The sequence below is a fragment of the Lactuca saligna genome, chromosome 3 (genome assembly GCF_052625555.1).
Source record: "Lactuca saligna cultivar CGN05327 chromosome 3, ASM5262555v1, whole genome shotgun sequence".
Lineage (NCBI taxonomy): Eukaryota > Viridiplantae > Streptophyta > Magnoliopsida > Asterales > Asteraceae > Lactuca > Lactuca saligna.
Window position 1 is genome coordinate 128,841,846 of NC_136419.1, and position 72,089 is coordinate 128,913,934.

Sequence of the window (72,089 nt, forward strand, 5' to 3'; positions counted from 1 at the left end):
GACATGGAGAATACTCAGTGAACGAGTTTATGCCCTAAGGAGGCGAAGGTAGGATTCATATATTGCCTACTGAGGAACCAAGCTCATGCTTGGTGGGAGAAGGTCAAACACTCCTTGGGTGCTACGACCATGGCATCTATGACTTGGGATCATTTTGTGATATGGTTCAGGGAAGAGTTTCATCGGTTATTGAGGTGCGGCAGCTAGCGAAGGAGTTTTAGGACCTCCACCAGACTATGGAGACTGTAGCGGAGATCACCGCCAAGTTATGGGATAGAGCATTATTAGTTCCACAGTATGTGAAAGGCGAGGAGATAAAGAATACGAGATACCATGATATGCTGAGGGATAAAATATGGGAGTTTATGAGCATCTCTAGCTGCAGGACATTAGAAGACATGATTGTTAGGCCTCGAGAAAGGGAGATTGATTTGGAGATTCTGAAGAAGCAGAAACTCGTTCACATATAGACGGCAAAGGGCTCAGGCAAGAAGCCCAAGAATTTTAACACGCCATATAGAGTCCAACAAGACTTGGAAAAAATACGGAAAGTGTGGGAAACTGCATGATAGGGTGTTCAAGTCAGTGGATCAGGTTGTTATAGGTGCGGTAAGTCTGGTCACATGAGCATGGATTGTACCCAATTATCAGATCTGATTTGCTTCCATTGCAATTAGACGGCAACAAGAAGGTTTCTTTCCCGAGATTAACGGGAAGAGTAGTAGCGGCACCTGCACCAGTCACTTTGAGGATTATTGATGGTCGCTAAGGCAAGGCGGAGGCTCTATGGTGAAGAGCAAGGCATTCCAATTACCATTCGAGGAGGCACGAGCAGCTCCTGATGTGGTTACCGGTATGTATCTTTACCATATCTATTATTGTTTTCCTTGTTTATGCTTATGTTTTATCTAATCATCTATATGGACGTTTTTAGTCAGTGGTATGACTGCTTATGTTCTATTCGATTCGGGTGCTACCCGATCGTTTGTGTCACTTGTGCTTAGCAAGAAGTTTAGCAATGGTCTAGGTAATTTGGAATATCCATTGGTGGTAGAAATAGTCGATGATCGTTTAGTTAGTTCTTCAAGTGTTCATCGGGGATGTGTACTATATATGTTCAGCGAGAGATATTTGATTGATTTAGTTCTGATTCCTCTACGAGGGTTGAAGATTATAGTGGGTATGGGTTGGTTGGGCCCTAATGAGCTATGATTGATTGCAAGCATTAGTTGGTGAGAGTTCAAATCCCAAGTGGAGGAGAACTTGTTATTCATGTCGAGGGTGCTAAGAATGGACCAACATTTTGTTTAGCTATGAGAGCTAAGAGGTATATTCAACATGGATGATCCAGATTTCTTTCTTAAGTGGTGGATACACGAGAGGAGGGTAAAAGGACTATGGATGAAGTATCCATTGTTCAAGAGTTCCCTAGTTTATTTCTCGAGGATTTGCTAGGAGTGCCTCCTAAGAGGCAGGTTGAGTTTTAAATTGATCTGATTTCGGGCGCAGCACTGATTGCCATGGCACCCTATCTTAATATCTTTTAGCACATCTGGAGATGCAGGAGTTTTTGTAGACAGCTGCAGGAGCTATTAGATAAGGGATTCATTAGACCGAGTAGTTCCCCGTGGGGTGCACCAATTATATTTGTGAAAAAGAAAGACTGTTCACACAGAATGTGTATTGATTATCAGGAGTTGAACAAGTTAAAGGAGAAGAACTGTTATCCACTTCCAAGGATCGATGGTTTATTTCACCAACTTCAAGGTGCCTTTTGGTTCTCCATAATTAATTTGCGATTGATTTATCATCAGGATAGGGTCGTAGAGGAGGATATGCAGAAGACAGCCTTCAGGACTCGTTGTGGTCATTATGAGTTTGTGGTGATACTATTCGAGCTCATGGATCTCATAAACCGAGTATACAAGCCGATGTTGGATCAATCGGTGATTGTGCGAGGTCCAACTATGGTAATTTTTTAGCATGACATACTCTTAACCAAATAAGTCGTCCTTTTAGATCCAATGAGGGGTCTTGAGTCATAAAAATGAGGTCTTGATGATGTTTTCTTCCCATGCATGCTCTAGAATGGCCTTTAGGTGTTAAGAAATTAAGTTTTTTGGTACTAAGCACTTAATGGGCATGCAAAGTCATAAAGTTGGAAAGTTTATGACTCTCAGTGGTATTTTTGCCTTGGATCTGAAATTGGGACATGAGAGCTTAATGCATTAAGATCTTATTGAGGAAAAGGATTATGTGTGTACGCTGTGTGTAACCCAGCATACGCTGCGCATATGGGGTCAACCGCCCGACTCCGGTCAAAGCCTAAGTATGCCCATCGTAGGAGCTGAGTACGCCCTACTTACTCAGTTGAGTGTGACTGAGTTTACTTGTTGACTTTGACCTTTGATCAGAGTTTTGACCAAGTTAGACCTAGGGTTATTTTTGGTATTTTGAAAAGATTAATTGAGATTGGGTCCTTGGTTTTGGGTAGGTGATCGTTTATACAATTTTCGGGACTGGGATTTATGTCAGCTTTCATTTAGACTAAGAGGTGAGTTTTCCTTACTGTACTTGTGGGTCGAAGGTACCAATGTCGGCCACTAGATTATTTATCCTAGTTAGGATAGTGCTACGGTAGTATATGGATGATTACTATATCTATATGATTATCTGTATTTGTTGGCTCTGTGTTTATGTTTATCTATTCCATATGTCGACATATTATGTTGTGTTGAGGTTATACTACTTTGTGTTATAGCTAACAAACCGGGGAACATTCCAAATATGAGTTGAGGTCCCGATTGACATGCCAAACTCATAATGAGGGCTCGAGAGTAATCTAGATATGTGATGAGGTCCCGATTGGCATGCCAGACTCATATTATAGGCTCAGTGATAATCTAGTCTTTTTAATTGTGGACCCAGTATATGTTGTTATATGTATGTGTGTGTTGGTACTTTGGGGGAACTCACTAAGATTTGGCTTACAGTTTTTAGTATATCGTTTCAGGTACTTCTGAGGATCGTGGGAAGGCAAAGGCATGATCGTACACAGCATCTTATTTATGTCACAGGGTCTTGGGAAAACTCTGATTTGAAATAATGCTTTTTAAATAATGACTCTTTTTGTAAACAATATTGAATAATGGTTGATTTTTAAAATTTTAAATTTATTGTGACTTTTGGTGTAACTCCCGGTTCCTGGTATGTATTTTAAATCAAAATTTATTCACTTTTGTATGGAAACTCGATGAGTTAGAGGCCCCAAACTCATCGAGTAAGGATGAAATTTGGATGCAGAATGTAAAGTCTACTCGATGAGTTTAAACATGTTAAGCTCCAAAGGTCGGCCTTATTTACAACCTCCAAGTCCCAAAACCCTAACCACGAAACCCTAGTACCGTCTGTGAGCTTGTGAGTCATTTTTGAGAGAGAACTTGTGCATTTGAAGCTTGTGGAAGAAGAAGAAGCTTGAGGACTTAAGAAAAAGAGAGTAGATCTAAAAACTTCACTCCATTTGCAGCATTTTTGGGTAAGCCAGTCTCAAACTTGCTTAATGATTTCTTAGATCTCGTTATTTCACTTTTATGGGGTTTTTGGTCCAAGAATGTTAGCTTTTGGGAAATGGACATCCCAAGTGGGTGTACTTCCAAATCTAGGACCTTGGAGGGCTGTCATGGAATAAAGGTGAAAACTTTATGGCTATTGGAGTCCCATACAAGCTTTAGGATGACATTTTGGCCTTTTAAGCCCCAAAAGGCCATGCATGGAGAGAAAGGTAGAGACTTTATGTGTTTAAATGGTGTCTAGGGTCAAGATCTCAGTTTGTCTGCCCTAGTTTGAAGTATATATATGGCTTTTGGATCAAGATATAGATCTTAAAGAATTAGGGTTTGAGCTAAACCCGTTAAGGGAGGCTATTAACGGGTAAACTTGGAAACTTTACCCTTAAAAGGACATTTTCAGTATGTAGATGAAGTATGGAGCCTAGATCTGAAGGATAAGAGCTTAATCTATTAAGATGGATTAACAGACTGAAGAACTCGTCGAGTCCATAGAGGAACTCGACGAGTAGGGTCGAAATGTCTTGATTCTGTAAAGGGAAAAACTTGACGAGTTTAAGGATGACTCGACGAGTCGAATGGGAAAGTCCCGATTCTGTGGATAGGAGGAACTCGACGAGTTGTGAAAAAACTCGACAATTTGGATCGCGGTTTCAGAGTTTCATGATTTATGGAACTCGACGAGTTGATGGGTCAACTCGTAACGTTGAATTTGACCAAAGGTTGACTTTGACCATGGTTTTGACCTTGACTTTGACTTTGACCAGAGTTGACCCTTAAGGGGTTATGAGCATGAAAGGGTAACTAAAGGAAATCTTTATGTGTAGGAGTTTGAGTGGGTCGGATTTTAGAGCCGAGGTCAGTTCATCTACTTCACATCATTTGAGGTGAGTTACCTTCTAGTAGAAGTGGGTCGAAGGCACCAATGCCGACCCACTAGTAGTTGATTATAGCTGAGATGATTGTCTTTCTAATAATTGTCTGGTATGCTACTATCTATTATGCTTTATATGCTGGTATGTTATGATATTATGTGATAGTGGATGGAGGGGTAGGATAGTCCCCGATTACCAGTTGAAAGAGACCGAAGGGGTAGGCCAGAACCCAAATATGCTAGGCAGTTATCGGTTGGAAGAGACAGGAGGGGCATGTCAGCACCCAGATATGCTAGACAGTAGGAGAATTATATGTATCTGCTAGGATATTATGTGGTAGTGGTAGGGGTGAAATAGTCCTCGAATACTGGTTGAAAGATACCGAAGGTGTATGCCAACATCCAGATATGCTAGGTGGTTACCAATTGAAAGAGACCGAAGGGGTAGGCCAGCACCCAAATATGATATGCATTATGTTATTATATGGTATGTAGTATGATGGGGGAACTCACTAAGCTTTGTGCTTATGGTTTTCAATTTTGGTTTCAGGTACTTCCTCTTCGAAGGGAAAGGAGTCGACATAATCACAGCGCATCACACTATATTTTCTGCACTGGAGCTCTTTGGGATTATTACTCTGATATTGTTTTAGCATGACATGTTTTGACTATTGATACTTCGGATTTGATATGAGTTGATACTATGGTTGTTTTCAGACAAATGGTTTTATAATTGTTTATTTAAAAATGAAATTTTTTGGTCGTAATTTTTAGGATGTTACATTTGGAGTGTTACACAAGATTTCTTAACCCGATCCACTCAGTTTCTTTGTATCACAGCTAGCGATACGAATGTACAACTCACTAAGAGATTCGAAGAGTTTAGACCACTAGTACAACAAGCTAATACAAGGCATGTAATGTTTATGTTTATGTTTTGTATCAGTTATGACATCTGAAGTTTAAATAATCTATGAAAAACATTTATTCGAAAATATTTTTTTACGAGACAAATTCCGCTATATAAAGAATATTATGTTTTTAAAATAAACATAAATAAGAAGGTCTTTTCTGACCATTAAAATTAGGGATGTCGCATATTTAATGACATTTTATTTATGAATTATAAATTTATAACGATTATATAATATTTTCAATCTTTTTTTTTTTATAACTATGATATATTAAATTTTTCGTATTTTACATTTATAAAATACAGATTTAATATACTTTTATATCTATTAACATTTGTTTGTGGCATTAATCGTCAATAAATATAATGTGTGTTTAAAAGATGACTAATTAAATGGAAATGATTTTATCAATAAATATAATGTGTGTTTAAAAGATGACTAATTAAATGGAAGTGATTTTATTGATAAGAGTTGGTTAGGTAAAAATAAAGAAAAATATATTGAAGGAGATTAATCACTAGAGTGGTTATTTAATTATAGATTTGAAGTTAATGAAACGATGAGATAATAATAATTTTAATTGATAATATATGTTAACTATTGGATATGTTCTAATAAACTTATTATTATTATTATTATTATTATTATTATTATTATTATTATTATTATTATTATTTCTATTGATCATTCATTCAATATGATCAATATACTTTCATGTTTATTATTTTTATTCTTCTCAGCTTGTAATTATATTGCTTTTTACCTTTTAGTTATATTTTAGGTTTAAATATTTTTGTATTTTATTTATTATTTCTATCAAATATTTTTATGCCATTTAATTCTAAAATATAAATTTATAATGATTATATAATATTTTCCATATTTTTATAACTACCGCATATTATTATTATTATTATTATATTTTATGTTTATAAAATAAAATCTAATATATATATATATATATATATATATATATATATATATATATATATATATATATATAAAATATATTTTTTCATTTGTTGTGTAGCACTCAATGTCTATAAAATATGATGTGTTTTTTTTAAATAACTAAATAAATGGAGGGTGTTTATATACCATTTTAAATAGATGATGATAGATTAGATAAAATTAAATAAAAAAACTATTAGACAAGGTTAATTATTAAAGATGTTTTTAATTATAGATTAAAATTAACCGAATGATGTAACAATTATAATAATTATAAGTGATATCATATGTTAATATTTGGAGATTTTTATTTTTCTACTCATAAAATAATGACATATGTAATTTATTATATATATATATATATATATATATATATATATATATATATATATATATATATATATATATATATATATATATATAATATTGTCTTGATGGTTTATTTTCGTAATCGGCGGATGTTATTAAAACCACGGCTTAACGCCCTACTCGACATAAAGGAAATGAGTGGAATTGAGAGAAAAGTAAGAGAAATTAGTTCTCCCGAGTTTCATTAAAGGAATGAAGTGGAAGGAAATTCAAGGATCACTTTCCCTCCTAACTTTCCTTCTAAATTTTAAAAGAAAGAACAAAATGTTTAATTTTCAACCTATTTCTCTCCAACATGGAACCACAGAAAAACAATTTATTTTTCTCTTCTTTTATTTTCTTTGTTACACCTTGGAAACATGGTGTAAAAGAAAACTTGTCATGATAGTAAGTAGAAGATGAATAGTAGAGGAAGATATTTGATTTCTCCTTCTTATTATTACTTAATCATAGATATAGACATAAGACAACCTGACTATTGGTTTTTTTGTTTTTTTTATTTGCCAAGAGTATCGAGTATTTTGGAAGTGAAAGGTTTTTCTTTTTACTACTTATTTTTTTAGTCGGCAGGTTACAAGCTCGGGTTTTGTTTGCCCAACCCTGCTCTAGATTCTTACGCAACTAGACCCAAGTTCGACCAAACCTTTTTCCTATTACATTTTTTCACTTAGATTTTAACTTTTATTAAAAATTTAAACCAAACATTTTTAAAAAGTTGTCCCAATATTTTTTACAGCTTTGATTCTATATGTTGTCACAAAATTAGTTTTTGTTTATATGTATAGTTCTATATTTTTTTAATAACTTTTTCCTATGTTAAAATACCAATTTCACAATATTTTTACGACTATGTTTATAAAGTTAATTCTTCATACAAGTTTTACATTAATTTTTATATCAATAGCCTTGCAACAAAGTTTACTAATGTCTACAATTATTTTATAGCGTTTTTTTATCTAGTAGATGTATACTTCAAAGTTATCAGTGCTTCATTTAATCATTAAGAAAAGTTATGGGTTTGATTTTTTCTCTTCCGCTAATTTTTATAAGGGTGACAAAACTCGGGTTGTGTTAGCTTTCCATCATCACCAAGTATGTTCCACCCAACTTTAAATTTTTAAAATCTTGTCAAAAATTTTTAATTTTGCTTTTATGCTTGTTTTCAGAGATTCTACCATTTTTAGAAAATAGTTGTTTCTTTACAAAATCGTTTTTCCATTTTTTTTCGGATTGATTTTGATGTGTTGGATAGTAAAAACATGTTTGAATTATTTATTTACACATTTATTGTCAAACTAATGAACTATAAATGCATTTTTCATTTATAATTAATCATAACTTTACTGTAAATTATGTCTTATTTACCATATATACATAAAATTTTCGCAGCATCACTCATTGTGCCTCCTCTAGTTAGTACCAAGATAGATCAGATATATGATATATACAAGTCATACATGACATAAAATGCTAAATGATAAAAACAATTAAAACTATAACATAAAATAATTTCATATTGTTTACATTATATGCTAAAAACTATGTGTTATATTTGTTAGTAAATGTGGAAATATTGTATTAAAGAATCCATATGGAACTACCTTGAGAATAGTGGGGACTGGGGTGCAGACGGAAGCCAGAAAGAAGGTTGGACGGGGGCAGGGTGAGGGAGGGGTTGCACCATGAGAATATGCCGTGGTTGGGATTGTTTTCTAGCATATCTTTTTTATTATAAAAAGTTTGTTTTAATTTTTTAAATATATTGTATTGTCACCAACTCTTTTTTGTTTTTTAAATCATGATTTGGTTATATAAGACCATTGTCGTCAAGGAAAGGTATAATATCATATTATTATCATGCAAGAAATGTGGGTGAAAATAAAGATTATTAGGTTTAGTGAATTTATTATTAAATAGCTTGATTGTTATTTATATTCTTTTGCACACCCATACCCATAACTTGTCGTAGTCATCATAAAAAAATTGGAATCATCATTTTATAAACATTTATCCACCTTTTAATTAACATTTGTTATTTGAAAAAGGACTGAACCCAATAACAACTCAAAACAATAATAACCCTAATTTTTAGAATCATCAACATTTGATATGTTTTGTGTAATTCGTTTAATATTATTATCATTGAGCTCAAATATAAATATAATGCAAGTTACTTCATCTTACATTGTCATTTTGGTTTCAATAAAGATACAAAACTATAACCCAAACATACACATCATTATCCAAAAGTACATAATTGCATAGATTATCAAACAATTTACCTTTGGGGATGCTATCCTTTAATATAGTATTTTGATTATCTTCAATTTGAGCATTAAAACTCCCTTCTCCGTGTATAATTTGGTTCAAAGACTCTCTGGGAGTTTATAACTCAATTGGTGAAATAGATAAGTTACACTCTTAAAACAAGGTCATGCTCAAGGAACCTTCTCCTATCAACTCTTGGTCGTAATGCAAGGCCCAAAGTGTAACCCTACTATGTCGGGGCTCAAGGGTATTCTCTTCTGACTTTGGGGCTAATGCATGACCACATGAGGGCTCACTTCACACCCCTTGACCACTACAATTTACATGTCTATCATTATGGTGGTTATATTAGATTTAAGATCTAATAGATAACACTGTGGACACATTTCCCTTAAATATACAAAAGAAGGCTTATTATTTTGACTTAAGCATTAGACTCTCATTTATATTTACTTTCATAATATACTTCATTGTATAGACATTTAAGTTTTTAAGAAGGGATTTGTAACTCTTATAAATTAACCACTGGTTTGATATCTTCTTTTTATTAATATTACCATATCAACCTCATATTTCCTATTGAGGTAATATACTTTGACCAACATTATATACTCATGTTACCATATATATATATATATATATATATATATATATATATATATATATATATATATACATCAAGGTTGCAAAAAACGTTCGACGTTAGCTAGTCGGTAGGATGGGGTCAAGGGATTAATCGGTTAAGCGGAGATTAATCGGGTACCATTAATTGCTAATTTGTTGAATTAAAAAAAAACAAATATGACTAATATCATATCAAAGTTCGTAAATACCACTAATATGATAGTAAAATAGGTTAATATGATTAATACAACACTAATCATGTCTCAAATAATTTCTATTGAGATAAAACTTCTTCAAAATATTAAAATTTCATTGTTTTATAATGTTTCACTCATTATGTATGCAGGGATTAATCGTTAGGAGCCCTCTATGTCACAACTAGAAATTTTGTGCCTTGTAACTACAACACTTAAGTAAAAATTTTGAATCAAAAACTTAAGAGCATGTAAGATGCTTACTTTATGACAGCAAAATTTCAATCAAATACACCATACAAGCATTACAATTAGTCAACAAGTAATTGAAAACCCTAGAAGTTCTTGTTTAGGTCCATTTTGGACTAGGACTTCCTTATTGGGCCCAATGGACCAATAAGCTTCCAATTTGACTATCTTGGGCTTAGAATCTTTAAATGGGCTCTAATTGGACCCACTTCCATCTATTTCAACATTTTGGGCCATATTGGGCCTAGAATGAAATAAATTAAATATTATGAACCATTATGGACCATAATTAACCTAAACTAGCCTATTAAAGTATAAAAATCACACTTATATTTTATAGGGCCAACAATCATTCAACCTAACTTTAATATGGGCTTAGGGGCAATAAAGCCCAAAATTCTCCTTTTTCCTCTCCAAATCTCGGCCCAAGCCCAAACCCAAGGGATGAAGAGTTGACTTGTGAGATTGCCACCTCATTTATACATCCCATACCTCCATGCATGGACCAACATGCATCTAGGTTAGTCATCTCAACTCTCTCTCTCTCTTCTTCTTCTTGATTCTCGGTCGAGAGCTCCCAAACACACACACACTTCATCCACTCATTGTGTAGCAAACTTTCTCAAGGAACACCCTCAGCTTTCTTCATCAAATTTTCGAGACTTAAGAGCTTTTCAAAGAGATTTTCCACAAGAATCATCATCTAAGGTAAGTTTATACTTCAATCTATGATCTAGGTTCCTTGTTATATCAAACATCTCATCTTAACTCATGTAAATTTATGGTCTAACTCCCTAGAACCATCTAAGTTCGAAAACCTCCTCAAGAAGTTGCTAGAGCTGAAAACAACATCAAACTTCTTCCAAACTCCTCCAAAACTGAAACCCAACTCAAGGTGAGCTTCATACCTCCTATTTTTCGGTTTTATAAGTTTTATGGGGGGGGGGGGGAATACAAGCAAATGTGTAGATCTATGTGTATATGTATGCTTTGTGTGATTTCTATATTTATATTTATGTTCTTATGTGATTGTGGTGTTGGATCTAGTCAAAAAGTCCTTAAAACCGAGATTTACATTAGGTTGTATGAAATTAGTATAAATGATATTATTACATAGAAATCATTTCTAGAAAAATAACCAAGTGGTTAATATGAACTTCTTTGGACTAAAAACCCATTTTTGGACTCAAAATGTTAAAAATATAAAATTAAAGGGCCCAAAATGACAAAATATGAATTCTGATGGTTGAGATGGGACAAAACAGTTTCAACAAAGTATTTTCTGGAAATATACTCTTTTGAAGGATTAAAATGTAAAATTTTAAGCATAATGGGCCAAAAATGAACTTTTCGGCCCAATAAAGCCCAAATTGCGAGATTTTCAAAATTGAGGGGCTGAAACTATACTTTTCTGTAAAACAGGGGACTACTAGTGCTCCAAGTCCATTTCAAGGGTCAAAAATGCTTTTCATATATAAAAAGGACCAAAGATGCAAAAATTTTCTATTGTGGGCCAAAAGTGTAAAAATTGCGAAAAATGAGGTTTCAGCCGAGAAAACTTCATTTTGAGGGACTAAAACTGTTTTTCAAATAAATTTGAGCGAAAAAAATACCTTTTCAACAAGTTTTGATACTAAAGTGTCAAGAAAAATGGTTTAAGGACTAAAATGGAAATTCTATTATACAAAGGGCCAATATTGTAATTTATCCAAAAGAAAGGGGTTGCAAAAAGAAAAATTCTAGTGTTTTTTAAACAATAAATCTATTATGATAAAATACTAGTACCACGACTACCGGCGAAATATAATACACCTTCAACACCAAAATCGTTATCAAACGAACTGATTCGGTCTCGAATCAACAATGAATCCGAAATTAATAACACGACGATACTTCAATACACACGCGGAAAATTTCGGGAAGTCAATACATACGTGGGAATACACCAGACGTCGATACACCATCTTTGGGCCCGAAAGTTTCAAATCGTGCTTGTTGGGCCTAGCTAGCCCAATGACATGATCTTTAGGCCCGAAGGAAACTCACTTACATGTTGTTGGGTCTTATATGACCTAATTCCGTGTAAAAGGACTTTCAATGGCTTTTGTGATGTTGGGCCCCAAGGGTCCTTTGGTACTGCTAGTAAAGTCGAGAATTCACAAATGCGAGTCGCGCCAAGGGCCCTTCGCATTCACGATAGCCTTGAACGACTTATGGAAATATCGGGGGCTTCGTACCCTCTTTTCTCCTCGGTTGTGGGGCTATGGGAAGTCAGGGTGGTTGGATTAAGTGAATAGTACGGACGACGCCTAAGGGATCGTTTGTATAGTTGTAAACTAGTCGTTTTCATTAATGCGTGTTTCTAACAATTCACAACCCATAATTAATCCGATGTCACCTGGAATTATCGAATAGACATATCGCAATCGGTATAACAACCATATAAAATGCGTAATTCAAAGTATTAGGAAAACATCGGGTTTTCCTAGGGTTTTCAATTCATACACCTACGAGATGCATACCAAGTATAACAATTCTTTTTACATTTATAGAAACAAACAAGCATACTTACGGATCTTCACACTTTTTATACAATACTCTTTTCAGAAAATATCGGATTTTCTGGTGGTTTTCAAAAGAATACAAAACATTATATTTCAAACATTACTTATGAACTCACCAACATTTCATATGTTGATGTTTTTCAAAATGCTTGTATTCTCAGGTAACAGGTAAATCGAAGGGAAAATGTACTCAGTGATATCTTGTTGTTTGTTTAACTAGTATCGATCAATCTACTTTTTGGGAATGTAATGTTTGAAACAATGTACTAAATGCAAACACTACTAGTTGTACTATTCCAATGCATGGTGATGAATGATGTTATGTTTCATGTATATTCACTGTGATGATATTCAATTAAGTCACAACAGCCATCGGACGTTTCCGCCGTCTGGTTCGGGGGTGTGACACTCTAATCGGTTGAGTAGAGCCTAGAGATTAATCGGAGATTAATCGCGACCTAGTCGGGATTTTTACAACAGTGATATATATATATATATATATATATATATATATATATATATATATATATATATATATATATCAACCAGTTATAACTCTTAAAATAATTAGGTTTTATACATGAATATATATCCCATCACTTGTATCACTTATATCTTAATTTCCCTAGTTGATTTCTACACTTGTATCACTTATATCTTAATTTCCATGGTTGATTTCTACTTGTAAACCCATTTATAACCAATAGGCTTTATGTCCACTATATAAATCAAATACAACCTAAGTCTCATTCATGTTTAAATCCATTTCATCATTCACTATAACTATAATTATTATCTTTAATTACACCATAAAAACTCGATAAAATTACATAAGTGGTCCTTATGGTTTATAAAATGTCACAATTTTAGTTCATGCAATTTTTTTTACAAACATGGTCACTATTGTTGGGATATGATGATCATAGGAGCACAAAACAACAAAATCATTAAAGTTATGAATTGATCTTCATGATCTACTATGGATCTCATTCTAGCAACTTTTTAATAACATAATTAACTAAAAAGATATAAATTGAAGCATACCTTCTTGTTGAACTAAAAAAGCCGTATTTATCTTGTCTTGGATGATTTAGAGCCCGAATGAGAACTTCGGTAGTGATGGAACCTAAGAACGATGACTAAGAAACTAGACAACAACAAAAAAAACTCCAAAACCCTATCCATGAGAGGGAGAATCCAGAGGTCTTGAAGAACCATGAAGTTTAAAGGGAAAAAAGAGGAAGAAACCATTTCATCATATGATCAGACATTAGCGTTGATTTTTATTCTAAGTATTATCCCTTATTATATATATATATATATATATATATATATATATATATATATATATATATATATATATATATATATATATATATATATCTTTATATATATATCTTTATTTAAGGGATAAATACTACTAATTTAAACCGGGGTAGCTACACTTAAGACCCTTAATTATTTTATTTTCCAATTAATGCCATAATTTAACGAACTAGTCTATAATTTGCCTCTTTTTTCATCTAATGCTTAAATCGTGTCTTGTGTGTAACCCAAAAGGACTATACTAATTATGAAAAGCCACTAACTTGTTGTGACCATATGCATATTTCCAACCATCTTCAATTTGCACATGTTACAAGAACTATATAATCCTACCTTCCTTAGCTTAGAAAGGTGTACGTCGTCTAGGACTATAGATGTACTCATAACCGAGAGGTATGGATAGTACTAAGTGATAAATATTCCTTTGTTATGTGATATCCATATATAAACGTAAGACATGGAAAATTTTCAATCAAATATTCAAGACTATGTTTCCCGATTGGGTTTTGTGATGACCCACAACATACTACACGATTGATCTATTATTAACTTAGTTTGAGTATAGCCATACATTTGAAGTCGGTACCAAATCATCGAGGGGTCCAACGATATCACTTCTCATGTTAGGGTAGAAGGAACACATAAACTTTGAATACATGGACGATATCACTCACTCATCATGTCACAAACCAGACACTCCTTGTTTGAATGTTAGTTATGGACACATTAAGAGCACCAAAGCACAACAAACTGCATGACTAAGAATCCCTTCATCTCCGTTTGAAGAATATATATGATATTGTTATCTTAGAATTACTCGTAACAGTTCCGATGAAGTAATCTCTAAGTATGAGTTACTCCAATACTTAATCTCCATTAAATACACATGAGTATTAGTCGCATCTCCATACTATGTCCATCTCCATGAAGAATATACTAATATATCATGATAATCTTAAATAAATTAATGTTGTAAAATTTGGTTAAACATGCAAATGCAATATAATAGTGAATTAATGAAATGACTTTCTCCCACACATTATGATATCCACTTAATAATCATCAAATCACATAAAAATTTACAATTTATAAGTTCCCACATAAGATCAAACTAAATTAAACACATTCAAGCCAAATGATTTGTAAAACTAATGTCTTTCAACCTAGTATGACAATGATACTTGGGTTGTGACAATAGCTTTATGAGTGGATCGACAAAATATTCCCATATAACTCTAGTGACGATAAATTCTTCATTTATACTAATTGTCATATGCAATGGTACCTGCTGAGTAGGGCCGATCCAAACGTATTTGAAAGCCAGATTGAAAAGAAAAAAAGGACCCCTTACAGACAAATATAATAAAGATTTTAAAAAAATATTATTTATTTTTTACTATAAATGCATTCAATTAACAATAATAAACAAACCAAATTGTTTATCTTTTAAGCTAGTTTGAGTTTGAACCAACTTTAGGCCATAAAAATCATTTAGATAATAATTTTTTTTATATATATACACTACATAGCCAAGAAATTTTAGGCCCCTGGACACATGGGCCCTGGGCGGTCGCTGGGGCTGTCCACCGTCTGGACCGGCCCTGTTGCTAAATATATATGCCTTGTACGGTAACGACATCTCACACTCTTATTTTCATAATTAATGTATATTTTTTTATGGTTAACAAATATAATGATTCAACCTTAACAAAAACAAATTAAAACTTCCTCTTAAATTTGTTAAAATTGAAAACAATTATTATTGTAAATAAAATTACAATTTTTAATATAAAATTAATTCAAAATACATTATTATTATTATTATTATTATTATTATTATTATTAAATTAAATATTGATGGGAGAGTGTAAACTAAAAAAGCACAATCAAAAATGACATGCCAAGTAACAAGATGGAGAAAGGGCGAGGGAGGGAGCGTTGCGGTTGCTGAGAGGGCGGTGTTGGTGTGAGATAATAAGTCCCCTTCGCTTGTAACATTCCATCTCTCTCCACCTCCATTTTTCTTTTTCACATATTTCTTCTCCCATTAATTCTCTCTGCACATTTCCACTTATACATACATATATATTTATATCTACCAACACATCACCCACAGACATACCTTAAATTATACATATATCATTCATCAGAATTATTTTAGTTTTGATTCCATTTTTGCTTCTTATCTTCTTCATCAACCACCTTTTCTCTGTTCATCAATCGGCGTTTACCTTCATCTTTTTCTCTATATAAACACACACACACTCCACCTACAAGGAGTCAAACACACATCTTTCAGTTCTTCCCCTTTCTCTGTTCTTCCTCTTGTTCATAAATCACACTCACAGAAACGATTCGGTTGATTTTGCTTCGAGCTTATCGAGGTAAGTGATAAATTCTCCCGCTCATTTTCGATTATTCCAAGATTGTCAATTTCGAATAAGATTTTTTGTTCTTCGATGTTCTTCATTGATGAATGTTTGTTTATTAGTTTTTTTTTTTGATATTATAATCGTGATTCAATTACACAAAAAATAGAACTAATTTAGGTTATAATCATGATTCAAAATGAACTGTATGTCTAAATCTTTTCTATTCAGAAAAATTAGATTATTATGGATATAATATCGTTTTTGTAATAATGTTTAATGTTAACTGCATAATATAATGATATAAAATCAGAATACTTTTGTTTATTTTTCATTTCTGCAATACTATTTTCTATTCTTTTTGTTTTTTCGTTTCAATTTAAGACTTTTTATATTATCGAAAACATATTGCTACTTTAGGTTAAAAATAACAAAGAATATTTTGTTTAAAAGGAATACACGTAAATGTATGCTAATATTTTGCGTAAAATTTGTGTTCATATAGTTTTTTTTTTGACAATTTCTAATTGGTTTTTCTTTTTAGTTTCTTAGCTAGTTCTTTTAATAATATGTGGCTGTTAAATAAAAATATATAACAGATTTTTTAAATTAAGTATTTGATAAAAAAGAAAACTTATTTATATATTAAAGAAAATAGAGATTATCGGTTTTATATGCTATCAAATCCAAGTGATCCAAATTTTACGACAATATATTACCTTATCTCATTATGCATTGAATTTTACGTTTTGTGATTCTTAAGTTTTGTATTCTTTTATTGTGATTCAATATTTTAAATTTTTGGGCGAAGAGAATATTAAACCTTTGAGTAAAAAGAACTAAAGTCGACATTAATTTCCATTTAGAATTTTATGAAACATTCATTAAATGTTACTCTAGTTATTCCCTTTTTTAATATTCTTTATTTTTCATACCATGATTATTTCACACTCAAAAGTGGAGCACACGTTTTAGTAGAAAATTTTGTGTTTCATGAATATCCTTTTCAGTTTAAAAATATTATTATATTTCTACAACTTTTGTAGCTCCAATACAAAATTTTTAGAAATTGTTAAAATAATTATTTTATTTTATAAAAGTATATTTTTTTTTTCTATTTTTGATTGCTTCCATGGATATGGCTATCTGCTGTCATATTCCTATGCAGACCAGGTGTTCGATCATTTGCTTCTGTGAGAATACCACCGTGTAATTCAAATCAAAGCTGTTCAAAATGCCTGAAATTGTCGCCGACGTTTCAACCTCAAATCCGGCCGGCGATAACATACAAACCGGAGGATATGTCCCACACAAAGAGCTTTTCGGCTACTCATCGCCGAGAAGCCCATTGACGACACTCAGCCCGGAGAGCGATTCAATGGGTTTATCCGTTGACAGTCCCGGCGGCGTCGACACCTCCATTGAACAGCTCTATAACAACGTCTGTGAAATGCAAAGCTCCGACCAGTCACCTTCCAGGTTCAGTTACTTATCATATGGTCAAGAATCGCGAATAGATTCCGAGCTCCGCTTTCTCGCCGGAGGAGACTTTATGAAACCAGACGGCGGTGCTACAAAAGAGACAGTCGTCACAATCGATGAAAAAGAAGCGAAAGAAACATCAAACGACAGCAACACGACTGTAAACATCCCAAAATCTGAACAGTCTTCAACTCCAAAAAACCGACTTCCTTCTCGTAAGAGGATTCCATCGAGGATAAATCTCAAAAAACAAGAAAAAATTTCACCCAACGAAGATCCAGCGTACCTCGGGACTTATTTACTCAAACAAGCGCGAGACTTGTTGTCATCAGGTGATAACCCGAAAAGGGCTTTTGAATTGGCTCAACGAGCATTGAAATCATTCGAAAGCATCCAATCTGAGACACCAAATTTGGAAGTCGTCATGTGTTTGCACATCGTAGCAGCTTTGAATTGCAGTTCTGGACGTTACACCGACGCCATTCCTTTGTTAGAACGTTCAATCGAAATCCCAAACATGGACCAAGGTCAAAAACACTCTCTCGCTAAATTTGCAGGGTGTATGCAGTTAGGCGATACGTATTCAATGATTGGAAACATCGAGAATTCAATACTTTGTTACACCGCCGGTTTAGAAATCCAACGACAAGTTTTAGGTGAATCCGATTCCCGATTTGGTGAAACTTGTAGATACGTAGCGGAAGCTCATGTACAAGGTATGCAGTTCGATGAAGCTAAGCGGTTATGTCAAATGGCTCTTGATATACACAAAAACGGTTCACCGGAAGAAGCCGCCGACCGGCGGCTCATGGGGCTGATATGTGAAGCGATGGGAGATTACGAAACCGCCCTCGAACATTACGTTTTGGCGAGCGTCGCCATGGCCGGAGATGGACACGAAACAGAAGTTGCTGCTATCGATGTTTGCATCGGGGACGCTTATTTATCATTGTCTCGTTACGACGAGGCGATTTTTTCGTATCAGAAATCGCTTAATCTTTTCAAATCAACAAAAGGCGATAATCATCCATCAGTTGCTTCGGTTTTCGTCCGATTGGCCGACGTCTACAACAAAATCGGGAAACTACGTGAATCGAAATCGTACTGTGAAAACGCGTTACGGATTTACGTGAAACCAGTCGCCGGAATCCCTAGAGAAGAAATCGCGAGTGGTTTGATTGAAGTTTCGGCGATTTATGAGTCGATGAATGAACTCGATCACGCAATTAATCTACTGAAGAAGGCGTTGAAGGTGTACGGGAAGGCGGTAGGTCAGTTGAGCACGGTGGCCGGAATTGAAGCTCAGATTGGGGTTTTGTATTATATGATGGGGAAGTATTTGGAGTCGTATGGGTGTTTGAAGGCGGCGATTGGGAAGCTGAGGGCGGTGGGGGAGAAGAAATCGGCGCTTTTTGGTGTTGCTTTGAATCAAATGGGGCTTGCTTGTGTTCAGATTCACTCGATAAATGAAGCGGCTGATCTTTTTGAAGAAGCGAGAGGTATATTGGAGACAGAGTATGGGCCTCACCATCCTGACACACTTGGGGTTTATAGTAATCTTGCCGGCACTTATGATGCCATGGGCAGGTATTGAATCTAATTTGAATCTATTTCGTCTTATAACTTTTTATGTTAGGATTTGATTTGAACTAAACTTTTGTATTTTCAATGATAATAATAAGGAGAGAGAGAGAGAGAGAGAGGGGGTATCTATGTCTTTTCCACAGACTAGATACCGAGATTCAATCAGTGTCCCACCGTGTTCCAATTTATCAGCCGAACAAAAGATTGTCATGTTTGTATCTTTGATATCGGTTAGAGCGTATGTCAAATGCAGTATAATCTATCTAGTCATTTGTGAAAAACAAGGCCTTAAGGCCTTGCTTGTTAGGTAAAATATGACGTTACAAATTATACTACGATACAAAAATTAGAATATTTTATTCCATTGAAAAAGTGGAATAAGTTGGGACACAGACCAACTCTTGATCTCTCGTTTGTTCAAACGATGTAATTGCCCTCCACACAATTATTATCGAAATTAATCTTATGAAGTTTATTAATTCTTGTCCAATCTTGACCTGTGTGATATACAGTCGAATAATTCAGATATAAATAAAGTTAACAATTTGACGTGTGTAGATGGGACGATGCGATTGAGATACTTGAATATGTGGTTGGGATGAGAGAGGAGAAGCTTGGAACTGCGAATCCGGATGTGGATGATGAGAAGCGGAGACTAGCAGAGCTTCTTGGGGATGCGGGCCGAAATCGGAATAAGAAATCACTCTCACTTGAATTCCTTCTTGATGCCTAATTTGGATTTTTAAATATGGTTTGATAGAAACATAGGAACATTAAAGTTGGGGTTCCATTTTCTATTGTTGTTGTATGCTTTTACTTCAAATTTTGTGTAAAAATAAATAAATGGGAATTTGTGGTTTGTTAATTGTGATGATAATATTTTGTTTATTCACAAAATAGTTTGGCTATTTTTTTTTTTAATTCGAACTTCCATAACATAGCATATAAGTTTGATACCATTAACCGAAATATATGTTGTTATTTAATTTATGATCGGGTTTACAAGGTTATAGTTTTGTTATAAAAATGGACTTCTACATAACCACCTCATAAGCTTCATCCCACCCTCTTAGAAGAGCTTCCAATGGAGTATAGTGGCAACATCTTTTACCTAGCAAAGGAAGAAAGGGGCAAAATATATATAGTAACCACTTGAATATTATATATATTATTTAACGAAATAATAATAACAATTGACAACTTTTTATTATTCGATATACAAAAGAGTAATGAAGGAAAAGATATTTAACTCGTTCATACAGAGGTAGGAGGTGAAAGGCCAAAGTCGAGTCCCCATAGCTCAAAGGTTCCATTAACAAAATCGTAATGACCACCCTTTAGTGCTAGTGTTTTCTTCACCAATCCATCTCTTACAAATGGGTAAGTCAGTAGATGTCCCAACGATACGTTCACAGCTTCCTGCATATCCAAGATTCATTAAAGTGTTGTTTGTTTTCAACTTAACGAACTTAAGAAAAAAAAAGATATTAAAGGTGGTTTTTGTTTGATGTGATAGGCTTAATGAGTTAAGCACTTAATCTGGACAACTATATACGTTCGTTTCTTTTTAACTTAATATGAACAAAATGACTTAATATGTTCAACACAAAAACCTGGCTTAATGCATTACAATACTACCATTTCCTTATTTACCTTTCTTGGTTCATCCAAACCCCTTCATTTCAAAGTTGATAAATGTTGTGAAATTTGTTTTAAAAAGATGCAACGGGAAGATGGTAATTTTGGTCTCATTTAGAGGAATTTAGTGTAGTCTACCAAAGATAGGAAAGAAACAAACATAATGGAGACACCCATATTTTATCTAGACATACATTTTTAAATTTAAATGAAAAAAAAAAATACCACTTTATTTATTATTGATTTATTTCCATTCATTTCGTCAAGTGTGTCGACATTTTCATATATAATAATTTTTTAAACATTTCCATACAACAAAAAAAAGGATCTAAGTGATTGTTTACCTTTTCACAGCTAACACATTGATCATCGAGGGTTGAACTACCACTTTCTGCTACAACTTTCGCCTTGGCAGGAGAACATACTTTAACCCAGTCTTCGATAAAATCGCTGTGGTTGTTCACAATTTAGATGATAGAATTATGTTTTTTTTGTATAAAACTAAAAATTAAAAAAAAAAATTTAATTAAATTAAATTAATATTATGGAGCAATTAACTTACGTGGTGTGAGGTCCCTCATCAGGGAAAGTCATGAGACCCTTGATCCCTCCACAACGGCTATGCCCAATTACGATTATTTGCTCTACCTACAACCATTAGAATTTATTACAAATATTATCTAAGTAGAGGTGGCATTTGAGATTTTCAAAAAATTTGGTTAATTTGGACAAATAAATAAAAATTAAATAGAAAGTCATCAAAATGTATTTCAATATTTACAACCTTTCAAATTGTTTTATTGAAAAAAACATATCATTATTTTAATTGTATAATTGCTATAAAAATATTAATATAGTAACTTTTTATAAACTTTTAAAAGTATGTTTCAAATCAAACCAATCTTAGGTGGCCCATCAAACTCACTCAATGATGTTATCTAATCTGTCTTGTCATCATCTAATCCGTTTTGTGACCAAAGGCCATGGTTAAAGGTGTAATTGAACAATTTGGTTTTGAAATTTGGATTTATAGATTGTTTTAGACCGAAACCGAAATAATATCTTGCATTTAACATAATTTCATATGTTACATTAGGAAAACAACTCTTTTCAAATCAGTTTTTTGCATGTCTACATTTACTAATGATTCTAGAAATCAAATTGTAATTTGGTTGGTTTGAATGAAATTTTAATTTAGTTTATGTTATTTAAATTTGAATTTTGAAAATCAAGGATTCACTTAATCGGATTATATTGGATCAGACTGATTCAATGAAACGAACAACCATATAATATGGCCTAAGAATATCAGGATTTGATGAAAATGTCTCTACCAAATGCCTCCTTTGAACATGTAGGTATAAAAGTAGAGTAAAGGTCGAAAGTAATAATATAAAAAAAAAAAAAAAAAAAATCTAATCCATTTTGTCACATCCATAAATTCTATTATTGGAATAATGATATAAAGTTTCTAATAGATTGATTTGCATGTTCTTCAATCCACTTTGTCACATCCTTAAAATCTAATATTAAAAGTAATGATACAAATTTTCTTGTAAGTCAAATTTAGAATTATTTTTTTGAAAGAGTTAAATTTAGAATGTTGTAAATACTAGAATATGCATTTCCTTTTAATAAATGTTTCTTTAAAAAAATTCTACTTCGATTCGTTATCAATAAATATAATCCGCTGCTTTCAATGTATACATTACCTTGAGATGCAAAACTGCATACTCAACAGCAGCTCCTACTCCAGCATACTTAGTCTGTTTTTATAAGCAATAGATAAAACCCATAGTTAATAACTTGATATATAAATATTTCTTATAACAATAACAACAACAACAACAGTAACAATACCAGTATCAGTAACAAGAACAATAACAATAACCTGACCTTGTCAAAAGGAGGGACCATGTTGGCAACGTTACGTACTACAAACGCCTCACCGGGTTGGAAATCAAGGACGTGTGAGGGGCAAACACGCGAGTCTGAGCATGCGAAAACCATGAACTACACATCACATAATATACATCATCACTAATGAGTTTGTTATGTGTACATTTAATTATATATAAACATTTGTTTATCATTTCATTTTGTGGGTTTTGCTTTCATATTGGGATAAATATCATTTGGTAGAAAATCATTGTTACCTTTGGGCTCTGGCCTTTGGAAAGTTCATCATACAATGCAGGGTTTGTTCTACATTCACATCACACATGCATCAAATAATGTTACATAGAAATAAAGCTGAAAAGATTTAGAGTTTGTTTGAATTTGAATTTACTCGTATTTCTCTCTCTTGAACTTGACGAATCCGGTTTTGATTCTCTCAACCGGGTCAAATGGAGCTTTGGCGTCGGGTGTTTGAAGTTCGGCTGTGATTTGATCGATTCTGGCTGCAGCAACTGGTTCTAATTCGCCTCTTTCACTGTTGAATTACCATAAACTCATCGTTTTGTTATGAATGATATGATTCAATTAGTGTTATCGAATGTAAAATTTGACTTACATTAGAAGTTTCTTCAGTGCAGCAATGGCGTCTTCATACGATTCGTTTCCCATGTCTTCCGTCTGCGTTTAAACATTAACAACGTTTATTTCTCGATCTATGTAAGCTTTCACTTTGCATTTTGTGCTTGTTGACGATTGAGATTTATTCTTCATTTACTTAGATTTGAATTTGTTAGGTTTTTCCTAAAACGGAAATTACTTTTCGACAACGGCAAGCTCGGATTCCTCCATTAATGGCGGACACTCTGATTTTGCGTGATAATGTTGCTAGTCTCAAAAGCTATATTCTCGATTAAGTTTGCATTTGTATGTGTGAGAGAGTTACACATCTCAAGAACAGAAAACGTACCCATTTCGGTGTGATGATCGGAGCAGGAGCAGCAAAAACAGGCTCGTTACGGATGAGCCTGGGTGGAGTTGCAGATGAAGACGACGACGATGACGACGATGATGACGAATTGCAAGTAAATCTAGCGGAAAATGAAGGAGATTTGGACGAAGAAGATGATTTCTTCAAAGAAGAAGCATTGATGAAACAGGGAGCGTTAATGGCGAAAGCAGATGAGGTCGACATTGTTAACAATTACTCAACCAAACTACTTGATTTCAGATTTCGTTTTGGGGATTTATACAAATTCTTCAGATAAACCGATCAGGTACGAGCGTTCCAAATCACTCACACGTTTTCGTATCCATGCATAATCATCCATTATTCTTCATTTCAGTTTTTCGTTTTTTCGTTTGCTTTGTATTTTACGCAAAAACTAAATTTGATTCAAGGAAAAAAGTACAGGGCCCATGATTTTAAAGTTCGTCACAGACATCTATGGTGTTCTATGCATATATCACACACTAACACATCATCGCCATTGATGATGGACCCACTGTGGTCTCACCATTCTCTCCTGTGATTAATTCCACAAAACACATCAAAATTTCATAACAATTGCAACACTTTCTGATTACATTTCTCCGTTGATAATGTAGTTTCATAAATCCAAACAAATTCTGAAATCAATTCAATTTAATTTTTTCGAGAATAAAACGAATTATCAAATTCATGTTTTTGGAAGACGATAATTGATATTATTGTCAAATGTAGTTCGTTAATTTGAAGTTTGAACGCTAAGCAGCCATTGTATGATGATGATGATGGATGGAGGATGTATGTATGTATGATATATGTGAAGTTGATCATGGTATTTTACCATTGTAGATGTGTGGTTGCAAGGAAAAGATTATGAGACCCTTCTAGATAGAGTATCTAAAAGTAGTTCTTTTTTTATACTTTAGAGAAATAACAATGTATTTTATCTGATTTGTGGTTCACTTTTTAAAAATAATGTCTTAACAAAAAAATAAAATGAAAATACAACATTTTAATTAGGTGAAATTTAGAGTACAATGTTTTATTTTCAGAAATTATACAGAAAATAAATGTACGATGGATTTTTGTTTTGTTGATTTACGACAATGACACATTCCAATATTGAATATGAATAAGGTGGTATATGAGTATATCTATCTTTTTATTTCTATTTTAAAAAAAAAAAATTCTTGCTATTTCTACTTAAATATAATACAGATGACATGATATTATAGTTGTAAAATTCAAAATAAAGGGTGAGTTTTGCAATGTAATGGATGAATGGCAAAGGATGGAGGATATGATACTATGATGATAGATGGATAAGGTGGTCGTGGTATGAATTGCTCTCTTTATCTACATTGAATGGCATGTTGATGCTCTCTTTACCCTTTGCCTTTTCAATTTTAGTTTTTTTCAATACATAACTAGATTTTATTTTATATTTTAAAATTTAAAATATGTGGTACAAAGTATATGCATTATCACATTCACATAGTTTCAACCACAAGTGAATAAGAAAAAGAATAACAAGAGAATCAAAGAATGAACTAATTAATATAGTTTCTTGCCCATATCCAAATTAGTGTTTGAGTCCTGAAAAAAGTTAATGAAATTTTGGTATTAGCCAAATATGAGTAGGAATATAAAGATTATATATATAAAAGAAATTAGATTAACAAATGGGATTTGAAATATTACACAACAATACCATGCCCATATCGAGGAGAAGATTATGAAACTTGGCTATGCTATAATAAATACATGAGTTATACTTTAATGCACTATGCACCTAGTGCAAGATTGTAAGTTTGAGTATCAATGTTGTTCAAAGTATAAGAGGATTGATTTATATATAGGGGAATAGGGGTCATGCAACTTTAAATGTACACATGATGGCATCATTTTGTAAGATACAAAGAAGTAATACAAATAGTACTTTTTAACTTGTTAGATACTATATCAACATACATGTTGACATTCTTTAGATACTATTTCAATACATGTTGACATCCTTATGCCATCTTTGCAAAATCTTTCTTGTATTATTATATATTAGTTTGGTCTTTTTTATTTAAATAATTCTAGCATATGTTTGTAGGCCATAAGAAGTAGATATTACAATTCTTAAAATCTTGTTTTTTAAATAAAAAACAAATTTTTAAGGACATTACCGATTTTAGTTTAGTATTTGTATTTCATCCTTTTTTATATATAAAAAAATGATATAATTAGTTACAGGATAGTACACAGTTATGTTAGGACCAAAATTTTTCATCATGCTTGATACTATATGAATTATATACATGTTTGAGCTATTGGCATGAGTTATCATCTTTACTTCATATTATTATACGAGTGTATGAATGTCTAGGTATGCTATGGGGATGAGCTTGGGGTTTGCAATCTATTATTGGTGTAGATAGATGATGGTTGTTGTAACACCCTAAATTTCAAATAAAAATATTATCTTAACATGGTCTCAAAAACTTCTAAAATTCGAAAATTCAAACACTAAGGTTATTAATTAATTATAGCGGAAGCAAATAAAAAATTAAATAAACACTTTGTGCGTTACGTCTTTTTCAAAACTTGTCGTCTGCTTCAAGTCTGAGCTTTATCCTTCTCATTCTTGTTGCCACTTGCTACGTTATTTCCTGAGTTGCGTACATTTAAAGATTTTAATGGGTAAGCCTAAGGTTTAGTGAGTTCGTGGTTTTCATGCATATTGACGTCAACAAAATAAAAACAGATACAACAATTTATAAAATAATTATTTTCATTTCTTTCCACGATTGGTGACACATTAGCGAACTATTGTTATTTCCAGGGAACAAGTTCCTCCGTCAGACACTACAAATATGCTTACTGATGTGTGTGAAACGAACTAGTTTTAATCCTACTAACTTAGACATAGAAACAAACACACGAAATGCAATGTACCTATCGATTAGCAGCTTAGTTTAGGTAAGTAGGGTATCGAACATAGGGAACGGTAAACAATTAAGATTATTACAAATATCAACTAAATAAAACAAGTAAAAAGAAGGGTTTTTCTCTAGTTTTACAAGACTAGAAACTTAAACAACTACTTAAACTCTTTAACAAAGGACAACTAACAACTAAGTAGAAACAAAAGACAACTAGATTCAATAATGGAGGAGACTTCTGTTTAGGTTTGAATAATTTATTCCTATAGTTGATTTTATGGCAAGTGCAATGGATTAATTGGCTTTGGCTACCAATTAGTGTGATTAGGTTCACGTTCGCTATTACTAATCCTTAGAAAACAAATTAATTCAATCAGTGATCAAGTGATTAAACTAATAGATTTCCTAGTTTATTGATTCAGGTTAAGTAAGACTTGTAATGAGCATAATCAAATATGCTAATTCAATTAACTCCTTGTTGATGGCCCATCACACAAGCTCACACATTAACTAGAAAATATGTACCTATTTTCTAGTTAACCATAGTTTCACGTTCGCTATTCCTAGGCATATTACAATGTTTTCACATAAATCATATCAGATTAGCAACTAAGAGATGTTCATGCAACTTAATTACTGGTTAATTAACAAAAAACAGTTGTAATTAACACATAATGTTTTTTAACAAGCTTAACAAAACAAAATCACCAAATTAAATTAATCTAATCATAAAATCAAACCATATTCATAAAATCATCTATACTAAACAGAAGTTATGAGTTTTTAGCTCATACCTACAACAAATAACAAACTAAAAACATAATCTAATGATTGAAAAATGGTTCATTCAAAAGATTAAGATAAAAGTAATGTGTTATTGCCTTTGATCTTCTTTCAAATTGATATCTAAGTTGAAATCTCGAAAACTACAGCTTCTAAAAACCATTATGGCCTCCAAAAATCGTCCTAAACTTCCCCCATTCGTTAGGGTTCGAATGAGAAGCGTTTATATATATATATATATATATATATATATATATATATATATATATATATATATATATATATATATATATATATTCTAAAAATAGGGGCGACTCGGCGAGTCCAGTGACCGACACGGCGAGTCCATCACTTAAAATCTCGTGTACGGCAAGTCATCGTTGAGAATCGCGAACTTTCTGATCAACTCGTCGAGTCCGTTTGAAATCAACATTTTTTCAAAACACGAAAGTCGTCTGAAATTGTGTCTAGTTTTTAGAAAATTTTGAATCTCGTCAATCGGAGTTACGGTTCATGAGATATGGCCAAAACACTGACAAGGGGTTAAGCTGTGCAGCAACATCCTTCTTTCTTCAAAATCCAAGATCCAAGCTTTCAATTGCTAAGTTCGCTTCCTTTTCCATCTGATCATTTCATTGATAATGGAATAATAATATTTCCTCATAAAATCTGATATTTTCTGATTTATAACGATGTTGAGGTTCTTGTATCATTAATTAAGTTGTTTCGTATTGACACAATCGAAGAGTTAATCTTCGATATGTTAAATTGGTATTGGATCTCTATATGAGCCGTTATAACCATGCATGATAATGATTAGGTCGCCTGTCTTGGCATTTTCCAAACGCCGGTATTGGCTCAGGGTTTTGTTGCCCTAGACTGCTTAGTCTAGCTGTAGCGAACAGCTAAGGCGTAGAGGGTCACCCCGTATAGATCTATACACAAACTCCCGCTTTCCCTACAGTAAACTCTGGTTATAACTACATGCTACGACTGTACACTCAAAGGTGCCAACCGACATGTCTCATTAGATTCTCAACCTTTCCTGTTCGCTACGTTTTTCACCATGTTTAATGTTTACGTGTATGTTGTGGATTTTCAATTCCAAAGGTATGTATATAAGTATACGAAGTTCATGAATTATGTAAACGTATAATTACAATCTACTAATCTTGTGAATCTTAGTCCAAACCCAATTAGCATGTAAATAGACCACAAAGGTCCAATAACACGTAAGAGGGTAATTTAGGCCCAATAGGCATGTAAATGGACCATAAAGGCCCAACAAACATGTAACCTATAACTCAGGCCCAAATTAACATGTAAATGGGTCACAAGGCCCAATAAACATATCATGGAAAACTATTGGGCTCAATATACACTTGAATGAGCCCTTAAGACCCATTGGCCATGTAATGTGAATATTAGGCCCAATAAAATAATTATCGATGTATTTCATCAATTCGTTATTGTTTCGTTGTTTGTTTTAGCTCGAGGTTTACCAAATTGATGATATACAATCCTCTTTTTTTTTTTTTTTTTTTTTTTTTTTTTTTTTTTTGTAAAAACAACGTTTTTGGCCAATAACCCTCAAAATTTTAATTAAGGCCCAAAGTTTTGTAAAAATAATACTTTAGTCCATAATTTATAAAAATTTGTAATTTTGTCCCAAATGTTTGGAATTTCACGGATTTAGTCCAAAAGTTATATTTTGACATTTATAGCCTAGTTCTTGCAGAAAATTACATTCTCAGCCCCTTGTTTGTAAAATTTGACACTTCCAGTGCAATTTTGATATAAAGTTACATTTTTGGTCCAATTTAGAAATAAATGTTATTTTCACCGCTAAATTTGGTTTATTTACATTTATGACTCAAACTTTGGTCAAATAACATTTTAAATCCCAAAAATTTTAGTATACATCAGGTGATCTTAGGAGTGGATCAGGCATGGAACAAATCACGAGATTACATTCGAGTCACTACTACTAAATTCATAAATTTATCTACAAGGACTGTCATTATGAATTACTAACAAAATACATTTAAGTGAGGACATAATACAGAATAATCTAGTTCAAAAACATCTGACTTGTCACTACTATTGGAAACTTACCGTCCGTTCGTCTCTACAAACTTATGACAGAACTGTGCCACCGAAGAAAAAGTCCAGACCTTCCGGCAACGCAGCACCACCACCACCTCTGCCGTTTGATCCCGTAATGTTCCAAGCGGCCGTAACAGCAGCCGTAGCTGCCGCAATGTCACAAATTGGTACTAATGGTACCTGATGTGTGTAAAACCAACTAGTTTTATCCCTACTTTTTATTAATAAATTGAGTACACAAAGGCAGTGAACCTGTCTTTAAGTGGTATAGATTGATAAATAAGGTGTCAAACTCAGGGAACGGAAAATTAAACTAATAACTAATTTTAACTAAAACAAATAATAAAAGTAAAGGGTTTTTCTCTAGTTTTGCAAGACTAGAAACTTAGACAAACTAAATTAACTAATTACCTAAAGCAACAACTATTCACCAAATTTGATAAAGATGTTTCTATTTAGGTTCAACCAATTCACTCCTATGGTTATTTAAGTTTAAGATAGATTAATTGCTATTGGTTACCAATTATAATAGTTAGGTTCATATTCATTACTCCTAACCCTTAGATAATTAACTAATTTAAGCGTTGATCAAGTGTTTAAACTAATTAATTCCCTAGATTAATTATTTGGATTAAATAAGATTTGTAATGGTCAATTAAGTTATTAATTCAATTAACCTCTTGTTGATGGTTTCTCAAACAAGCTCACACATTAATCTTCCTATTTTCTTATTAATCTTAGTTTCATAATCATTACTTCTAAGCATATGGTTTAGCATTCACATAGACATATGAGGTTAACAATTAAGTGATGTTCATGCAACCTAATTGCCTTCCAATTAACAGAAAATAGTAGTGATTAATACATAAGGTTCTTTAACAAACTTAATTTAATAAATCACCAAAAGACAATTAATCAATAATCAATAATCAAACCATAGGAGTTCTTTGGTATTCCCCAAACAGAAACAAAAACGAATTTAGCTCATAATTGCAGTAGAAACAAACATAAAAACAAAGTTTACTAAAGCAAACATGTTCAATTCCTAAGTCTAAGTGGTAGAATTAACCTAATTGCTTGAATTCTTCCAAATAATGAAGCCTAGGGTTCCTTAGCGCCTTCTGAATCTCTTAGTCATAGCTAAACCTTCAAAAATCGTCAGGGGTCTCGTCTCTTGAGATAAGGATTCGTGTTTTATAGATATCCCAAAATAGGGTGTACTCGGCGAGTAGCAGAATCAACTCGCCGAGTAGATCCTTACTTATCCGTCTTGAATCAGCAGTCGTATTTATCTTCTAGAATATCCTCGTGTAGTCGCCGAGTAGGGTCGATCTACTCGCCGAGTATATCACCTTCTTTCACTCTTTGATCTTCAATTGCTTCCCTTTTCTCCTTTTTGCTTCCAAGCATATCTTTTGGACTGAAAACACAATTCATAACATTCTAAGTACCTTTTGCCACATTATTCACATAATTAATCAAAAATAACTAAGAATATATGCTAAATAATTAACTAATTATGCACATATGAAAATACCCCACACTTGACTTTTGCTTGCCCCCAAGCAAAACTAGATTTTAAACATATTAGAATCACATATAATAACTCCAATCCAACCCAGCCATTATTCCAAGACCGCAACGCATGCATTTGTGTCTAAAATTTCCTAAAACCCCCCCATACTTCAAATACTCACAATCCTCATAAACATTCGCCCACTCACCCCGAACTATGCTCATTTTATGCAACCCTTCGAATCCATCCTCAGAAAGTCTCTTTACCCTCAAGGTATTTTTAATTGAGCAACCCAAGCATACATATTCTAGAATTACAACTTTTCGATACCACTATTGAGCTCTTTGAATTCTTCACTTTCTTGATATTTGATCTTTGATATCTTTGAATTCACCAACTTGTATTGACTTTTGGTATCTTCAACTTTTTGGATTTCTTGGAACTTTGATCTTTAGATCTTCACTTCATTTGCTTCAAAATTCCTATAACTTTTTCTAGTAATTCTCTTTTTTTTCATGTATTTCTCAATTTTTTCACTCAAATCCCTACATGTTTAAGTAGGGGCGCTCAATCTCAACCTTTATTGGCTAATGATAAAAACTTTCGTGGATTCATTTCAGGTTTAGGCTGCTAAACATATTGCATCCCTCAGGCTGAGCAATGTCGTGTTTTTGTCTCATGATTTCACTGAAATAAGGAAGCCACAAATGCACTAGAACGTATATATGCTCAACTAAACATTTGGGTTTTCATGCAATTATTAACACAACTCTAATATGGAATCCTAATTTTTTTACCAAAGTTTCCTAATTTAAGACCTAAGCATTTTTTTTATGCAACAATTTTTTTTTAAAAAAATTAGCCTAAATTAAGATTCTAAGTGTTCTAAGATGTGACTAACCCCCTACCCCACACTTATTTTATGCAATGCCGTCATTTCATATTATACCAACTAAAAATGCAAATAGAGAGAAAGTTGGAACAAACTCCCCTGGGGTAGCAGTTGCTAGGTTGCCAGTCTCTTCTTCAACTCCTTCTTCTATTGACTTTAACCATGGGCACAGCTCATCCATGGCACGGGCGTCATACGTCTCGTGTGGTCGATAGCTCGAAAAACTCCAAGGAAAAGGGTTGTTGAACAATCTTCAGTAGTAATTCATAAAGAGTATATGAATGGTGCAGAAAAATTAGCCAGAGCAATTCAGAAACTCCTCCTGCAGCAGGCTACTCAGCGAGTAGGCGTGAGGACTCGGCGAGTAGAACTCGATGGCAAAGAAGTTCGTGTAAAAGCAGATGTACTCACCGAGTAGTGTTAGTGCACTCGGCGAGTAGGGCGTATATTTCCAGATTTCTTTGAACTGCTGTCTCTCTTTACTTCGGTGTTGACATGGAAATATAAATGTACTCTCACACGAATTTCCTAAGCAGCAACACTCCATAAGACTCTTGACTCGTACGGACTCAATCCTAGGAACAAGACTCCATAATCACTCATAAAGACTCTCATTCCTCTCTTGACCCTTCCTAATTAGCATGCTTCCTAGCTTCAATACCTGGAAAAAAAAAACTAAAAGTAACACTAATATTTCAACCACATAGCCAAATCCAACATGTCCACAATTGTCTTAAAAGAAAATATCATAAAAAAAAAAAACAAAACAAAACAAAGCAAAATCTTCAATCTTCCTCTTCCATTCCGGCTCCTCCAGCTCCACTACCTCCTTCTCCACCCCTTCTTCGCATCCTCTCGTCCCAATCCATAATATAAGGGTAGCCGAGTCCAGGCCTCGGGGCAATGTGCATTTGTTGGAAAAGATACTCGAAGGATTGATTGGTGTAATTAACCCCTCGCCCAATATCATCCAAGTAGTGTCGGTACTCCACTTGGTTCCAACCCTCGTTATCCTCCACCGGAATAATCGGTGGGTCTTCCCGTACCCGCTCGCTCCTTGGCCTAACCCGCCTTCCCGCCTCCTCGGGGACCGCCGGCTCATCCTCATTCGGGATAGTAAAGGAATCACCAAAATTTTCAACTATCCGAGCCCTCCTATAAAGTGCAGTGTTGAATGGAGGAGGGTGGATAATCGTTAGCGCTTGAGCTTGCGGGAAATCTAAGATCCCAAATGATTTCGCAAGCCGATTAATGAGCATGCCCCCATTTATCTTCGAGTTTATCTTCTCCTTGACCGCCCCCTCCGCCAGAAATTTAGCAATGCAGTACGGAAGGTTGCAGAAGACGTCGGGAGTGATGATACTCCACAAGTAAAAGATATCAAGGGTAGGAACTTTGTCCCCATCCTTCCGCATGTTGATCGTGCTTGCAACGAACCGGTGAATGAGTCGGTGGATCGGAGAACGGATATGACCTTCTTGAGCAGTGGAAGGTATGTAGACTCGGTTAGCAATTGTACTCCACCATGTCGATGCCACCACCTCCTCGGGAAGTTCTTTGTAGGTATTCTCCAAGAAGGCTTCAAAGTAATCCGTCATCGCCATGTCTTGATCGTAGATGCCCAACCGCTAAGAGAACTCAACCATGCTGCATTGTTGCAGCTCCCCACCCAAAGAAAACGAGATCGTGTTAGGATTGTAAAACTCACTACCACCTCGGAATGAGATGGTAGCGAAGAATTCCCAGCACAACTCCGCGTATACCGGCTCTTGGATCTTGAACAATTACAACTAACCATCACAAGTGATGTTGGCATAACCCAAGTTACAATCTTTCACCAAATATGGGGGTGAGTTCCTCTTCCAAGCCAACATTGCCCATCCATCCCCAATCCACTGCATTCGGTAGGTGGATTTCTTTCTGTCGAAGTGCTTCCAACCTGTTTAGGGCTCGAGTTTTGGATGATTTGGAGGTGATTTGTTGAAAGGCTAACCATGGCATATCACCATGACTTCCCCCATGTGAGGATTGACCTCTTCTTGCCATGCTATCTGCATACACATATCAAAAACACAGCAACAAACAACACCCAGTAATTAAAATAGGAAAATATATGATCTGATTGTGACCTACTCGCCGAGTACACGAACCTACTCGGCGAGTAGTATGAACTTCTTGACAGATCGAGATCAGATCTGTGTAATCTGTGCAATAGTCCAAATTGTTCATAGGGTTTTGTTATAATTACTTTTCTAACCATAGATCTTGAAGAAATTACTCCTAACAACATCTAATTCATGACTAAATCAAAACCCTAGAAATTGGGAAAAACTCCCCAAATCCGAAATCACATCAAATATGGGTAAATTTGTGACAAAGATTGAACCTTCCATGAAATTAAAGGGTAAAGATGTTACCTTGTTGCTTGAATGAAGAGAAAAGAGTAGAAATTTGGAGAGTTCTTGAAAAATGCTTAGGGAGGCGGCTGAGAGGAAGTGCTCGGCGAGTGTTGGGATGAATTGGTGAATAATAACATTTTTTTACAGGCATTATTTTACTGGGTTTGAACCGGCTACTCGCCGAGTAGACACGCGTGTTATCAACTTTTAGCTGCAATCGAGCATTTACTCGCCGAGTATAGTCGACATACTCGCCAAGTAGATGTCACAGGTTGAAAAATTTTGTAATTTGGCCAATTTTAATGTATTAATTCAATTGTTTAGCCCCTCCACCCCACACTCACAGCATAGCTTGTCCTCAAGCACTTAGAAACATAGAACAAACGAAGAAGAATGAAAAAAACAAAATGAAAAATAAAGAAAAGGAAAGAAAATGCAAACTTGAAACTCGGGTTGCCTCCCAAGAAGTGCTTCTTTTTGTGCGAGTCTTTAGCTGGACTCCCAACTTAATAAACTTCTAATAAATTTGATGCCCATCCATCCATTGCATTAAATATTTTCTTTGGACCAATTTGTAAAATTCGACTCTTTGCTTCAAAAATTGGCCAAACAAGCTTGAATTCATAAAACCCAAGAATATTGACAAGGGTTGGAACCGGTCGGATACTAATCATAAATGGATCGTGATTTAGAACTTTCTCCAAAGTTGGAATCGTTACCCCATGCTTCGAAACACAAATCGGAAGAACAGGGGGCCACGTCGTGGTAATGGTCAAACCACAACTTGGTTCCTGCAACTCAGGTTTTTCTTGTTCTTCATCTGACCATTCTGCTAGCAATCTTTCCAGCTCCTCCAAGTCTCTTTCTGGATTAAATTCTTCATCTTGTAACTCAGATGTCCCTTCTGTGTTGGGCAAGATGTTATCTAACCATCTTCCAAATTTCTTCAAATCTTCATCTGAGTCATACTCCTCATCTCCTTGCTTAATTTCCTGTACTACATCCTCAAGAAAAGCATCAAAAGCATCGAGATTTGGAAAATACATCATAAATAAAAATTAAAATCAAAATTAAACTATAAAAAAAATTAATCAATAAAAAAAAAACAATTAGCAAATATAACTAATCAATAAAAAAAAATTGTAAAAATAAAGAAAATGTACTGCTGAGTACACTGCTACTCGCCGAGTAGGTGCGATTGCACTCGGCGAGTATCAGTGATATTTCAAAAAAAAATTTCTAAGTTTTAAACTAACTAAAACAGATACTAAAACCGAATTACTAATTACTAAATTGCAATAAATGAACTTTATGCAAGTAAACTCACACAAAGGATCGAAAAAATTAGGAATTAGCTTAATTATTTAGAACCGTTCCCCGGCAACGGTGCCAAAAACTTGATGTGTGTAAAACCAACTAGTTTTATCCCTACTTTTTATTAATAACTTGAGCACACAAAGGCAGTGAACCTGTCTTTAAGTGGTATAGATTGATAAGTAAGGTATCGAACTCAGGGAACGGAAAATTAAACTAATAACTAATTTTAACTAAAACAAATAATAAAAGTAAAGGGTTTTTCTCTAGTTTTGCAAGACTAGAAACTTAGACAAACTAAATTAACTAACTAACTAAAGCAACAACTATTCACCAAATTTGATAAAGATGTTTCTATTTAGGTTCAACCAATTCACTCCTATGGTTATTTAAGTTTAAGATAGATTAATTGCTATTGGTTACCAATTATAATAGTTAGGTTCATATTCATTACTCCTAACCCTTAGACAATTAACTAATTTAAGCGTTGATCAAGTGTTTAAACTAATTAATTCCCTGGATTAATTATTTGGATTAAATAAGATTTGTAATGGTCAATTAAGTTATTAATTCAATTAACCTCTTGTTGATGATTTCTCAAACAAGCTCACACATTAAGCTTCCTATTTTCTTATTAATCTTAGTTTCATAATCATTACTTCTAAGCATATGGTTTAGCATTCACATAGACATATGAGGTTAACAATTAAGTGATGTTCATGCAACCTAATTGCCTTCCAATTAACAGAAAATAGTAGTGATTAATACATAAGGTTCTTTAACAAACTTAATTTAATAAATCACCAAAAGACAATTAATCAATAATCAATAATCAAACCATAGGAGTTCTTTGGTATTCCCCAAACAGAAACAAAAACGAATTTAGCTCATAATTGCAGTAGAAACAAACATAAAAACAAAGTTTACTAAAGCAAACATGTTCAATTCCTAAGTCTAAGTGGTAGAATTAACCTAATTGCTTGAATTCTTCCAAATAATGAAGCATAGGGTTCCTTAGAGCCTTCTGAATCTCTTAGTCATAGCTAAACCTTCAAAAATCGTCAGGGGTCTCGTCTCTTGAGATAAGGATTCGTGTTTTATAGATATCCCAAAACAGGGTGTACTCGGCGAGTAGCAGAATCAACTCGCCGAGTAGATCCTTACTTATCCGTCTTGAATCAGCAGTCGTATTTATCTTCTGGAATATCCTCGTGTACTCGCCGAGTAGGGTCAATCTACTCGTCGAGTATATCACCTTCTTTCACTCTTTGATCTTCAATTGCTTCCCTTTTCTCCTTTTTGCTTCCAAGCATATCTTTTGGACTGAAAACACAATTCATAAGATTCTAAGTACCTTTTGCCACATTATTCACATAACTAATCAAAAATAACTAAGAATATATGCTAAATAATTAACTAATTATGCACATATCAGTACCGTTGGTGCTTGATCTGGTGCCACAAACTCCAACCATGGGGAAAGTACGGGGCATACGAAGGAATGTTCATATAAGGATTTTACTAGTGGAAAACCCGATTCTTTCAATGGAAGCGGGGACATCATCACACCGACGCAATGGTTCGAAAAGATCGAATCGGTCTTTGAAATTTGTGCATGGCCCGAAGCAAGCAAGGTCAAATTTGCATCTTGTACTTTCTCTAACGGGGCCCTTACTTGGTGGAACGGCCACGTTAAGTCACTGGCGTATACAGTGGCTAACTCGATGAGTTGGGAGGATTTAAAGGCAATGATGCTGAAAGAGTATTGCCCAAGGGGCAAAGTACAAAAGCTGGTGCAAGAACTGTGGAACCTCAAGATGACAGAGTCTGACCTTTTAACTTATATCGCTCGATTCTGTGATCAAGACCAACTACCTTCGACAGTTTCAAGGAGCTAGCACAACGAATTATCGACCATAGTGCCAGCCATGACACGGTGACAACCATCCCTGAACAAGCAGGAGGGGGAAACAACAAAAGGAAGTCATGGAACAACAATAGGGACCAACCAACTCAGGACTCCACTAAGAAGCAACAGATCGTTGCTGTTCATGCTGCCGCAACCCATGCCACTCCAACACCCATAAATAGATATGCTGGAACCCTTCCGAAATGCAACAAGTGTAACTTCCATCATATTGGGGTTTGTCGGGAGATGCATTGCAAGAATTGCAACAGGAAGGTGCACACTCTCCGTTTTTGTAGGGAACCAGCACAACCCATCACTCAGGTCCCCGACACTGGAGTAAGCCCAGCCTGCTACAAGTGCAGAGAAACCGGAAACTTTAAAAGGGACAACCCAAGAGCAAGAAATGTTGGTGATGGTGGAAGGGTGCTTATGATCACCGCAGGAGAAACTCCTCCGGAACCACCTGTGAATAACGGTATGTGCTTCTAACCGCCACATGTAGGTTTTAAATCCTTACTAAGACTAGTGTCAATTTAGGATTAACTAACAATGGATCTAGAGAACACGACAAAACAAGAAGAAGTCGTATCGCTTATATAAAAACTCATGATTTGTACTGGTGAGTTTTTGATGTCTAGTGTAAACATAGGTTAACTTGGTCCTTACCATATCAATGTCATATATTATGAAAAATACCCCCCATCTTTTCTTCAAATTCTTGAAGTCCCAGTCAAAACGTTAATTTCGAGATGAAATTCCTTCTAACGGGGGATGATGTGACAACCGTCAATTTCCAGTCAAGTCAAAGTCAAATAAAGTCAACAAATCAAACCGGTCAACTCATTTAACCCTTGTATATTAGGGCTTACAACATGATACTATTGTATAACTCGCTATTTTAATAAGTTATCACTTGGAAAGTTCGTATGTTTATAAATTCTAAACCCTAAAAAGGGTAAGTGATAAAACATTATTCCATACCCTTTGGGGACGTATAACAATCATAACGAAGCTTAACGGGGTGTACGAGCCTTGCGTTGCGAAACTAAACATCCAAAAAGGTCACAAATGAAGTCTCCCTCAATCCCTCTTTGTCAATCCCTCTCTCCCGAATCTCTAGCAAATCTCTCTCATAACCTCCCTCAACTTTTTATAATGATTTGGAGGCATCTCGACCCTTAACTTAGCCAAAAATTGCACAAAACGGGAAGATTACGCGAAAAACTGCCTTATTGGGCCGAACCTTCTTAGGGCCAAAACCCTAAGAAGCGAAGCCCGTAAGAAAATCCTAACCGAAGCCGAAACCGAGAGAGGGAACCGAAATAGCAGGAGCTGAAGCCGAAACCGAGAGAGGGAACCAAAACAGCAGGAGCGAACCTCGCCTAGGACCGAACCCGAGCCTCGCTTTCGCTTCCTTCCCACTCTCGCCTTCGCTCCTTTCCCTCTCGCCTGTGACTCCTCTCGGATCTCACCTACAACCAAAACCACTTTCGGTCCCTGCCTTCCCAGGGACCGAACCCTCGGCTCCAATTCCAAATTTCGCAGATTTTGTTCTTTTTCCCGGTTTTCGACCACTTTCGCGTTTTAAGTCTGTTTTTCATGATTTTGATGCGGGATTTTCACCCAAACTTGTGACTAGGCATGAGCAAAAGGACCGAACCGGCCGGAACTGGCCCAAACCAGACCTGACCCGGGAACCGGCTTCGGTCAAAATCAAGAACCGAACCGGCCCGGCGGTTCTACCGGGTCCGGTTTTTGCCCGTTTTTTATTTCGGAACCGGTCTTCGAGAAATAGCAACGTATTTTGGGGTTACGGTTTCGACTTATGCTCGGTTATTGAATGTGATTATAAGCTCAAAGATCATTAACATTAATACAAAATTGTTATGTTTTTTATATACATATACATAAAGAGTAAAGGCTTATCTGCATATTTTATAATTTTAACTTTAGTTATTATAAGGCTGAATTGCTTCTATCAAGAATATGGTCCATGCACTATTATAATATTGAAATAAGGTACATGAAAGTTGACATTCATGTTTGGCTTAACAATTAGCTTTTTGTGATTCCGTAAGACCATTTGTCCAGTTCCTTTCCCACACCATTACTCCATATAACTCTTTGATTCGATGGGTTTTTATGTTTTACGATCACTTTTTTTACGTCCAAATTAGAACTCCAAAGTCCAAAGTGTTGATAATCCGAAAAATTAATATGTTAAAGTTTTAACGTGAATGAAAGAAAAATTTAAATCAAAAGTTTGAGTTCCAAATTAGGATTCATTAACTATTTTGATAAATAGATAAAACGCTTTTGTATTAGTTTTTGGTATGATGTGTATATACAATAAACATTATTTTGCTTTGTTACGCATATGGAACACAAACTTACTTTGTGTAAGATTCACAAACGCATGCATACCTAAAGAGCTAAGTTATTGTTCCTACTAGATCTCTTTGATATATTATGAAAAAAATCGACATTAATCTAATTAAAGCTATGTTTTTTTTAAACTCTATCCGGTCCGGTTCCAACGATCGGTTCTTACCGGGTCCCGGTTCCAAAAATTGATGAAATTTTAGTATCGGTCCCGGCCCGACCGGTTCCATCGGGTGCTGGTTCCGGTTCCGGCCGGTTCTCCGGTCCATATGCTCATCCCTACTTGTGACAACCTAAAAATTTCCATTCAGTAAAACCATCCACTTCAATAGAAGTCAAAACTGTTTCTACTAACTTTCAAGCTTGTTGGAGTAAGTTTGAGTGCTTTAAAGTTAGTGCTTCCAGAGGGTATCAGGAGAGAGGATACACTAGGGTTAATATGTTGCAATAAGTGCCCAACCCTTCAAGAGTTTGGAATATTACAGTCCAAAAACCGTATTTGGATCAAAAACCCCTGAGACTTAATAAGAAAAACTTAGCCATTTTGAATTCATTTGTGACTTTTCCAACTAGAGAAAACTCGATTTCTCTCTCAAGGATCTTCGTACTTTCGTTCCGGAAAGTGAGTACTTCTATCTAGTGTTGTTTTAAAGCTTCATATATGCTTAATACACTAGAAATCATAGGAAACACTAAGATCTGTAAGTTTACCGCCCAAGAACACCTTAGGGAGTAAACTCCTTTATAAGGGCCAAAGTGTGCCCAATGTTCCTCCAAGCCTTGGGACTAAACCTAGAGACTACCATTACTTGTTTTAGACCCCCAAAACATTAAGAAACAAGGCAAGAAGTGAGTTCACGACCAAGGAAGTTCTTGGGCCGTGAACTCCATTTTAGTGTGCCAAAATGCCCTAAATGCTTTCCATAAGCCAAGAGACAAGAATAGCCCTTTACCATGATGTGTCTAGGACCCAAAACAATCAAAATATCACCAACCATAGGTGTTTACGGCCACAAACACATGACCAAATGGTCTATGGGCCAAAAACTCAAGTTAGGGGTGTTTTGATGCCACAAACACTTCCAAGGGCTTAGGCATGAATTTAGAATGCTTCTTTATGACCTTTAAGACCCTCATAAGTATATTTGGCCATGAGTTTACGGTAGTAAACTCATTTGGTCCGTGAACACCCCAAAAGTGCCAAAAGAAGTGGTCTTTCTCATCCTAGGGTAGAGCTAATGTCCCTAAATAATTCCCTAGCTTTCATACTTGCACTAACCCATGAGTAACCATGAGTTTACGGCCGTAAACTCCCTTGGGCCGTGAACTCATGGTAGTAAACTCATATAAGTGCCTTTATACCCTCCTATGTTGAATCACATGTGATTCCAACACCTAGCCAAGGTGTTTCCTAGTCCAGGAAGGTGTTATCTTTCATATAGTTGTTTATAAACACTATATTCATGTCATTATGTGTCCTTAAATATCATATACGACTTATTGTGTCTTGGAACTTCATTCGTGGAACTTCTCATCCGTACACGCATACCCGTTTGAATCACCCACATCAGGTGAGTTCATACCCCGTAATGAATCTTTTAACTATTTTAGTTGTTTTAAGGGGGGGAATACAAGTTGAACACAATGATAATTGTGTAAATGTTTGTTATAAACATCTTTCAAAATGTTACTTATGTTATTAATAAGTTGTTAAAACATTTCAAAACTCTTTTAAAGGTTATGTTACTTTATAGTTATACAAAACTCCATTTTTAAAGTATAAGCATAACTTTGTAGATAAATGAGTCTTTTCAGTAACAGTTCAGTTAGAGCATTAGTAAACTATTATAGGTATAGTTTAAGAGAATGATATTCATTACTTATAGTACAATGAAGCACACACAAAACAGAATAGAACAGAACAGAATAGAACAAATAGTGAAGAGAATCAAACAATACCAGAACAAAACATAACAAACAAGTAAATTTGCAATAGCATGACAATACGCAGACAGGATCTAATTATACCAATGAATTGCTAATGCATTAGTGATAGTTATAGTGGGTATACATGATCATATAACTTTAATGTGAATTACACGGCTTGCATGGATTTGCTCGGGTCGCGGTAAGTTCCCTCAATCTCCTTTCATGAGAGCGTTTAGTAGGGGTTCTAGCTTTCACATTATGACCGTAATAAAATAAATATGTTTTTAGGTTAATAGTACCTCCGCATGTCATTATAAACGACATCAGGGTACTCATTTCTCCCATTACTTTCATAAAGTGTCTGTAACACTTGAAGGTTAATCTATTTCTCTTCGAGATGGTTATAAACTAGGGAGAATATACTTTACGTATGACAAAGGAATAGTCGAGTCTAGGTAGAAGACTACTTTCAAAACAGTAAAGTCTTGGTAGAAGACTGCTTTAAAAAGTTAGGACCATGATGCTAACTTTATGATTCCTTAATGTATACACTATAGGATACATATATGCTAAGTAGATTCCGACAGCTAGTAGGATGTGTGTTCTTCGCTATACGTCCTGTTCCCGTTGGATGTGGGTTTACACCGAGGTCACCCAATCTATTATCTACCCGAATCTATATACATTTATGCTTAGTATACATTAAGTCATCATAAGGGTACCGGGTATGGATCAGGTTATAGGATACAGGGTCAATGCACAGTTTTTCTAGTACAAAACTTTCGTTTCAAAGTCAGTACTTTTGGTATACAAAACTAGCGATTTCCCAGTTAAGGGCTTAATCCATTTTATTAAGCCAGTACAGTTTTAAAGACTTTAAGTGAGTTAACTCTATAACACCTTAGTTTATACACCATGTTTATATATAAAACTAGTATCCGACAGCTAGTAGGATGTGTGCTCTTCGCTGTACGTCCTGTTCCCGTTGGATGTGGGTTTACACCGAGGTCACCCAATCTACTATCTACCCGATATAAAAATTATATATAGCAGTATAAACAAAGCTATTATAAAAGTAATCACCATAGTCAATATTTTATTATAAGAAATATAGGTTTTCTTAAAAGGAACTCTCCATTAGATATAAAGGAACCATTACAAATAACTCCATGAGTAACAAGTGAATACACCATGGTTATATATGACAACAATCTAACAACCAATGGAATGTGTGCTATCCGCATTACTTACTGTACCCCGTTGGGTTGTGAGTTAAGGGCAGATGCGCACAATCGATTGTTTGTTTACTCCAAGTATATATAGCTTGTACCCACTTATTACGCATAGAAAGGCTTGTAGTGTCATTTTACTCAACTCCCATTAAAGTAGGAAATATATGATTTTCTAGAGGAACATGCAAACTTTACAAAACAGAACTTACAGCTTACATCACTTTACATATACATTTTCAACAACACTTTACAGCTTACTCACATCACTAAAATCTTATGAACTCACCAGCTTAATTGTTGATCAACTCTTTCAAATAACTTGTATTCTCAGGAGACTATTAGACAGGTGCTCGTGTTGGGACTTCAGAAGATGGAGAATTATAGCTTCAAGTCTTGTTTTGTTATTTGTTTTTGACTTCTATGTTTTGTGAACACATACATTGTAAACACTTTCTTTCTAAATGAAATGGTTGTTCATTACTTGCTTACCATATACATATCTCGTGATACTTGACATGACGTCCTCCACCCCCGAATGTTTCCGCCGTTCCGGTTTTGGGGTGTGACAAAACTCATATTTTGACATATAAGGCCCTAAATATTCATAATTTAAACACATTTTTAGGGAAATCCTTATTTAAGAATAAAATCTAGTGGGTAAGATATTAAGGTGGAGTGTTGACTTTACCTTTGAGTTATGACACAAGCAACCCTCCACACCCACTCCAGGGCCATACTCAATCACTATTCCTCCATACTTAATCAACTAGTTGTCCTTTCATATTATTTCACCAGCCCATAATCAGATCAAAGGGATGGAAAGCTTCACTTCTCTTCCCACATTATTCACTCTTTCTCAAGAAGAATCAAACCCATTTCTCTCTCACTTTCTCTCTCTAAAATCGAGTTTGAAGGCTGTTCTTGAGCTTTTACCTCCAAGGTTGGTAAGTAACTTCATCCTACACTTGATTATCTTATTTCCTTTCACTCAACTCATGGATTCCTTACACAAATATCATCATATTTGTTACTAGATCTTTGAATCCTCAAGTATCTCCCAAGTGTTCTTGACTTGGATACCCTTTTTCTTTATCATCCATCTACTGAAATCACTCAAGGTGAGTTAATACCCCCAAATTTCAATGTATCTTTAAGTTTTTTTTTTTTTTTTTTGGGGGGGGGGGGGGGTGGAATACAAGTTAAAACACAAACAACATAACTAAATTCAAACATCAGCTTTCAACAGAAAAGTTGAGTTCCATTGACGGACTGTTTTGAACATGTTAAACTTTTTAGTTTTCAAAACTGTATTAAATGAAAATAGTTCAGGAATTTACCTTTAAAATGACTACTTGCACATGTCCATACTATTTTTCTACAATTTATAGTAATTTTTAAAAAACTGACTATCACTGTAGCTACGAATTCGGACCAGTTTGTGAATATGGACATTTTCACACAAGTTAGAGACATCTAAAAATCATAATAAAAATATTGAACAAACTAGACACATTTTATAAACCCTCAGAGTTTAAGGATCTAAACTCCGACCTCTGGGGATTTTTCTATAAATTTTCCAACAGCAGGAATAGTAAAGGTTAAAAACTATAAAATAGTTAACAATCCTATTTACACCTTGTAACTTGATGAGCAAGGTGAGTAGTATTATTTGAATACATGTTGCTGATTGTACTTATTATTTACATTAGTTTAATGGTATGAATCATATACAAAGAAGTACTACCTCTACAAATAATTATAATAAATTATAATAAGTATGGTTGAGTCTATTATACACCACAAACAAGTAAGTTAAACTATAATAGGTATAGTTAGATTGCATATACAATACGAACATTTTGATAAACTATAATAGGTATAGTTTATGTTTCATTTACATTTCGAACTCATTACAAAAGATTTTTACACAAAAGGGGTACAAATACAAAGTACCGGGTTTACACAAAAAGGGTACATTACAAAGTACCGGGTTTATACAAAAGAGGTACATTACAAAGTACCGGGTTTACACAAAATGGGTACAAATACAAAGTATCGGGTTTATATAAAAGGGGTACAATATAAAGTACCGGGTTTACAAAAAGGGTACATTACAAAGTACCGGGTTTTCAAATAAACGGGGTACGAATGCAAAGTACCGGTTTTATACAAAATGGGTTTTATGATATTAAAATTACAATTCGTCTAGAATTTGTTAGTTTCCGGCTATAATTGCTAAGTGTATATGGTAGAGTTATATATAAGAATTTAGTTCCTGTTCCTTGTTTGGTTGTGGACCTAGGGCAGACCCATTATATTCGACGGTTTATTTAACTTAAATTTTATATAATTTATATACACTGGGTGGTTATAGAGGGAATCTATGGGTCTTTCTAGGGTACATTATTGCATAACATAGGAGCTTTCATTACACATTTTATAAAGAAAATATTGGATTTTATGGAATCATATTCATTCACTTTTACAAGGAAAATGGCATCTTTATCAAATAAAACTCTAATGAACTCACCAACTTAATTGTTGATACTTTTTCAAAAGTACTTGTATTATCAGGAAATCAGTAAAACAGAAACTCAGTGGATTTTGAGGATGAGATGCTAAGGCATTAAACATTTTGTTTTTGTCAACATAATGTAATTGATTTAGAAACATGTAAACTCATACTATGGTGTAACTTTTTCAATTATATTTATGTTGGTTGTTCTTATTTTGAGCACTATTATACTCATTGTTGTGATACTATACATGAAGTCCTCCACCCCCATACATTTCCACCATCCTTGGTTTGGGGGTGTGACACACAATGCATATGAATATGCTCTTGTGGTGCTCCAATCAACCATTAATGGTCTAAGACCTTCTCTCACGGCGAACTCGAGTGTTGACGAGATTTTGTGGTTAACCAAGGAGATCTACAATTTACTATTCAACATTGAAGTTCCTTTTAATGTTCAAATATCATACCTGATCAAGTCTCAATTTGATAAAACTTCCTCATAGATTGATGGCATCGGATAGTGGTTTGAAGAGAAACAAATGGTTTCTTCCTCAAAAAGGGGAAGTGAATACTCTAACCAGCGTCAATCTCCCCCAAAAATCTCAACTGCTGGTCCTTCTCATCAAAGGCGTGTGACTCCACAACCATCCCCAGAAAAGACAACTACGGTTCATTCTCCACTTCATCATTAAACTCCTACAACTACGGCTCCAAAAAAACCTCCAACTCCGGTGCAATCTCATCATTCTCCTTTACCACAACAAAACTCCCCGCATCAAGAAATCCAACATCAATCCCCTCTCTAAGAAACTCCTCAGCAGTTCAAGAATCTGGAACCATCTATATGTTCGAAACACTCCAATGACTCTCCGACAACTACATAGAGGAAGGCAAACTGGAAAGCAACAAAATTTGCTGAATTAAAGGTAGACTAGAAAGCAACAAAATTTGCTGAATTAATCTGGAAAGGGCATGGCTTCGACATAACTATGGATGAAACCATGATCAATTCTTGGGTTAATCCCACACGAAGATTGCTTGATGAAGATTATAGGCCTATTCTGACCTATGTTGAACCAACTTCAGATGGATACTGGGATATCCCAATCTCTCCCAATGCAAAATTCTTCATAATTTTTTAAACTTCTGACCGCAGTCTTCCTGATGACCAAAGGCTACCTCTCGAGTTTGAACGTTTGAACAGTTTCCACGCCAAGCACAGATCTTATTTTGAGAGTATATGGTCTAATGATAAACCCTCAGCAGTTAAGAGTTACAAGACAAGGAAATTCATGAAGACAAACTCCATTCAATACACACTTATAAGAAGAGGCGATGACTACTTCATGAAGACAAACTCCATTCTAATTGCTAGGGTGTTTTAAATCAAGTATGAGAAACATCCGAAGATGAAAATTGCATATGAAAAAGCCTATGAATATCTTAAGTCAGCAATTTGTGACTTTTCTAAGATCAATGTGGACATTCATCCGGTTCTCGCCCAAAAGTTCAATCTCCCAGCCCTTGAACTGCACCTTTGTTCACCGAAGGATATCAAGAAAGATCCTTAGGAGCAACCAACTTCCCCAAACTTGGAGTTTTGTATAAAAGAGCCAACAATGATATCAAATACTTCATCCAATCACCGCAAAGCATTGTCTTACCCGCAAGCAACTTGAAGTCACCTTAGCTTCAGTTCAGAGGACTAAGCATACAGCAGATGAAGTAAAAATATGAGATTACAAGAAATATCACTTGGTTAGGTGAAGTAAGCAAGTTTTGGTGGCTGCTGATTAAATTTCGGAAGCTCAATACATAATGGAGGTGAACTTGACGAGGTTACTTAGGGGGAAAATGTTATGGCAAAAAAGTGACCCTCTTAAACTTGGAGAACTGCAATCATCTTTGTCTACCACAATCACTCTTTTGCTATCGCAACCTGTCCCTCTAGTGCAATGGACCTTGCATGGCCATACTAATGTGAAGACTCAGTTACGTCCACTGACTTAACGTGATAACCTTAGTTAATCCAATTGACCTTGCATGGCCATACTAGTCAGTAACTTTATTATTTGTTTATTTTGGATGTAACTTTTGGAGACTATATAAATAGAGTTCTCATGTCTTGAATCAAATACACTCTACACTCTTCACTTTTCTCAATCCTTTACTCTTATCACTTCTCTACGATCTTTTAATCTTCTCTCTGGAATATAAAGATCTGTCTCATATATCTCTATCTTACTGATCATCATCATCGAAGATCCTCTTCACTTTAAACTGATCCCTCTTACTAAATTGTATTTAAGTGCAAACCGTGTTATGAATCAGTTTGGTGTATACTTGATATAACTTGTCATTTACATTTCCTTTACTTTCTGCACTTTTAATTTTGCATCTAACTATCTAACAATCTAACTTGTTATTATTGTTGAGCTTTATATGATCCTTTGAGATTAACTTATTTCATAACTTTAATCTTGTACTAACATTTTTTTAAGTGCTTCTCCCAAAGTTTTTCTCTTAACAATTATCCTTCTTTACCTCCCTCTATGGTCCCGACCCGATTTTTGAACCACCACCGAGCTTTTCTCCTTGCGTTCTAAGGAATGAGCCTTATTTTCCATGCGTAGTCTCTACACTTTCCACTTCCTGCCTTAGAAACTGATACACTTTCCTTAACAACTCCTATGCATTGTTCAAGTCTCACCCTACTAACTTTCGAAAGAGTTCTCCTTCTAAAAACCCATGCGTAAAGGCTGCTATGATCACTGGATCATCTCTTGTGGGCATCCTTCTACTTATCTCATTGAATCGTTAAAAGTATGACTTATTTGACTCCCCTTCTATCTGTCTTCATGAAAATATTGCATGGGCTTTTTGTTGGAATCTTCTTTGTTGTATGAAACTTTTGCAAAAATTTTGGCAAAATTCCTGGAAGCTACTTATACTCCTTGGTGGAAGGCTTGCTAGCTAGTAACGAGCCGACCTATCAAGGGTTCCTGCAAAGTACAGGCACTGTAACTTTGGTTCCATTGGACTCATATTGATTGCCCAATAAAAGTTGGATACGTGAGCTTATCGATCTCTTGTACCATTGTAGGGTTTCACCTTGGGTCATTTCAAACCCATAGGGATAGGTGTATCATTTATGTCATCAATGAATGGGTTTCCAAAGTTTATCTTTCCTAGTGCTCCATTATATTCCTTTGGTTCTCCCTTTTAACGTGAATCCCTTATCTTCTGGACTTCTCGTATGTGTTCTTGTTTTCCTTTTTCTTCCTTTTTTCCTGATGTCCTGCTTGAACACCATGTATGTATCGATACCTTGTCATCTCTCTCCCTTATTTACTTTTTCTCTTTATCTCTTTGTAACTTCTTCATAGCTTTGAGCCTTCGAAACTCTTCAGAGTCCCTCATATCTTGACTATTCTGCATTTCTTCCTCATGGGAAGGAACATCCGCTACTGTTGCTATTGTAAGGATCTGAGGTGTTTTGTTTTGTGCTTCTAATGGTTGCATTCTTTTAACCAGACTGTCATTAACATTGTTCGCATGGTTTCCGGTGGTGACTATTTGCTACTAGTCCCACGGATGGCGCCACATTATACATATACAAGGTTCGTCCTTCAGCGATCTCAGAATGATAAAGATGGAAGCTAGATGCAACCTGAGACAGCAACACACAAAGTGAGCCATTTACTGGGAAGGCTCCTGTGACATCCGCAAAATCACGGCCAGAAAAGACCAATTTCATTTATGCTTTTTGAAATAATTTCATAGTAAATCCTTTTGATTTAAAAGAGTTGCAGAATTTGTTCCCAAAACAAAATATGATAAAATAATATTTATCAAAGCATTTCATCAAGAGATGCATTTTCACTATATAATCAAAACTCCGGATGTCATGTTCTGATACAGACCATAAACCATAAACGATAACATTACAAGTCATTCAACAAATATATACATATACAGACTTGTAAACAAAACAACTTGATGATTCATCCATCTTATGCCCTCCCGCCACTTCCTGTAATGCAAATAAGGCTGAGTGGGTTAGGCTTGGGAGCCTGGTGAGCATATAGGGTTTTCAACCCACAATAAATAAATTATATTTAATTTCACAAACCAACAATAACCCGATTACCCATTCCCGTTATCCTCACTTTATGTCCCTAAAACAACATCTATCTCAAGGGACCTAATCTAGGATTTTCATCGGGATGGGCATTACTGCTAAGGGGTTTCCTCAACAATAGGTATCCTAAAGGCAACCATGAGGGGGATAGAGTACACCGGTGAACACACGTTCACAACACCTACAGGTTATGAACCTGCTAGCATTCCACAAGACTGTCTAGAAAGAGTCTGTGGTCGTTATCCATACTCCGCTGAATAACTAGATCAACAATAACAACATCGAGGCCTCTCATCTATTTATCACACATCAACTATCTACCCATGTTCTACCCAACATATTAGTAGATAAAAATATATATTTTTATACATAGTTTAAAACCTGTATAGCATGTTCAATCAATACATATTCCATATAATAGACGAGGCACACACACATAACACACATTTCATAGAGAATAAATCAGATCTATGAGATAGAAGAAGTGAATATACATTCACACATATAACAACAAAATATACACATAACACATATATCGTATAAAATACTTCATAGTTATGCGTTAGAAGAAAGTAACTACACACTCACTTGATCAGAAGATGATCGGACAACACTACGACTTGCAGAAGTAGTATTCTTCAGTAGATCTGGAAGGTCTTCACAAAAACCAGGCTCCTCGCGGGCAGAGCTTCGGCTCGGGAATTGCACTTCTTGGGATCTTCGGGGCTTTGGGACTCGCTTCGGGTCTCGGGATGATACCGGGGCTTCGGGATATTTATTGCACATAAATCGAGGGAAAACGAGAGAGAGAGAGAGAGAGAGAGAGAGAGAGAGAGAGGAGAGAAAATAGCAACCCTAAACGCTGGCCCTTCAAATCTATTTATAGGGCAAAATCTGCCCTTGCAACGTCGTGGCACCTTTTTCCACGTCGTGGTCTTGATCGTCACTCCATGCATCATCGCAAGTTGCGTCTGGGGGACTCCCAGAGGTGTTAGAAGACCTGCCACGTCGTGGCACTGCTTGCCACGTCATGGTCTCTGACATAGCTTTGGGGTTCGCGCCCCGAACTTCAGAAATTTATAACTTTCACATACGAACTCCGTTTTCGACGTTCTTTATATTGACGCGAATGTGAGATTATGCTCTACAACTCTCATTTAGACTCCGTTGGCTAATTTTGACTTTATTTTTAATATATTATAAATATATTACTTATATATTATTTTTAGTAGGCCGGGATAGGAAAACTCCGTTCGAAATTCATAGCTCCTTCATCTGAACTCCCTTTTCGTCTGTCTTTTTATCGTTGGACTACTATTGATGATATCTTCGACTCTCATTTAGATTGTTTCGGTTAAGAATCACTCGATCTCATATTTCGAGTATTCGGGCTGCATACCGTTAAGTCGAAACTTCAAAAAATCATAACTTCCTCATACGAAGTCAGATTTGGGCGTTCTTTTCATGCACGCTCTCGGTTTAACGAACTATACGACTTTTGTTTATATCGCTAAGGCTAAATATCGCTCTAACGTAAATTTCACTTTTTACGTCATTCAGCGTTGCCAGTTTCGTCGCGAAACTTCGACAGGTGATAACTTCTTCGTTATAACTCGGATTTCGGCATTCTTTATATATTCGGAAACCTCGTTTCAACTACTACAACATTATCCATAGATAACAGCTTTATCTAACATTTCATTTTGACGCTTATTTTTATTCTTAATTAAATTAAGACACACAATTAAGCACATAACACATAATACTCAAATAATACACTTCTATTGTTTCAAAACGGGTTACAAAGCTTAACCTAGACTATTATATCAACTTTAATGACAAGCCCAGAAACACAGGCGTTACAGTTCCTGGGAGAGCGCTCTGATGCTAAAGTCAAATATGGGAAGAGTGAAATATGAGTGTGTAAAATGTATCTCAAAGAGTTCTCTTTTATACTTCTACCGGCCTACTGAAGCTTCCTTTATATACCGGGTCGTCTCGGGAATAGGCGATCTGATATGTACTATCCAGCCATGGGTCTAATCCTCATTAATGCGCTCTTTGTCAAGCGTACATAGTTGGTAGTGAGAAAGAGTCATTAGTCATGTCAGTTTGTTATTGGAGAACCGTTAGTGTGTCATGAGTACATTACGACCTGTTTTCTGTTAGAGTTATGAGATGTATCTCTATTGCTTGTGCATAACATTCTTTTATTTCCATTGGCTCGACATATCTTGCATCGGCTTTCTGGGAGCAGTGTTATGTTCTGTGCCTCGGCAGACCGTGCGTCAGTTCCCTGAGTATGATTCAGAGTTCCATGCCTCAGTAATCAGGTATGGACCTTATTAATAATATATATATATATATATATATATATATATATATATGTGTGTGTGTGTGTGTGCGTGCGTGTGTGTATGTGTTATTTCAATGCATTTTAGCTATATTTTGGTAAAATACAATTATATTTGGTACTTATATGATATAAATTCTATCTTTTAGCCAAAGAATGGCATTCTCAAAGAAAAGAACCAAAACATGACAAAGTTGGATTCTTCGAGGTAAGAGCATGCATCAACATGAAGAGAAGAGAAGAAAACAAGTTAAAGAACATCCCATGTCGTGGTGGCTTATATGCCACGGTGTGGCCATGTGTCTAACTTAGAACCTTATCCGAACCTGTATGGAAAATTTTGGCTAAAACCTTTGAAGAGAAGAATTCGATTGAAGAACAAGTCTTAGAGAGATTGAAGTGAAGAATCACCATTAATCATTTGGTTTGCCTAGAGTTTATGATGTTTAATCTAGTTTACTTTGTGGTTATGTGGTCTTTTTTCTATAATCATGGGCTAATAACCCTTACTTTCATTTAAATTAGATAAACTCCTAATACTATGTGTTTACTTCAATTGATGGATCTATGAAGTTAGTTTGTGCTTTAAATATTGTTTGATAAATCTTCACCTAGCATGGTAAAGTTTGTATCTTTATTATCTTGCCTTAAGTTGGTGTTGTTATATAGTCGTTGATTGCATGCACTTATTTTACCTAGTAGTTTATGATCATTAAATTGCTAGAGCTAGAGGTTGATCTTACCCTAGTATAGGTGGTAAGTTAGTTACTTGACTATGTTAGAGAGTAGTATTTGATCATAATATATGCTAGATTACTTGACTTGATCATAGAAAAGGTAGTTTGTAGATTTTATCATTCAGAGTCCAATCATAGATTACTTGACTTGATCATAATATATGCTAGATTACTTAACTTGCAGCAAACGGCGAGTCGACAACCATAAGGACTCCATGGTTAGAAATGTAAGTTGGTTGTGGAGTGCAATTTCCGAACAGTCATAAGGATTATTTATGTAATATCCTATTTTCTGGTGAAACCAATAGTAACATGTAAAAAAGAACCAAATCACAACGAAGAAGTAAGTTTAAGGAGCGTTCAAGACAAAAGAAATTGTGAACGAAATGAGACCGGAGCAATAGTTGGTTGCAATTTTCAAACATTTCCTTTTTCTTCATCATATGTTAATTCAAATCCTTATATATTTACTTTTATGTGTCTTAATAAAATATGACCGTTATTAAAAACGAATCTCTGTTTTTTTTTTTAGAACAATGAAGATTTTATAAAAAAAAAAAAAAACAAAACAAAACAGAAGCTAGGAAAAAACATAAATTTTACATGACAACAAGAGATATGAGTTTTGCAACTAACCAAAAACTTTTAACCTACTATGACACCAAGTATAAGCGCACCTAACTATATTAATCTTTTGTGTTTGACACTATTACAAAGGATGCCTAGTATACCCCGTTTATAGGTTCGAATTAATATATTATAGTTAGACATAGATCTTGTGGTTTATAATGTTTGAAATAATTAAGTTTTTTTTGAGCAACCAGATGAAAATATAATGAAACTAACGAGAGACCAGGAAAATTTACAAAGAAATGGCCATGACTGGATTTTTCATCGAAGCCACCCAACAAATATTAAGTTTAGAACATCCGAAAGCATACCTAATTATATTCACATACATAAAGAGATAATAACATAAGTAAGTTAGAGACATAAATTTAAAAATATTTGTCAAAGCTGAAAGTTGGATATAAAGAGTTAAAAACACTAGTTTCTTATACCTTGGGCATGAAAATACATATTATACTATAAAAATATATTATTTTATTCTAATGTTTTTCGTAAAATATTTATTATTACGATACGTATACTAATTACAAATTTCATATCTACGACTTTTTCTAGAGTGTAGAATTAATCTACATACTTTGTAAAGATCATGTGGAATATGATTGACAATAGAAATGGTTACAAACTGCGTCTGCATCCGTTAAAATAAAATTTTGGGCTGGACTTGATTGGTTTTGGGTTAATAAAAAATTGAAGCTTACGTACAACTCATGGACTCACGGACTCACGGTTGTACACTTTTTCAAACCCATCATTTGTCTTGTTATAAACCACATAAATTGATTAATAAGTAAGTAATTTAATTTATTTAAATATAAAAAGCTATTGTCATTATTTAAATAATTATTTTGAATCATAAAATTCAAAAACTTATTTGAATGCAACATTAGATGTTCAATTGTTAAATTTCTTTCATTGTTTAAAACTAATAATTTCAATATATTTATGATTTTAACTTTGGACAATACAAGATATAATTGTCAATAAATGAACATTGGTTGTCTTAAAAACAACCTCATCTTCGGTTTAGTCTGTCCTTGACTCTAGTTTATTTTCATCGCTAAAACATATAACAAAAGGATTACTATTTTCCAACAAAATGAAATAGATTTTTTACTTTGGTTTCTTTGACGGTCGTAAAGTTCTTGTTTGATGGAAAAATAAAAATAATTGGATAGGAATGCATTTTTCATACTCAAATTACATGGCACAATTCCTTCCTTTACAATTGTATTTCTTATTTACAGTTGTATTTCTCATTTTCTTGAATAAAATCCAAAAATAGTTTTTTTGAGCTTTTAAATCACTCAAAATTATAAAAGAAACCAAGTATAGACAACATAGTTTATATGGGTTCATGACATACCTAGTAGGTGGTATTTATACGGAATCGACCCATGTCCATTTTTATAAGGCATGGAGTTCATGAAAAAAGAAAAAAGTGACTTCAAAGTTGGAATGTATTGGGTGTTCTTCATCATATCCAAAAAAGAACAAAAATCAAAGAACCTTTCTTTTATCTGTGTACTCTATCCAAATCATTACACCCATACCACCATATCACTAATGTTATAATTAATTTGATGTTATTCCTAGTAGAGATTAGGGTTCGATTAAAAATTTTAGAAGTTCATAATACCAAAGAAGTTTGAGAATCAGGAGTGATGTAAAAGAGAAGAGGAAATGGTACCAAGTGGCTACCTAGAATTCTTTGAGTATCAAAGACGTTAAAATACAATAAAAAGATATAGTTTTCATGAAAGTCGTGTAAAAAAACCATCAGTTTCGGCCACCTAATACATCGGCGACATATACATACAGTACCAGAAGGAGAAGCAAGAAATTTTGTAAGGTCACACATTATGATCTGATGAGTCAAACACAAAACATACTGATTCATCACCAGCAGTGTGTCGACAACACCATCGCCAGCTTACCAAGTTCAACATTGTTATATTATAGTTGTTCAATTGTAATATTTTGTATATTAGGCAACTATTATATATATATATATATATATATATATATATATATATATATATATATATATATATATATATATATATATATATATATATATATATATATATATATATATATATATATATATATATATATATATATATATATGATAGATTAGATCTTTTATCATTATGATAAGATCGGTTGTTATTATAGATTAGATACAATTACATCAATATAGAGATATACATTTATAGATTACTATATATACAGCATTAGTGCTAACCCTAATGTAGTGCTAGTGTTCGTGGCTTTGTGTTAATTGTCTTTGTGATAAACCTGTCATCTTTAAGAAGACAAAACCTATTTTCTTGGTAAAAGGAACATTTAGAGAACTCTTGTGTCATTTGTTTTTCTTTTTCATTCGTACTTGAAATTGTCACAACTAGAAATTTTTGGTGCCTTGTAACTATAACACTTATGTCAAGTATGAATCAAAAATATGAAAGCATGCATGATGCTTACTCTATGACAACAGAATTTCAATCAAACACTTCATACAAGCACTACAAATAGTCAACAAATAATTGGAAACCCTAGAAGTCCTTGTTTAAGTTCATTTTGGACTAGGACTTCCTTATTGGGCCCAATGGACCAATAAGCTTCCAATTTGACTATCTTGGGCTTAGAACTGTTAAATGGGCTCTAATTGGACCCACTTTCATTTATTTTAACATTTTGGGCCATATTGGGCCTAGAATGAAATAAAATACCCAAATGGACCTTATTGGGCCAAAAACAATTTTTAATAGCCCTAATGGGCCATAAAACTCATATTTTGGTGAATTTTGGGCCGTGAATTACTCTAAAAGGGCCAATGGGCTGAAAACCATTAACTTGGGCTCCATATTATGGATTTAAACACAAAAGGCCCAAATCTCCATCTCTCTTCTCTACCTCTCGGCCCAAGTAGTAAAAAAAAAAGAATTTGAGAATTAAGGAGGATTAGCCACCTACTTAATACCTATGGGATATCCAAGCAAACTACACATGTCTCGATGCATATCCTTTCACTTCTCTCTCTCTCTCTCTCTCTCTCTCTCTCTCTCTCTTCTTCTTCTTCTTCTTCTTCTTCTATTACTCTCGGCCGAGAGTATCACACACACACACACACAAAAATTATTTCACTTCAATAATCTCAAGAACACACTACAAATTCCTTCACTTCTCCTTCAAAAATTTCGAGATTCAAGGGCTTTGCAAAGAGGATTCTTCACAAAAATCATCATCTTAGGTAAATTGATGCTTGGATCTACACTCTAGACTCTTTGTTCTATCAAAATCTCTTCTTAACTCAATAATCTCAAGACCACCCCGCCCTGCCAATGAATCCTACAAGGGAGAATCGCTCCCCCGAAGCTGAGATTGTCGCCCTGCGGCAGCAGCTGTTCGCCATGGAAGCACGTGTAGTGCGAGTTGAGCATGAGAGGGATGAGGTCATTGGAGACATGACTGAGATGGATCAGTTGTTGGCTCAACACTTCGGCATATGATCTCGCCACTATCTTAGGACACTCCATAGAGTGTTAGGGATAGACTTACCTTACTATGTCATTAAAATCTATGCTATGTACCCCGACTCTATGTTTAAGTGACTACACTACTCATAGAGCCGTTATGCTGTCAAACTAGTACCGCTTATGTATGCTCTTTCGAGCAAAAATTTCATGTATCAAAGTGTGGGTAATAGTAATGAAAATTTTTACATGTTTTATTGTGACGTTATAATTTGCTATGTGTTACGTATCCGTGATTGTATGCTAAATTGTAGAATTACTTAAGTTTGTGCCACACACCTAGGCTATAGGATCACAACCTCACAAAAACCACAGACACTCAACATCTTTCCGTTCCATGACATAAAGATGCCTCAACGACCCACTCGCGGAAACCCTGGGCCGACCCCACCCGAATTCGACTCGGCTGCATTCCAAGCAGCTGTATCTGCTGCGGTCACCGCAGCAATGGCACAAATTCACCAAGGGAACAATGGAGGAGTCAACGGACAAGGGGCCGGAAGTTCAAACAACGGGATGAATCAAGGACCCACCAAAACATGTTCCTACAAAGATTTCACCAACACCAAACCACGAACCTTTAACGGCACTGGAGGGATGATCACCCTAAAACGATGGATCGAGAAGGTGGAATCGGTATTCGAGATATGCGATTGTCCTAAGGAGATGAAGGTGAAGTTTGCTGCATGCACTTTCATTGACCAAGCGCTCACTTGGTGGAACGGACACGTGGAAGCCATGACACTCCCCGTAGCCAAATCCATGCCATGGACAGAGATGAAAGAAATGTTGATGGCCGAGTATTGCCCTCGTGGTGAAATTCAGAAAATGGAACAAGAGCTGTGGAATCTCACTGTCCGGAATGCTGATATAGATGCCTACATATCAACGTTTAACGAACTGTCACTGTTGTGCCCTGGCATGATTACCTCAGAAGGTAAGAAGGTCGAGCGATTCATTTGGGGACGAACCTCCCTGATCCAAGGAAACGTGATAGCTGCAAATCCCGAAACTTTCGATAGTGCCAAGAGATTGGCCAAGAAGCTGTATGACCACAACAACAAGAAGGGTGAGAAGCCAGTGGAGATTGAAGTTAAGAAGGAAAATGATAGCAAGAAGGGGAAGAACAACAAGAGAAAGGGATGTCAAGGATCCGAATCGTCCAAGAAGCAACAAATAGTGGCAGTTAATGCTACGACCACTCAAGTTCCATCCACACCACATGCTCCAGCCTCAGCTACTCCAAGTGCTTCTAGACCTTATTCCGGTAATCTTCCTAAGTTCAACAAGTGCGGTATCCATCACAATGGAGAATGCAGAGAGATGCAGTGCACCAGTTGTAATCGGAAGGGGCACACGGCAAAGTACTACATGACTTACCCTCCTCAGAACCAACAACAGGGAAACAATAACAACAATAACCGCAACAACAACAACACCAACAATGGCGGCAACAATGCAGGACCTAGCCACACCTGCTATGGATGCGGAAGGACTGGGCATTTCCGTCGAAACTTCCCCAATAACAACAATCCCGAAAATAGAGGAACAGGAAGGGTGCTGACCATGGGCCAGGAAGAAGCGATTCAGGATCCCGCTGTTGTTACCGGTACGTTTCTCCTAAACCACACTTATGCATGCATCCTATTTGATACCGGAGCAGAGCGAAGTTTCGTGAGCAATAAGTTTAAACATTTGTTAAAACAACAACCCCAGAAGCTCAATGAAACCTTTACGGTGGAAATGGCCAATGGGAAAACCGAATCCACTAGGGAAGTCTACATCCGATGTACCCTAACTCTAAATCAACACGTCTTCCGAATAGACTTAATGCCTATTTCCATTAGGAGTTTTGATGTGATTATTGGCATGGACTGGTTAAGCCCCCACTATGCTGAAATTATGTGTCACAAGAAGGTCGTTCGCTTTCACCTTCCTGATCATGAAACCCAAGTTATTTATGGAGACGAACCTAGCACGAACCTTCGCCTCATCTCGTGCGTCTAGGCACAGAAGCATCTGCAAAAGAACGATTTGACGTTCCTGGCGCATATAGTGGATAAAACCAAGGAAGAGGTTAACGTTCGAGACATTCCAGTAGCACGTGAATTCCCAGACGTATTTCCTAAAGATCTTCCTGGAGTACCCCTAGAGAGACAAGTTAAATTCCAAATTGATCTTGTTCCAGGAGCAACTCCCCTTGCTAAATCGCCTTACCGACTAGCTCCTCCTGAGATGCAGGAATTGTCCAGCCAACTCAGCAAACTCCTGGGCAAAGGATTCATCCGACCCAGCTACTCGCCATGGGGAGCTTTGGTTCTCTTTGTCAAAAAGAAGGACGGATCATTTAGGATGTGCATCGATTATAAGGAGCTAAACAAGCCCACTGTCAAAAATCGCTATCCACTCCCACGAATCGACGATCTATTTGACCAGATCCAAGGAGCTAGTTACTTCTCTAAGATAGATCTACGATCCGGGTACCATCAACTCAAGGTCCGGGAAGAGGATATTCCTAAAACCGCTTTTCGAACTCGTTACGGACATTATGGATTTTTCGTAATGCCCTTCGGTCTAACGAATGCCCCTGCAACATTCATGGACCTAATGAATCGAATCTGCCGACCATTCCTCGACAACTTTGTTATTGTTTTCATTGACGACATTCTAGTCTATTCCCGAAGCGAAGAAGAGCATGGCCAACATCTTCGACAAATCCTGGAAACCCTGCGAACTGAGAAGCTATACGCAAAACTCTCCAAGTGTGAGTTCTAGCTTCATAGCGTGAACTTTTTGAGTCATGTTGTTAGTCAGGAAAGAACACATGTGGATCCTTTAAAGGTCAAAGCCATCGAAGGATGGTCAGTCCCGACAACACCCACATAAATTCGCCAATTCTTAGGCCTAGAAGGTTACTACAATAGGTTCATTCAGAACTTCTCTAAGATCTCCAAGCCACTTACCTCGCTTACACAAAAGGGTGTACCCTTCAAATGGACGGAAAAATAAGAAGTTTCATTCCGAACTCTGAAGCGAGCACTCTGCAGTGCCCCGGTACTATCTCTACCAGAGGGAAAGGAAGATTTCGTGGTCTACTGTGACGCGTCAAATAAGGGTTTAGGTTGCGTTCTCATGCAGCGTGGAAAAGTGATAGCTTACGCATCCCGCCAACTAAAGACACACGAAGTGAATTATACAACCCATGATCTGGAATTGGGAGCAGTGGTCTTCGCTCTGAAGATTTGGAGGCATTACCTCTATGGTACGAAGTGCACCATCTTCACGGACCACAAGAGTCTCCAACACATCCTGAATCAAAAAGAGTTGAATATGAGGCAAAGAAGATGGGTTAAACTATTAAACGATTATGAGTGTGAAATCAAGTACCACCCAGGCAAGGCTAATGTGGTAGCTGATGCCTTGAGCCGGAAAGAGGACTCTAATCGTCGTGTGAAAGCTCTCTCAATAACCATCCAATATCACCTAACCACTCAGATCTGGGCAGCCCAGTCAGATGCCATGAAGGCGGAAAACAGAACAAGCGAAGCATTACACGGAATGGAGAAGAATCTCGAGGTGAAAGAGGATGGAGTATACCATTTCATGAAACGTATTTGGGTCCCTAAACTAGGAGGATTTAGGGAGATAGTCATGAAGGAAGCTCACAAGACGCGATACTCCATACATCCAGGTTCGGATAAAATGTACTTGGATATGAAACAACATTATTGGTGGCTTAACATGAAGGCAGAAATTGCCACCTATGTCAGCAAATGCCTTACTTGCGCCAAAGTAAAGGTGGAATACCAGAAGCCCTCGGGATTATTATAGCAACTGAAAATTCCTGACTGGAAATGGGAAGGAATTTCTATGGACTTTGTGACCAAGCTACCCAAGACGTCAGATGGATTAGACACTATATGGGTAATAGTTGACCGACTGACGAAATCCGCTCATTTCCTGCCAATAAAAGAATCCTACAAGATGCAGAGACTGAAAAGAATATACACTCGAGAAATTATGAGGCTTCACGGAGTGCCAGTGTCTATTATCTCAGATAGAGATAGTATGTTCACTTCACGTTTTTGGCAATCACTTCAGAAAGCACTGGGAACCCATCTCGACATGAGCACTGCTTATAACCCAAAAACGGATGGTCAAAGTGAACGAACCATTCAAACGCTTGAAGAGATGCTTCGTGCATGTGTGATAGACTTTGGGAAGTCCTGGGATACCCACTTACCCTTAGTTGAATTCTCATATAACAACAGTTACCATTCGAGCATCAAAGTCGCTCCTTTCGAAGCGCTATATGGACGTAAGTGTAGATCACCATTGTGTTCGGCTGAGGTGGGCAACACCCAGCTAGCAAAGGAACTAGCATCAGACAAGACGTTAACGGGACCAGAGATCATACGTGAAACCACGGAAAAGATAGTTCAAATCAGAGCTCGACTACAAGCATCGTGCGACCGATAAAAGAGCTATACTGATAGACGGCGAAAGCCATTGGAGTTTCAGGTCGGGGATCGAGTACTGTTAATAGTTTCACCCTGGAAAGGGGACATTCGTCTTGGAAAACGGGGAAAACTGAACCCACGATACATTGGACCTTTCGAGATCGTTGCCCGAATTGGTCCAGTGGCGTACAGACTGCAGCTACCCACGGAGCTCAGTAGTGTACACCTCGTGTTCCATGTTTCCAATCTAAAGAAGTGCCTATCTAATGAAACTCTCGTCATTCCCCTTGACGAAATTGAAATCAACGAGAATCTCCTGTTCGTCAAAGAACCGGTCGAAATCATGGACAGGGAGGTGAAGCGTACTAAGCAAAGTCGCATCCCGATCGTGAAAGTACGGTGGAACGCGAAGTGTGGGCCAGAATTCACATGGCAACGCGAAGGCCAAATGAAGCAAAAGTACCCTCATCTATTCTAGCATTCTCAAATCTAGCTTTCAAAAGAATTTCGGGATGAAATTCCCTCTAACGGGGGGATGATGTCACAACTAGAAATTTTTGGTGCCTTGTAACTACAACACTTATGTCAATTATGAATCAAAAACATGAAAGCATGCATGATTCTTAATCTATGACAACAGAATTTCAATCAAACACTTCATACAAGCACTACGAATAGTCAACAGATAATTGGAAACCCTAGAAGTCCTTGTTTAAGTTCATTTTGGACTAGGACTTCCTTATTGGGCCCAATGGACCAATAAGCTTCCAATTTGACTATCTTGGGCTTAGAATTGTTAAATGGGCTCTAATTGGACCCACTTTCATTTATTTTAACATTTTGGGCCATATTGGGCCTAGAATGAAATAAAATACCCAAATGGACCTTATTGGGCCAAAAACAATTTTTAATAGCCCTAATGGGCCATAAAACTCATATTTTGGTGAATTTTGGGCCGTGAATTACTCTAAAAGGGCCAATAGGCTGAAAACCATTAACTTGGGCTCCATATTATGGATTTAAACACAAAAGGCCCAAATCTCCATCTCTCTTCTCTACCTCTCGGCCCAAGTAGTAAAAAAAAAGAATTTGAGAATTAAAGAGGATTAGCCACCTACTTAATACCTATGGGATATCCAAGCAAACTACACATGTCTCAATGCATATCCTTCATACTATTGATAATTCTTATACTATTGATAATTTCGAAAAAAAGGTTACACGATCCATCTCTTCATATTCAATTTATTAATCTCAAATAAAGAAATCTTCTCTTAGTGTTGAGCTAAAGGTTCTCAAAGAAAAACTTCTTTCTCTAGGAAGATCTCTTTCTACTTTAAAAAGGGAAAACACTTGTATTTCACTTACCAATAATTTTCTTCATACTGAAAAAAGAAAAGACTATTGATCATGCTAATTGCACATCTCACTTATGGGCATCATCTCACTTTAATGTCACAATAATCATTAATGCTCAGACTCCAAATCAGTGTAAGAAAATCCTTGGAGGTGATATAGAAGGCGTTGTATCTTTTCCAAAAGTCGAAATTAAAGAAACCTTTTATAACGAGGATTGCTTAAAAGAAGACTTTAAAAGTATATTTGTGAGCTATCACTTTATAATTCAAACCCTAATTGATGCTCATTTGTAACTCCCCCACTTATATTTGACTAACTCTTCACAATACATTAGATTTGAAGGATTCCCAACCCTTCTTACTCTTTAATAACCAACTGCTGACAACCTACTGCTTACCCATTCTAGTGTTCTATTACTGGCCCAAACCCCAAGAACCACATCTCCTAAAGGTCATACGAACACTTCCCGAATCCTAGCAGAATTGCTCATCTCAGATGCCTTGAAATGATGCCACATTTATATCTTGAAGTCCAAATAACCGATGCCTAGACCAAAGCCTTTGCAATAGACCACTTCCCTTGGCACTTCCAAAAGCCGACCTAAGCACAATGGCTGAGTCACCAATCCTGACTGTAGACTTTCCGCATCACGTCCCTGAACCGATCTCAACCATAGACTCGACTAACATTGAACGCTCCAAACCAGCAAAGAAGGAAACAACCTTTCACTAATCACCTCGTGACTTATGGTATGCAAATGGCATATGACAATGTTTGAAGGTATAACCCAAACACAAGTAGGGAAACAAAGCTAGAAGTACACTTACCAAAACCTTTGCAATGAAAACTCCATCGTGCTTTTTCCTAAGAGTGTTGTACTAAATCTGGCCTTGCTGGCCTCTCAAAAGCTGATCCAAACTCTTGGGTCTCTTCCTGAGATCCTCCACTAAATTCACATGACCTGAACCTCTCTTATTGAGGTACTCCTAATCAATCTTCCTCCCTCAGGCTCTGGGACCCATATCATTTAGGGTCTCGCACCCTCACCCACTCATCTACTCAAGTTTAACGGCTGAACTGTAATAGTTAGGGAAACCTCTTCTCTAAACTGGGCTACTAACTATCCCCGAGAAGGAACTCGGTGAGTAGGAGTTAGCAGATGAAACCCTAAATCTCGGGGTTTTGCACCCTATTTAAAGAATCATATGTCCCTTTGGCCTCTTTACAGCCCCTTGAGAGAGAAGAGAACCCTAATCCGTGTGGTGATTCATTCTAGTGTGTTTTAAGCTTGGAAAGAGAATCCTTGGAAATAAGAGCTTGGAGGGCAAGAGGCTAGAATCAAGGAAAGTGTGGGGAATCAGAAATCTACCTCTGTTAGCATCCTTTAAAGGTATCAATTCGCCACCTTTACCTCATTTCTTTCTAGACCTCTTTTGGGTGAGATTTAGGGTTATTTTGGCTTGGTTATTATGATATTGTGGTGTATGAGCTAGATCTGAAGTTGTAACTTCAGATCTGGACCCTTCTTGGGATTTAGGTTCAAAAAATTCGAGATTTGGTCATGAATGAAGCTTCCCTTGAGTGTATAGCCCCTTTATAAGTTTGGATTCGTCATTTAGAACCTTTTTAGCCATGCATGCACGTAAAGTTTGCAACTTTACGTGATAATCAAGACTAGGGAAGTTGGACCTGGAATTTGGTGCCTTGGCATGGCTCAAAAGGTGTCTGCATGGTTAAAGGACTTAAGGGACTCGACCATTCGCATAGTCGACTCGGTGAGTCACATGAAGATAGGCATAGAACTCGACGAGTTGGATGAATAACTCAGCGAGCCCAATGAAGATTTCCATAGACTCGACGAGTTGGATGAACAACTCGGCGAGTTGGTTAATGTTACTCCAAATTGATGAATGTGTGTGAATCTGTCGAGTTGCAAGAAGGCAAACCCAACGAGTGGCCTTAAGGCTTCGATCATGAACCATAGGAACTCGACGAGTCACTCCGAGGACTCGGCGAGTGGACGAGTATATTGAGGAACTCGGTAAGTAGCCGAGGGTACTCGACGAGTAAGGATTAACATGGATTGTTAACCTTGACTGTGACTTTGAATTTGACCAGGGGGTTAACTAGTTGAGTTATGGGGTACCTTCGAAGATTGAGGACTTACGAGTATGGGTCTATTATGATAATAGGTGGTGGAGTTGCGGTTGTGATATGAGAGTTGGAGTTTAGTTACCTATCTGAAATTTTCAAGGTAAGTTATATTTACTATACTAATGGATCTAAGGCACCAAGGCCGGACCACTGGATTTGATATCCTAGTAGTTACTGATATGCTAAGTTGAGTTATTGATGTATGGCAGTTGATATGCTATTCGAGTAGATCTGTAGGACTACTTATGATAATGTATGATTATCTGTATGTGCATTAGTTATGATACATGTTGATGTGTTATGTGGGATGGGTTGAGGTGAGACTGCTTCGTGCGGTAATCCGACAAACCCAGGAGCATTCCAGTTACGGAATAAGGGAGAGTCATACTATGGACTCAATGGCAAGCCAGATGTGAGAAGTTGGGCCGGAAGCAATCCAGACTCACACTGTGGGCCCAGGGGTAATCAAGTATGTAAAGTTGTGGACCCATTTTATGTTGTTTCAGTTGTTATGTTATGAAGTCGCTGACATGATTATGTGAACTGTATGTGTATCGGTATTTTGGAGGAAATCACTAAGCTTTTGGGCATACAGTTTCAGTTTATTGTTTTAGGTACTTCAGGAGATCGGGGCAAGGCTAAGGCGCGATTGTACAACTCCTCACTTTTTATGAATTTTTTTCTGGGATACTTTGATATGATACTTTTGAAAACAAGTTTGTAATGTTTAATGGATGTGAAATTTTTTAAAAAGTTTAAATTGGCTCGAATTTTTATGGGTGTTACAAGTTGGTATTAGAGCCTTGGTTTGAGTGAATTGGAGGAACATTCGTGTGAATCCAATCTCAAATCAAGGAAAGATTTTCAAAAGATTTTTAAAACGGTTTTCAAACTAAGTGAAGGAGGATGCAAGGTGTATGATCAGCCGGAGCCAGTATGTAGATCCCAAAATACCATAAAGCTATTTGATTATGTGAAATGTTAGAACAACATGTTAGTACTAGGCTAGGGATCTTCAGGAGTTACATGATAGAATTTCCTGATTACATGATGCCTACTAGCCTAGGGTGTTTCTTATATGAGACTGACATCATTACTGTAGTTACTTGTGTATGCATCGCGGTTGTATGTAATCAAGATCTTATAGCCTGAGAATGTTTAATTCGACCTTAGGGTAGGATCGGATATTCAAAAGTCTATAGGGTCCAGGGTTATGTATGGCTAGCCAACGCTAGTACTGTAGGGTTGATGGAAGTTTCATGGATAGGTTGGTCGTGAGAAGTCGTCAAGGCAGTCGTGAGATGGTTTAGCATTCCTTTAAAAATGAGGGTTGGGCACTAGCTGCTTTATGTATATTGTTAGGGTATTGTGGTGATACTTGAGACAAATATGGGTAGGTGTGGAAGGTAGTATGGGCCCGTACTACTAAAAGCACAGGACCCATACGCATAGCAAGGAAGTCACAACCCTTATGGTTTGGTCAGGAGTTGGTCCCTTATTGTTATGTGATTAGCTGATATCCGTTGGTGTGTTTTCAGTACAGTGATGACGAGACGATTTGTGACTGCATCCGGGTCGGGATCAGGATCAGGGGATGGAGGCCAGGAGGTGCCGATAGCACCTGAGCCTGTGGTACAGATGGGGACCGATGGGCTAGATGCCAGGATTCGAGAGGTCCTGCATGATGAGTTTTCTGCTTTGTCCCGGGCGCAGATACTGGAGATATTTGGGTCTATTAAGACCGCTATGATTGAGTACTTTGACAAGCGTTACACAACCCTTGTAGAGACGGCTGCCGCCGCAGGTGCATCAGCTGTAACAACGGTAGTAGGAGGTGGAGCTGGACGGGGTTTTTAGTACTGGGACTTCGATAACAAGAAGCCCCCGACGTTTGATGGTACACAGGATGCGATTAGAGCTATGAGGTGTTTGTCTGACGTGGAGGGTTGTTTCTTCACATGTTCATGCCCTACTTACCAGAAGGTCAGATGTTCCCTGAACTTGCTGAGGCTAGGGGCCAAGGATTTGTGGAGAGTGACGATTGGATTGTACACTGATGAACAGAGAGCTGCTATTATGTGACATCCCCAAAATCACGGCCAGAAAAGACCTATTTCATTTATGCTTTTTAAAATAATTTCAGAGTAAATCCTTTTGATTTAAAAGTGTTGCGGAATTTGTTCCCAAAACAAAACATGATAAAATAATATTTATCAAAGCATTTCATCAAGAGATGCATTTTCATTATATATTCTAAAACTCGGGGTGTCATGTTCCGATACAGACCATAAAGCATAAACGATAACATTACAAGTCATTCAACAAATATATACATACACAGACTTGTAAACAAAACAACTCGATGATTCATCCATCTTATGCCCTGGCGCCACTTGCTGTAATACAAATAAAACTAAGTGGGTCAGGCTTGGGAGCCTGGTGAGCATATAGGGTTTTCAACCCACAATAAATAAATTATATTTAATTTCACCAACCAATCACTATCCCGATTACCCATTCCCGTTATCCTCACTTTACGTCCCTAAAACAACATCTATCTCAAGGGACCTAATCTAGGATTTTCATCAGGATGGACACTACTGCTAAGGGGTTTCCTCAACAATAGATATCCTAAAGGCAACCATGAGGGGGATAGAGTACACCGGTGAACACATCGTTCACAACACCTACATTCTATGAACCTGCTAGCGTTCCACGAGACTGTCTAGAAGGAGTCTGTGGTCGTTATCCATACTCCACTGAATAACTAGGTCAACAACAACAACATCGAGGCCTCTCATCTGTTTATTACACACCAACTATCTACCCATGTTCTACCCAACATATTAGTAGATAAAAATATATATTTTTATACATAGTTTAAAACCTGTATAGAATTTTCATTCAATACATATTTCACATAACAGATGAGGCATACCCACATAACACGTATTTCGTAGAAAACAAATCAGATCTATGAGATTGAAGAGAGTGAATATACATTCACGCACATAACAACAAAATTATACACATAACACATATTTTGTATAAAATACTTCATAATTATGCGTTAGAAGAAATTAACCACACACTCACACATATAAACAACAATATACTTAATACGCTCAAACCATACTTGTATTATTATCGTGTTTATGAAAGGTAGTATACACTCACTTGATTAGAAGATGATCGGACAACACTACGACTTGCAAAAGTAGTAATCCTCAGCAGATCTGGAATATCTCTACAAAAATCGAACTTCTCGCGGGCAGAGCTTCGGCTCGGGAACCGCACTTCTCGGGATCTTCGGGATCTCGGGACTTGCTTCGGGACTCGGGAATATTACCGGGGCTTCGGGGTATTTCTGACACGCAAAAGGATGCAAAATGGGAGAGAGAAGAGAGAAAAATAGCCAAGAAACTCGGCAGTCTCGCATCCTATTTATAAGAGGTTGGAGCCTCGGAGTACGCGGGGCGTACTGCTCCGAAATCGTCACTGCTTACGTACCGAAGTCCTCGAGTGCGAGTGTCGACATTTGTCACACCCCGCTAAAGCGGAAACGCAAGGTATGACAGCGATAACGGTTTCAATGCAAAAGATAAAGATACATCACCATAGCAGTATTTAAAAGTTTACAACCCATAGCTTCAAAAGAAACAAAATACAAGTTTTTCAAAATAACATTGTTCAAAATATAGCTTCATAATAGCTTCAACACGATGCAGCATGCTCTATGATGATGAATCTTTACATCCACTTACTAATTACTTCCTGAAAAAGCATGTAAAATGAGCGTCAACTATGAAAATAGTTAGTGAGTATCACAAGTTTATAAAAATCGAGCGTACAATAAGGCTTTTCGTAAATACAAGTACATTGCTTCAATGATAAACAAGTTGATTGCTATTAATGAATACAAGTTTATTGCTATAACGAGAAACGAGTTTGTATGTGTATGAGCAAACAATGAGTCTCAACCAAACCTATGACTGAAGCCCTATCGAGATCTATGCTTATCGTTCCATAGATGAATATGGTATCATGCACTCCAGCGATTCGGGCGAGTGAGGAGTTGTCAATTCCTAATAGCGCTATCCATAACGACCATTGGCTCAAAGAGTTAATGGTTAGAGATAAGGGAAGGGCCTTAGTACGACAAGTTCTCATGTTCCGTGTTGCATAGACATACATAAAGAAACATAGCAATACAATAGCAATCATGTTTGATACAATTCAATTTAAATACTACATGCAAACAGTAGTTTTTCTAGACATGCTTTTCCACCCCAAAACATAAAAACCGAAAATAGGGGAGTGCGTGAATACTCACGATGTTTTGTGTAGACACAAGTGGTACTTCGGGATGCACCAACGTCTTACCACTAGGATCCTACGACATCAAACACACGCACTAGTGAGTTTCCATGTCGATATCTAATGCTAATATACTAAACTCTACATATAGGGAAATGCCAATTTATGTTTTAGTATTGGATTTTATATCAATTAGTTACACTTTTTCTGAAGTAATGAAATTCTATATATCGGGCGATTAATTACAACCTTGGAATATAAACTTTCCAAATTTTTAAGTCCTTATTACAACATAAATTCACGAAAATAGCATTCGAGGGATAAAAATTCTCAAACTTTTTATTTAACTGTTATTACACAATACTAAGTTGGGAAAATTATAAAAATGGATTTCTAAGCTGTTTAAATATATTTTATGATTTTTGAGCATTTATTTCAATAAAAATTGAAATAAATAGAAAACAGTTTCCAAAATTACCCAAACTTTTTATTTAATTGTTATTATACATAAATAGGCTGGGAAAAATATAAAAGATATTTTTCAGTGGGTATTTCTATTTTTCCTTGCTTTATTCCTTTAAATAGTCATTAATTAAAGAAATAATATTAAACAGTTAAAATAAATCACCATAAATTTTGTAACATCATTTACAGTATAAATATCCTGGGAAAAATATCAAAAGTGGTTTTCATAATGTATAAACTGGTTTTGGGTATTTATGTATATTTAAGTGTATTTTAGTGCAATTAACTTTAGAAAATAAGAGAAAAATAGTTTACAGTAGAGAAAAATATTCAAAATTTTTATGTAACCTCCTACTCTATAATATTATATCCTGGTAAATTTTCATGAATTTTGGATAACCAGAACTATTTCTCCCATTTTTAGACCATTATAATTACCAAAAATTGGGAAAAATAGTAAAACATGATGGAAAATCTTGAAATTATTTTCTGGAGTCACCCATCACAGGTAAGGTATGCGAAAATTGTTAGATACAATTTTCACATCCTATAAAGTGGTTTTGTAATTTATCATGTCCTAAATAAAAGAAAATTAGAAATCATATGAAACAGTAACAAAAATTGCTGAAATTTGGTGAGGGGTCATTATTCCCCATAAGGATCATCCATGAATTTATTGACCTCTGGAAGTATTTTATATGATTTATGCCCTTGGTTTTAGCAATAATTCTAATAAATCAAAGAAATAACAAAAGCTCTTGAAATTTTCCAGATTATCTCATGCATGAAAGGGCTTTCAAAAGGAAAAATGTAAAAAAATGTATTCAGAAGAGAAATGAGGGTAATGATTCCAAACAATTTAAGAAAAGTTGCATGCAATAATGCATGAAGTGTAAATGTGGCTGAAGTTCATGAATTTGTGTAGTCCATTCAGTGAGGTTTTAAGCCACGAAATTTCAACCATAATTCACTAGATATGTTAAGTTTCTAAGGTATTTTTCCTCAGATTTATGGTTGGGTTTAAGGCCATTGTTTAAGCAAGATAAAAATAGTGATCACAGAAAAAGAGCTGTATGCGCAACCTTTTTGTAAAATCTGCTAAAAATCGGATATTTAATATTTTACAGTGAAACCAGTTGGGTTTGAAATTTAACTCGTGGAATTAACCAATACAAAAAGAATATCATGATTTGGTTAAGAAATTACTGAGTTATGACTGTTCAAAGTCGAACAAAGTAATCTGGCAGATTGCATGTTTGCTTGTGTGCATTATTAGGGTATTTCAACAAGAACATCATGCATGTCTTTGGTAAGGCCCGATTTCTAACACATGCATGGAATGAATGAGCATCCAAGATGTACTAGAAATGGTTTAAATGCTTTTGTTCATGCATGAACACAAAAGAAATGGAGAAGAACATGAAATATTAGGTTTTGATGTCACATGATCATATGTGCATCTTTTCCACTCCTTGCATGGGTTTGATCCCGGATTTTCACCATCTCTAACACATGCATTGTGTTATGGTGAGAATCTACAAACCACAAGGGGAGAATAAAGATTTCTAGCCATGGAAAGGCATAGAATCCGAAAAGTAGAGAAGACTAAGAAGAAAAAGAGGTTTAACCATGAAACTATGGAAGAAGATGTTGTTGTTTACCTTGGTTTTGACCTTGAGAGAAGTAAGAACACTTCAAGGGCTTCACAATCTCGAAATTTTGCAGAGAAATGAGAGGATTTTCGTGAGTTTAGAGAGAGGGAAGAAGAGAGTGAAGTGTGTGAAGAGAGTGAAGTGAGAGAGTGAAGAGGGAAGAGGTGGAGTAAGGGTTTAAGCTTAATGATTGTGTTTTGGGGAAGAGAGAGGGTATGGGGAGAGGTGATGGCCGGTTTTTGCATGCATTTTGGCCTCCTCTCTCCTAAATTTTAAACTTTATAAACTTCCCTCCTATATTTTATATAAAAACATTCATTTTTATAAAATGTTTATTAAGCAATTTGATTTATTTAAAAATCTTGTTTTCAACAAATAATTTATGATTAATACTTGTAATTTATATTTCTAGTTCATTGTTATAATCCATAATTTGATTAATAAAATTTGATATTAGGAAGTTTATAGCCAAATTTTATAAAGTTTTTAAGCTTTATAATTTATAACTTTGGATTT

The 72,089-nt window shown here is 35.7% G+C and overlaps 2 protein-coding genes and 1 long non-coding RNA gene across 5 annotated transcripts; 1 reads left to right on the top strand and 2 right to left on the bottom strand.

Moving 5' to 3' along the window:
- The first annotated feature begins 16,144 nt into the window (after positions 1 to 16,144).
- On the top strand, positions 16,145 to 20,199 carry LOC145037234 (protein KINESIN LIGHT CHAIN-RELATED 2-like). The gene is made up of 3 exons (XM_078985849.1): positions 16,145 to 16,283; positions 17,437 to 19,337; positions 19,893 to 20,199. The coding sequence occupies exons 2-3, from the start codon at positions 17,503 to 17,505 to the stop codon at positions 20,065 to 20,067; spliced, it is 2,010 nt and encodes a 669-aa protein (XP_078841975.1). The 5' UTR covers positions 16,145 to 16,283; positions 17,437 to 17,502; the 3' UTR covers positions 20,068 to 20,199.
- Positions 20,200 to 20,293: 94 nt separating this feature from the next.
- On the bottom strand, positions 20,294 to 24,226 carry LOC145037235 (carbonic anhydrase). 2 transcript variants are annotated; one of them, XM_078985850.1, is made up of 10 exons: positions 23,839 to 24,226; positions 23,488 to 23,549; positions 23,263 to 23,406; positions 23,129 to 23,177; positions 22,869 to 22,985; positions 22,685 to 22,738; positions 21,535 to 21,620; positions 21,317 to 21,422; positions 20,595 to 20,753; positions 20,294 to 20,445 (listed from the first exon to the last, which is right to left on the bottom strand). In XM_078985850.1, the coding sequence occupies exons 1-10, from the start codon at positions 24,061 to 24,063 to the stop codon at positions 20,404 to 20,406; spliced, it is 1,044 nt and encodes a 347-aa protein (XP_078841976.1). In that variant the 5' UTR covers positions 24,064 to 24,226; the 3' UTR covers positions 20,294 to 20,403. The 2 variants fall into 2 exon arrangements, with proteins under 2 accessions (XP_078841976.1, XP_078841977.1); XM_078985851.1 differs by having other exon boundaries at positions 20,585 to 20,753.
- A 1,091-nt stretch (positions 24,227 to 25,317) lies between these two features.
- Positions 25,318 to 25,679, bottom strand: LOC145033940 (uncharacterized). 2 transcript variants are annotated; one of them, XR_013677789.1, is made up of 2 exons: positions 25,568 to 25,679; positions 25,318 to 25,452 (listed from the first exon to the last, which is right to left on the bottom strand). It is a non-coding gene; the product is annotated as an uncharacterized LOC145033940 (long non-coding RNA). The 2 variants fall into 2 exon arrangements; XR_013677790.1 differs by having other exon boundaries at positions 25,558 to 25,677.
- Positions 25,680 to 72,089: the final 46,410 nt, after the last annotated feature.

Bases quoted from the DNA above. Each gene is read 5' to 3' on its own strand.
- LOC145037234 (XM_078985849.1), top strand. From the start codon at position 17,503: ATGCCTGAAATTGTCGCCGACGTTTCAACCTCAAATCCGGCCGGCGAT. The intron at 19,338-19,892 runs GTATTGAATCTA...TGACGTGTGTAG, and splicing joins ACTTATGATGCCATGGGCAG to ATGGGACGATGCGATTGAGA.
- LOC145037235 (XM_078985850.1), bottom strand. From the start codon at position 24,063: ATGTCGACCTCATCTGCTTTCGCCATTAACGCTCCCTGTTTCATCAAT. The intron at 22,739-22,868 runs GTCAGGTTATTG...TTATAAAAACAG, and splicing joins TGGTCCCTCCTTTTGACAAG to ACTAAGTATGCTGGAGTAGG. The intron at 21,621-22,684 runs GTAATGTATACA...TAATGGTTGTAG, and splicing joins ATGCAGTTTTGCATCTCAAG to GTAGAGCAAATAATCGTAAT.